Source organism: Rhamphochromis longiceps, linkage group LG17, assembly GCF_057381845.1.
Source record: "Rhamphochromis longiceps isolate RC_006_pf linkage group LG17, R_longiceps_female_GT1.1, whole genome shotgun sequence".
Classification (NCBI taxonomy): domain Eukaryota; kingdom Metazoa; phylum Chordata; class Actinopteri; order Cichliformes; family Cichlidae; genus Rhamphochromis; species Rhamphochromis longiceps.
In genome coordinates this window covers 14,604,279-14,659,940 of record NC_140573.1, presented here as the reverse complement: position 1 = coordinate 14,659,940, position 55,662 = coordinate 14,604,279, and the positions used below count along the sequence as shown (strand labels likewise).

The window sequence follows — 55,662 nt, the reverse complement described above, 5'->3', positions numbered from 1 at the left end:
CCGATGTCAAAGACAGACTCTATAAATCACACACAGTCATTAGTGGGAAAATATACTTTTTTTCTCTATTCTTTTGAGGGCTTGGCAATACAACATAAGCCATGACAAATAAAAGCAATAAACTATTTATTGTTGAAGGCTTAGAAATGGTTGCATTACTCCACACAGACAGGAATGGCATTTACGCAAACGAATTGGCTGTAAACGCTTTTTATTTGAAACCCGGGATATAACTAGAAACTTGTGGCTTTCCATGAAAGGATATGTATATATGCATGTCTGTGTGTAAGCATGTGTGTGCGTGTAAGGCTGACAATCCCGTGTGCATGTGTGACAGTGTGTTTTCCTTCTCACTCACTTTCTCTTCTACAATATGTCAAGTAGCTTCCAAATATTTTGTGTCAGAAATAAAGTTTGCATGAGGAATTTCACAGAAGGCCGTGGCAAAAGTACATTAGACTATATGGTCAGGAAATATGAATCTGAATGTGTACAAGTTAGGTGAACAGAAACACTCCCGAGTCTTTCTTTTCCCTACTTGTGGGCCTCCAAGTGTGAAGCCTCCTACAGGAACCAAAAGAGAGAAAAAAAAGACAAACAAAAAAAAAGAAAATATCATTTTACCAGCCACAATCATGTGAGTTTGTGTGTATATATGTGACATGACAAAATGAGGTCCTGGAGACCATGGCAGAAACACAGGTTGTTTTGGGTACTTTGCCTGGTGTAAGTTTCTGTGGGTACACCTTACATACAGGTGAGTAATTCAGGTCAGAATAAAGGAAAAGATATGGCCTGACCCACTAATACTAGAGCAAGTATTCAGATAATAATGTGACATCAGGGAAAAAGAGTTAGAATAAGAAATCATTTATTCGTACAACATCATCTAGCAAAAATGTTGCTAGATCCCACCAATAATGGACAGTTCATGATTTTCATGGTTCTATATGGACACCCTGCACATACTGCACATGTGCAGTCACACTTCACATGCAACCTCTTGGTTGAAAATAACCAAGCTAATATCCTGTGGGACTTCCAGATACAGATGGAGAAACTAATGATGGCTAATCAACCAGACATACTAGTGATGGATAAGCAGAGGAAGATGGCCGTATCGATAGACGTAACTTTACCAAATGATAGCAACATCAAGAAGAATCAACACAAGATTGTGGGCTGATAGAGGAGCTAGAGAAGATGTGAAAGGATGGAGGTAACAGTGGTCCCTGTGGTAATCGGAACACTTGGGGCAGTGACTTCAAAACTTTGTGTCTCAAGCAGATTCCAGGAACGACATCTGAAATCTGTGTGTGTCACAAGATCAGGTACTGTCAGAACCCAAGAAGGCAGTTTGGCCATGCATGCTCAGTTAAGTGGACTGTATTATATAGTGAGGGGTCATGAATAAGCATGTTCAACTTGGGAGAGATCACAGGTCTTCTGCCAGAAAAGAGTATAAATTAGAGTGGAATCCAACAGGAAGATGTTGAAAATGTATGTTTTAGTGATCTCTACTTGGATCTAGCGTGGGTGGTGAGCTGAGTTGGCAGGTGAATTTCTAGAGTGGGTAGGGAATGAGCTGTAAGTCAGTTGGAGTGCAGGCAAGTGTTCCTTTGATTGATGAGGAGGTGCAAAAAGGGACCAGATTTGTTGGAGCCATCACCAAAAAATGCAGGCCAGTGGGTTCCAGACATACACGGTCCAGATGAGATTTTCAAGTTAGTTACTGGTGGAAGGATTTACAGACAAGGTAGCTGTGGCAGGGTGTGGACTATAGTGATGCTGCAGGGAGACTGTCACACCGGAGCTGCATCAGCTCATCACGCCTCCCCTGCATTAAAGTCTTTGCTGGGTCCTGACTGTGTTGTTGTTGTTGGTCTGTATGTTCGGAGGATAGTCAAGTGAGGAACCATGGCACCACCTGTGCGTGATATACTCTGCCTAATGACTGCAATGCAACCAGGTGTGGGAGAAATGACTTGCACTGAGATGGTCCACCTCTGGGCGGAAACCATCAACAAAGCCAGCACAGCAATTTCACCTGAGAATAATGAACAGAGGGCAGGAAGGATGGGAGAAAAAGAAAAATAACAAAAAAGACTTCTGCATTTATCAGTTATTAGGCTCACATCTGCTTCCACATTTTAATTCTTGGACTGCGTGAGAGTAGCTTTTCACAGTTCAAAATAATCTTCATTTTCAACTATTTCTTGGCGAAGCTTCATCCAACTTTATCCATTTGGGGGTGGCTGTAGCTCAGGAGGTGGAGCAGGTTTTCTGCTATTTGGAAGGTTGGTGGTTTGATCCCTGACTGCCCCAGTCTGTGTGACAAATATCCCTGAGCAAGCAACTGAACCCCAAGTTGCTCTCCAATGCGTCCATTAAAGTGTGAATCTTAGATAGAATGCACTTTCATAGAAAAAACATTGTATGAATGGGTAAATGAAGCTTTGAGTAGTCTGATAGAATAGAAAAGCAATATATAAGAACCAGTCCATTTACCATAGTCTGAAACAAGCCATTTTGAGTCAAAGCTGTGTGAGCAGAGCATTCTCATTCCCAACGCAAAAATACGGACAACTTGTCACGCCCCTAGGCGTCTCATAGTGAAGCAAAAGGTAACCTTCCACATATATATAAACCAGCTTGCGGCGGTAAGACACGCTTAGAGAAGAGGCTCCAGCTGCTCATTTGAACACAAAAATAAAAAAGTCTCATTGATAAGTCAACAATAAAATAGCTTGATGTAGTGGCCATCACATAGTGTTTTCCCTAGTGACTCAGGATCTGAAAATGAACAGATTTAATGTACATAATGCTTTATTAGGTTTATTATTTTTACTTGGCACGAAAAACACATCAATTCATTTCAACCCGCTCTCATTCCCAAAGGGTAAAGACGACTTATCACAATCGTCTGTATTTTACACATTGGGATGAGAATGTGTTGGTGTGAGACAACGGTATAAAGCTCCTACCACTTATGTCATAAAGAGCCATGGAAACCAACTGACTGGAGGAGTTTGAAGTTTGCGTTGATAGACATGCGGACCTCATTATTTGAAACATTTTGTGGTGACAGACGTTTTTGTTGCGTTTGGTGATGGTTTGTGCTGCTATCATTTTAAAGATATTAAGAAAAGTTTCTAGAGGTCATCAGAGGTCAACCAGCCCCCCCACCCCTACCCCACCACACACACACACACACACACACACACACACACACACACACACACACACACACACACACACACACACTTATCAAATCAAACAAATATTATGTCAGTCAGTTTTACTTTCATTTCTGAAGACATTTAAAAAGGCCTGCCACTTGGTGAGTATCGGTCGGACCTGAATCAGAGGTTCTGTTGATGAGTTTGGTCATCAAAGGTTAATGGTTGGTTGACCTTGGATGACCTACAAGCATGGCACACCTAGAAACTTTTATCAATATCTTTTAAATGATAGTGGCACAAACAACAATTTTTGCAGCACAAACCAGCACAAATGTTTGTGGGGGGGTCAACTTCACTCTGATGTGAGAGGGGATGGGGTGGAGCAGAGCAGTAGCACCAGTGATGACAGCAAGTAGATGAGAACTCGTCAGTCTGCAACCAAAGTTTTCTAACAAGTGGTAACTTGTGTAAAACCACAGTAGAACAGAGGCTGGCAGACCCCAAGCGTATCGAAGACCGATGGCAAGGAAGCTTATTCTGGTTAAAGCACTAGCAGCCCTGCTGCTCGGTTACAGCTGAACAAACACAAGAGGGCACGATTGAAATCTCCTTTCATTTAGCAGGCATAGGTGGAGTAACACATTAGAAGCAGTGAAAAACTTCCTTGGTGGAGAACAGTGAACTAGATTAGTTTGAGATATTTTCCTTGATAACATCAAACTGATTTTCTGACTGATGAGTTTGTGTAAAGCTATGTCATGAAATGTTGAATTCTGCCTTCTTAAAGCTAAAGAATCCTTCAAAAAAAGAAATTCTGCATCTGCATGTACTTAAAACGTTAATCACCCTATTAGTTTGCACTGATTAAAAAAAAGAAAGAAAAGGTAATCCTGCTAACACAGACAAACACACAAGCCAAACCAGTCACACAACATCCTAGGCAGAGGCAATAAAATGAAAAAAAAAAAAAGAGTTGTAAAAGTAAAAAGAACTAAAAGTAAATCATCTGTCAGCACTGGAGGATTATCACAGACTGACATTATGCAACTTACTTTTTACTTCTAACAGGTTCTTGCCATGTTTGGAACATCTGTGAAATTATCCATTAACATGATTTAGATTTTGTTAAAAGTGACTTATCCTGACAAGGTTTGTACAAACACTCCAGCATTCTGCAGCTGCACAATGCAGAGCAGGTGGCATGGAAACACAAGTTATAGGAGGCTGGAGACAGTGATTTTAGTTTCACTCCTGGCATCTTTATTATTGCTCTCCCCCACACTCCCCAAAAATCAGATAATACTATGCACGCTTTAAGCCTTTCCTAGCATCTTCGCCTGTCATCTCTCCCACGCAGCCTTCCCAGCACTGTGAGAGGACAGGATATGACCGCGCATGAGTTACACAAGATTAATCTGCCACTTGATGGGAAATGTGTTCTCGAGGTCTCGCATGGGAGTTAGGATTTAAAAGCCGGAGTGAGATTACATTTCTGTTCTTCTCTTTTTCCATTGCTGACAAAAGGAGCCCACTTTATTTACTTTACCAACCTTTTACTGCCACTCCTCCCCACCACCACCACTGTCTCAACCAGCATCTCTGCTAAGCCATGAGCTGGGGAACCATTTACACCCCCCCTCACCACCACCACCACCACCCCATGGTCACTCTTTTTGTTCCTTTAAACAATCTTCACAACTCAACTTGACACATGAATAAGGTAGTTTTTTATTTTATTTATTTTATTTTTTACAAAACACACACTGTGTGGAACTTTTCCTTCAAGGGTTTACTTAGTCAAGATTAAATGAAAAGAAGGAGTAGTGAAGCAGCGTGGAGCCTACAAGACTTATTTTCTTCAACAGCCTCACATTAAAAATTGATCTGATGTGCAAGGTTGCAGATTGTCCTGTTTCTGGCATGTGACACACACTTTTACTTTTAACCTCACAGAGTAAAGACCAGCCTCAAAGCCAGTCCTCTTGAAAGAAAGCACATTATTTCCTTGTTTTTTTAATAAAAGACATGTGAGGTCATCAGACTTGTTCCACATTTCAGCACTACTCCAACACTCGTCCATAAATGCCAGAAAAAATGCATTTGACATGTTTGATTTGCCCAGAGGCATGACTGACTGTAAGCGGTTATTAATCAGATTCACCAGTGAAGCCCAATCCTGGTTTGTCAAAAGTGTCCAAAGATGCTGAAGTTGCATTTTTTGCTTTCAGCCATTCAGGTTTATTAAGAGCCTTCAGAGGATCCACAGACATGCCTCCAAAGCTGGAGAGTAGCACAAATTTACAAACATGGCCCAAAAGCAGTACTCCATTAATATTCCATGACTACCAGTGGTCAGTCAAGACCTAATAGTGAAACACAAGCTACAAAAGCTGACACTCAGAGGCACAGTTTTCACTGTTAAATCAGGTTTTACAGAGCAAATTTTTCAGGATCACAAGTTCTAAGCTGCACTGCAGAGGTAATATTTATTTATATAGCCACAAATCACAACAGTCGTCACCTCCAGGGACTTTATTTTGTAAGTTAAAGTCCCTACAATAACACAAAGAAAACCCCAACAATCAGACAACCCCCTTTGAGCAAGTACTTGGCAATAACGGGAAGAAAAAACTCTCTTTTGACAGGAAGAAATATCCCGCAGTGCTAGGCTCAGGAAGGGGCAGTCGTCTGCTGTGACCAGCTTGCAGTGAGGGAAGAAAGAAAAATTAAAGCTTAGATAGAAATACTGCAAAGTCATTCAGTGTTACATAGCATGAATTCCCTGATTTTATGCATTTTATAGCTTAACTGTGGAAGTAGCAGTCTGCTGTCCACTCACATGTTTCTTAATTATTTGACATTTTTTTCTAGAGGCAGCGGCCATTGAGAAAGCCCTGGAGATCTATGCTCTCACGTGGATATTACCGTATTTTTCAGACCATAAGGCACACCGGATTATAAGCCGCATTAGGCAAAACAAAACAGTCAGATAAGTCAAATTTTACTCATCTCATTCTTCTTGCTTCCTCCACTTCCGTACCATTGATTCATTAATGTTGAATTCTCTTGCAGCTGCTCTATTCCCATGTTGTTGCAGTATATTAATGACTAACCTCATATTGTGGATGGATTATCTCAGTTGTTCTCTCGACTGAAGTTTGGTCCATTTACAGCATCCTGCCATGCAATTGCCTTTGTCCCTAACCATCAGGAACCCTCACGTTAACTGTTATCCAGTGGAAAAAAGTTAGCGTTCATCCTCCAGCTTAACTTTGTTTATATCATGCTAACATAGCTGTGTCGCTAGCGATCACATAGCACATCATTATATACCAGCTAGTCCAACTTCAGTAACCCTACAAACATGCTGCTGTTTAGTTTTCTGTCTTCATTTATGTTGGAAGTGAGTGTTAATTTTTTCAGAAATCTCTCAGTCAGAATATGCTATATCATGTTTAGTTGGAAACTAGCGAGCTAACTTCCTGCTAACTTCTAACTCCGTTAAATGTAATAAATTCTGTTTTCATGGGTGCCTGGATGTTAAACTTAATTGTTTCACCTTGTACAGCAGTAACGCTGATCATTTTATTAAAGATGAAAGAATTTAGACAGTTTTTAATTCTCAGCGATGCCGCAGTGTTCGTTTGACTTTGGGACCTGAGGCGGATGGAGTTTTGGTCCCAGATTACTCCGCGAGGCTCCTGACTACGGTAGCTGTAATGCTCCGAAAATCCATCAAGCAGTGCGGATTATAAGGTGCATTGACAACTTTTGAGAAAATTAAAGGTTTTTAAGTGTGCCTTATAGTGCGGAAAATACTGTAATCACATTACATGCATACTATGCCTGACACCAGCTGAAATTAATCTGGGCTCACCCTTTGAAGTATGCATGCAATGATCATAACAGTGGTCCAGTGAACTGGACAAGAGAACAGTTGCACCCAGATAGCCTGTGAGTATGGCCTGTAGAACATAGCAATAAGTGTCATGGTAACAAATTAAAATACATTCAGTTATGTTATTAACTGCTGAATGAAGACGAATACTATCCATCTGGAAAGAATTTACAGTGCTTCACTTGTTCCACATTTTGCCTTGTTACAGTCTGATTCAAAAATTTATTACATTCATATTTCACCCTAAAATTCTACATAAAAGACCCCATAGTGACAAAGTGAAAAGGTTTGTTTGAAAAAAATGTATTAAAATAAATAAAAAAGTAAGACAACATGTACATAAGTTTTCAGCCTTTGCCATGAAACTCAAAACTGCGCCCCGGGTCACACTGTTTCCACTGGTGTTTCTACAACTGGATTAGATTTCACTTAGGGTCAATTCAGTTGACTGGATGTGATTTGGAAGGGCACAAACCTGTCTATGTGGGATCCCATAGTTGACAATGAATGCTGAGGCACAAACAAAGCCATGAAGTCAGAGGAATTGTCTGTAGACCTCTGAGACATGATTGTATCAAGGCACAGATTTGGGGAAGGGTACGGAAACATTTCTGAAGGTCCCAGTGAGCACAATCTGACTGATCAGTGTAGAAGGGCCTTATTTGGGGAGGTGACCAAGAACCTAATGGTCACAATGACAGAGCTTCAGCATCTCTCTCTGGAGCAAGGCGATCCTTCCAGAGGACAACCATTTCTGTAGCAATCCACCAATCAGGCTGGTATGGTAGAGTGGTCAGAAAGAAGCCGCTTTCTAGTGACACATGACACTCTGCCTGGAGTTTGCCAAAAGGCACCTGAAGGGGTCTCACATAATGAGAAACAAAATTCTCTGGTCTGATGAAACAAAGATTGAACTGTTTAGCGTGAATATCTGGGGTACACCAGGCACCACTTATCACCTTGCCAATACATCCCTACAGTGGAAGCATGGTGGTAGCAGCATTGTGCTGTGGGGATGTTTTTCAGTGGCAAGAACTGGGAGACAAGTTAGGGTCAAAGGAAAGATACAGCAATGTACAGAGACATCCTTGGTGCTAATCTTCTCTGGTCCAAGTTGTTGTGGACCTTAGACTGGTGCACAGGTTCATGACCTTCTGCACACTGTGAATGTCTGAGAGCTCAGACTTAAACCCAGTTAAATATCTCTCATCTGTAAATGGTTGTACACAAATCCAGCCTGAAGCAGCTTTACAGGCTCTACAAAGAAGAATATGAGAAGCTACCCAAAATAGGTGTGCCATGCTTGTAGCGTCACAGAACTAAAATGGTTTTGGGAGCAACAAAGAAAAGTATTGTGCTGTAACATCTTTTTGTGTCTTTCACGCACAGGGGACCTCTGGCCTATTCAGGCTTGACTAAATTTGTTCTTAGGAGCCTGTGGCAATAACATGTGTAAATGTTACATACTATACCTTTAAAGAAGCATTCTAGTTTCATGGCAAAAAAAAAAATTGCACTTTACAGGTAGCACATACATGCACACAAATACATGTACAATATTATTAGGAACATAGAGCTTCTAATAATAGCAAAAACTGAGGAATGGATGTCAGAAAGTGAGTGCCATGCATTACCTTACAGGTGGAACATTGCGGGAGCGCCCCACCAAAATTTTCTGTTAAAGCCTGTAAGTCCCTTCACATGCAGAAGATGGAAGACATCCATAAGAACATGGCTAGGTGGACTGAGCAGCTGTTAGTTGGATGACTGTAAGAGTTTAGAAACATTGTGGTGTAAAGGGCTCCACATCCTGACCTAATCAGTTACCCACAATCCAAACAGCATGTCAGACGCACAGGTTTAGCAGGCGGTAGGGTTTAGACAGATCCACTCTGCAACTGGTGCGAAGGACATGCTGCTTTTTACCCAATTCAAACACACAACTGCTCAGTGTCAGATCAGGCCCCAATGTATGTCAAAATACAAAGTGTTACACTCATACATAATGGCCTACACTCTGATGTTTTTGACAGCACACTCTGGAGCAGTAACATTTTATCAGAAACAGAGGTTTTTTTAAGAGGTCTTTTAATTTGAAATCCATAACCCTCTTAATATTTAGGATAAGATTAACTTTTTTCCCAGAGTTGGGAAATTCAGATTGTTATAGCAGCAGAATGGACAGGGCAGGAATAAATAGATGGAGCATAACTTAACAACACACACACACACACCCATTGGAAATGTGCACCCATGCAATCCTCCGAAATCCCAACACGCACATTGCATAATGTGAATAGAGCAACATCCAGGGGTCACAACTTTACTCCTCCAAGGTAAAATTTCAAAGCCAGCAAACCTGAACATGACATCCTAAATCATTGCATTTTTTTTTTTAGTTTAAGCAGTCGTGCCAGCATAAAACTGCAAATCAAACTACATGTCTTGTTCAGATTGGGCTGAAATGAGCGTCAAACAAAATTTGGGAACTACTGCCAATAAGAGCTAGCTGGTGATACCATATAGTAACATCAGAAACTTTGCCACATTAGAGTTCTTTAGCAATAGGTGAAGCACAAAATAAAGATCAAAGATTAAAAATAGAGTGAAAGGTACAGACAGTGGCTGCACCAGACACTTTTCATTTTTTTTAAACACTTGGTATGTTGGAACTTGTTTTTTGGGCCAACAACATCACAAAGACGAGTAGCCCCCAGACTAGTTTTACTATATATTTTTTACACTGCCCCCACCTGACAACAGACACTCCCTGCAGGTAGATGGGTCGTCTGTAGCTGCCCATGGACTGCCAACACACTGCCACAGAACCTTAATTTTCTCTTTACTTGTCATTAGCTCCCAATTATTACATGTTAAAAGGTCGTCCCAAATTGCAAAAAGCATACTGATGTTGAGATGCCTGTTTCCACACTTGTATTTAAAGCCTTTTTAGGGTGAGTCAAAGTCAAGTCACAATTCTTCACTGACAGTTTTAGTGTTTTCTCTGGATTAAAACTTGAGTCACTGCAATGCTTTTGTGCAAGTCTCAAGACTTTACCTCTGTGAGATCTTACATGGTGAAGTCTATTCATCTTATGGTCAACGTCAAGTCTTTGTCTGTTTGTCCTCATTAACTCTTTTAATTTAAATTGTTATCAAGGAGCATTGCAACAAGGAATGAGCTTAAGATTGACACATCTCTGTGTAACATCCACCAGGTGATTTGTGATCCAGCTTATGTTCTTTAAACATTCACTCCTTTTAATAGAATTCAACTGTTTGAAACACCAAATGGTGCTTTACCTTTAATGCCAAAATGAATAACACTTTACATGAAATGTAACGTGTTAAAGTTTCATAAAATTTGAAGTTCTTAAAGGTTGAAGAAGAAGCGTCTGCAAACATTGTTGCTTTTTGAAACAGCATGCATAGGCTGAACACATACTGGCGACTTTGTTAGATAAACCTTGCTAGTTAGTACGAGGTTGGACCAACTTTTGCCTTCATCATTACACCACCACCAGCGTGAACAGTCGATATATGGCAAGATGGATCCATGCTTTCATGTTCCTTGCAACATATTCTGACACTACCATCTAAATGTCACAGCAGAATTCAGACTAATCAGTGCATACAGAAATTTTCTAATCTTTTATCTTCCTATTTTGGTAATCTCGTGCAAATTGTAGCCTCTTTTTTGTTCTTACCTAACAGGAACAGCATCCAATGTGGTCTTCTGCTGCTGTAACCCATGTACAACAAGATGTGTCCAGAGATGCTCTTCTTAATAAATTAGCTGTAACGAGTGGTTATTTGAGTTATTGTTGCCTTTCCATCAGTTCAAGAGTGTCTGGCCAGTCTCATCTGAAATCAATTTGACATTTTCACCCTGTCACTGTGTCAAGACTAAGAGCATTTAAATCAAGCCTTTGATTTAAATGCTGGTCAGAGAAGTTCAACAGGTTAACTGTGAAGATTAAGGGCTGACACATTAATAAAGCTGTTTAGGAATGAGGGAATGAGGCAGCAGACAAGTAGGTAAGTCAACAGATTTAGTTTGTTTCCACTGCAATATCTCAAAGTCACAAAGCACAGAGGGAAGTGAGGTGAGTTCTAAAAAAATCAACACATAACCCCAAAAATCCACAAGGCAAAACAGCACAAAGAAGCCAAACCACGGGTAGTGGTGTCTGATCGGACTGCTGTCGAACAAGGGAATTCTTCAGCTTTAAACCCTGGTGACCTATCCAGGGTGTACCCTAAGACAGCCCCCCCTGTCTTAGGGTACACCCTAAGGCAGATGGAAACAACTGATTGTACCCAGTTGAATAATTGCTGACAGGTGTGAACCAGGGGGGCAGGGAGTCCCCACCCTCCAGGAGGGTGTGTGAGTAGTGTCAATTTACTCTCTCTCTCTCTCTCTCTCTCTCTCTCTCTCTCTCTCTCTCTCTCTCTCTCTCTGAAATACTGTACATTTCACGTTGAAAAATGTTAATAAGGTTTGATCAAATTTCCCACACAACCTCAGGCAGAATAAAACCATGCTCAGAGAGGGGCAGCCATCTGCTGAAAGAGCAGAAAGTAGAGAGAGACAGGATAAAAGGTAAACAATAGGAGAGACAGCCAGAATTTAATAATTGTTAATGATTAAGTACATCAGTGTTGTACAAGCACACAGAGAGTGAAAAGAGCGAATGAGCGAAGAAGAAACAGTACATAATCAAAAGTACCCAAGCAGCCTAGGTCAATAGCAGCATAACTAAGGGTTCAGGGTCACCTACAAGCCTTCGCTGTAAGCTTCATAAAAGCCTAATCTTAAAAGTAGAGTCCTGAATCCAAATTGGGAGCAGGTTCCATAAAAGAGGGACCAGAAAGCTGAAGGTTCTGCCTCCCATTTTACTTTAATATCCTAGGAGCCACAAGTATGCCAGCAGTCTGAGAACGAAGTGTAATAGTAGTGATGCTCAATAGTGTAGTGGTTAACACATTTACTTAGCAAGTGAAAAGTTGGTGGGTCATTCTAGCCATGAACATAAATCCCTTTTGTGGTCGTCTCAGAAAGAACAAAACTCTGCCAAATCAAACATTTGGAGCAACCTGTTTAGAAAAGAGAGGAAAGTAGCTTTTTCATCTACATAGCAATTACATGTATGCACCATTTTCAAATAATACCTGCTAATGGAAGCATGTATAATTTAAAATACTCTAATCTCTGTAATAAAAAATTGTGGTCAGCAGCATTGAACATGGCACTGAGGTAAAGCAGGACAAGCACAGAGATGAGTCCACTGTCAGATGCTATAAGAAAATTATTTGTAACCTTCACCATAGGTCATGCATCATAGCTGTTTCTGTGCTATGATGCATTCTTAACCCTGACTGAAACCATACCTTTGCAAATGACATTAATGACATGTCTGTGGGATGGCTGTGAGTAACTTTTTTTTCTCTAATGGTTAAGCTTTTATTCACAAGGCTGTGTTCAGCTCTTTTGAAAAGAAATCTAAGGTTGTTTCAGTTTCCTGTTCAGTGATAAATAGTGAGATGTCCATTTCCTCTCCAGCTAACGTGTTATCTGCTTTATGGTGTGTTTGTGAGTTCTAACAGGGAGTCAAGCATTTGGGGCTTCCTTTTTCAGAGAAAAAGGACGTACACACCAGTATGGATGTAACACTATTAATCAGATAATCAACCTCTGTCAGAGGAGAGTGAAGGTAGCTGCTCTGCACTGTGCTGGCACATGGCATTGAAGAAGAGCACAGTGGAGGAATCACTTCCTCACACTTAAAGCACTCCCAGAAAAGCTTGTGCTTGTGCTTTAACGTCAGATGCTGTGTATTCTATAACTGTAAACTTCAATATTATCAAAAAACAATCAGACAAAAGACTGTTTTCAGGAAAAACTGTTGCATATCCAGTTTGTATGTCATACGTGTGTGTGAGTGTGATTAAAACAATGAATGAGATTTTGAGAGAAGCCAATTGAGTCTAATAATGAATTAAATGTTGAAGATGTTATTTTCAACATATACAGGGTGGGCCATTTATATGGATACACCGTAATAACATGGGAATGGTTGGTGATATTAAAGTCCTGTTTGTGGCACATTAGTATATGTGAGGGGGCAAACTCCTCCAGATGGGTGGTGACCATGGTGGCCATTTAGAAGTTGGCCATCTTGGATACAACTTTTGTTTTTTCAATAGGATGAGGGTCATGTGACACATCAAACTTATTGGTAATGTCACAAGAAAAACAATGGTGTGCTTGGTTTCAACGTAACTTTATTCTTTCATGAGTTATTTACAAGTTTCTCTTTGTTCAAAGGAGCTTGCAAAGAAAAGCGTCTGGACTTCTTTAAGTTACTTGAAGACGTTTCACCTCTCATCCAAGAAGCTTCTTCAGTTCTAAGGTCAAATGGTGGAGAGTCCCAGATATAAACCTAGTGGGAGTGACCCCCCACAGAGGGACAAAAGGACCCCCTGATGATCCTCTAATCGCCTGAGCCAAGGTGTGAAACTGGGTGTGGGTCCCAATCAGCCAGAGTTTCGGGTGAGTTCATTGTGAAACCTGGCCCCACCTTATCATGCGAATTCCTGAGATCAGATGGCCCAGGATGTGAGTGGGCGTTAAGGCGTCTGGGAAGGGATCTCAAAACTGGATTATAGATGGCAGAGAGTTGGTGTCGTAAACCCCCGCCTCTGTTCAAAGATGGTTGCTCACAGTGGACATAGATGGCTTCTTTCACTCCTCTTTCAAACCATCTGTCCTCTCTGTCCAAAATGTGAACATTGGCATCCTCGAAAGAGTGTCCTTTATCCTTAAGATGCAGATGGACTGCTGAGTCTTGTCCTGTGGAGGTGGCTCTTCTGTGTTGTGCCATGCGCTTGTGAAGTGGCTGTTTGGTCTCTCCAATGTAGAGGTCTGAGCATTCCTCGCTGCACTGTACAGCATACACCACATTGTTAAGTCTGTGTTTTGGCGTTTTGTCTTTCGGGTGAACCAGTTTCTGTCTGAGCGTGTTGCTGGGTCTGAAATGCACCGGGATGTCGTGCTTGGAGAAAACTCTCCTGAGTTTTTCTGATACACCAGCTACATAGGGGATGACAATGTTGTTCCGTCTGTCTTTCTTATCCTCCCTCGCTGGTGTCTGGTCTTCTTTTCTGTGCCTCTTTGCTGACTTTAAGAACGCCCATTTAGGATAGCCGCACGTTTTGAGTGCTTCCTTTACATGTGTGTGTTCCTTCTTTTTTCCTTCAGGCTTAGAGGGAACATGTTCTGCCCGGTGGTGTAGGGTCCTAATTACTCCAAGTTTGTGTTCCAGAGGGTGATGGGAGTCGAACAGGAGGTACTGGTCCGTGTGTGTGGGCTTCCGGTAAACTTCGATGTTGAGTTTGCCGTTCTCTTCAATGTGCACAGCGCAGTCCAGGAAAGGCAAACTGTCGCGGCCTTTTACGTTCCAGACACCAAAAAGGTCCAAGAAAAGGCCGTGGGTGGCAACGGGAGGTTTGTTTTAGAACGCACTTCTGACTCCATTGTTTAAAAATCATATGCCGTTTATTTCGTGGAAAATTATAAACAAAAATCAGCCAAATAACTTCTTAAAACTTAAAATTAAACGAAAGTTAACTTAATTTGCTTTAACAACTTCAAAAGTGTTCAAAAAATCATTTTCTAACCCTCCCATCTTCCCATCTGACATTTGGCAAACAAAAAACGAAAAACCTTTACCACACCCATCCGGGGTGCTCTTAATCTCTTGATTAATGGGAGGGTCCATAAGCTAATAAACCAATCACTTTCCAAAAGCTTCTCCAATAAAATTAATTACAAATTTACATAACAAAACCAGGTCAGAATATTCTTACACCTTTAAAGAAAAAACAAAAATGAATACAAATTGCATTTTATAAACATTCAACAAAAATGGCCACAACACAAACAGTTGTCCTTTGTGTCTTCCCTGGTGAACTTGATGTTTTTATCCACAGCGTTAATGTGCGCAGTGAAGGATTCCACTTCTTGTGTCTTGATTTTGACCCAGGTGTCATCTACATATCTGTACCAGTGGCTGGGTACTCTTCCTTTGAAAGAGCCAAGAGCCTTCCTTTCCACTTCCTCCATGTAAAGGTTGGCTACAATAGGTGACACGGGGGAGCCCATGGCACAGCCGTGTTTTTGTCTGTAAAAGCCTTTGTTGTATTTGAAATATGTAGTGGTGAGGCAGAGGTCTAACAGTGTGCAAATCTGATCGGGTGTGAAGTTGGTCCTGTCCTCCAAGGAGCTGTCTTCTTGTAGTCGTTTTCTGACCGTCTCCACGGCCTCCGTGGTGGGTATGCAAGTGAAGAGAGAGACTACAAAGGACACCATGGTTTCATCTGGATCCAGGGTAAGTTTCTGGACCTTGTCGGTGAAGTCAGTGGAGTTCTTGATGTGGTGTGGGGTGTTCCCCACGAGAGGAGCAAGGATGGTAGCAAGGTGTTTAGCAATGTTATAAGTGGCTGAGTTTATGCTACTGACTATGGGTCTGAGTGGGACAGCTTCCTTGTGGATTTTAGGAAGTCCGTAAATGCAGGGTATGGCATCCCCTGGGTAAAGGCGGTGATATGTAAGGCGGTCAATAATTTTGTCCTTTTCAAAGTCTTGAAGGCAAGCTCTAACTTTCTTTTTGTAGCTGCTTCTGGGGTCTCGCTTTAAGGCTTCGTAGGTATTGTTGTCACTGAGGAGAGTGGTGATCTTTGTATGGTAATCTGTAGTGTTTAGGACCATGGTGCATCTTCCCTTATCAGCTGGTAAAACAGTGATGTTGTGGTCTTTGCTCAGGGAAGCGACGGCCTTCTTTTCCTGTATTGTGAGGTTGGATGGAGGGACTTTGGCACTGGAGAGCGTGGCTGAGACTTTCATCCTGATTTGCTATGCTTCTGTCTGTGATAATTTATTAATCCGTATGGCAGATTCTGTGGCTGTGATGAGGTCCACTATGGGCAACTGTTGTGGAGAAATGGCAAAATTGAGTCCTTTGGCTAATACTCTCTTTTCAGGTTCAGTGAGAATCCTGTCTAAAAAGTTCTTAACCCATTTCTCCTGACTGACTTCAGGTGTGTTTTCTTCTTCCATTTGACCTTAGAACTGAAGAAGCTTCTCGGATGAGAGGTGAAACGTCTTCAAGTAACTTAAAGAAGTCCAGACGCTTTTCTTTGCAAGCTCCTTTGACTACGATGACCTGGATGACTGAGAACCTTCACAGACATATTTCTCTTTGTTCACAACCATTGACATGTCGAAGAGGTTAACACATGAGGAGCGGATCGAAATTGTGTTGATATCTGGTGAATGCAGTAACCAGGTCATTGCAGCAGATTTCAATGCAAGACACCCTACGAGTCCACCCATCTCCCATGCTACAGTTAGCAAACTGCTTGCTAAGTTTCGTGAACCTGGTTCAGTGTTGGATTTGCCAAAATGTGGACGCAAAAAAAACTGTCACTAATGAAGAAACATCAGTGGCTGTCCTAGCTTCATTCAGCAAGAGCCCACAGCGTAGCACTCGCCACATGTCACTGGAGAGTGGCATTAGTCTAACATCCCTTCGGCGGATATTAGCTACTCAAAAATGGCACCCTTACAAACTCCAGCTACTGCAGCATCTCAACGAGGATGACCCAGATGAATTTGCAGAATGGGCAAAACAAAAATTGGAACAGGACCCTCAGTTTACGCAGAAGATTTTGTTCAGTGATGAGGCAAACTTTTATGTGAATGGTGAAGTTAACAAACAAAAACACCGCTATTGGTCTGACACTAACTCACATTGGATGGATCCCTCCAAGACTGTTGGAACAACAAAAGTGATGGTTTGGTGTAGAGATGGACCGATCCGATATTACGTATCGGTATCGGTCCGATACTGACCTAAATTACTGGATCGGATATCGGAGAAAAATAAAAAATGTAATCCGATCCATTAAATATCACGAAAGCACCTCACAAAACTTGCAACACACCGTAACTCACCTCAGAACGTTAGCACGTCGGAGCAGTATGCATCACGTGATAGAGCGGCTGTGGCATGCGGGACCTGTCAGTGGTCTGGATAGCATGTGGAGCTTCGCTAGCAACCCGGCATTTCATCTCTGACAAAGTTATCCCGAGAGAAGTAAAGCAAGTGTGTAAGTCCATCTCTGAATGTTTGTAAAGCATTCCTGCGTTAAGCTTAACAAGCGACTGCCTCTTCTTGCTGCTACTTCAATCATGAAACTGCTTAACGATCAGCTGATCGGCTTTTCTGTCGCGAGTCCGTGTCTCTAGTTTGCTTTTGGCCCACGTTGCACCAGAAAGAGGAAACCAGCGGCTGAACAACAGCAGCACGTTTAAGCTTGATCAGCTGTTGTTAGAATTTATCTATTATTACTTTCTACTCGAGGATCTTTTTCTACGTAGCTGACGCTGGTAACTGTGCAGGGGCGGATCTAGCAAAGTTTAGCCAGGGGGGCCGATAGGGCATTAACAGGGAAAAGGGGGCACAAAGACATACTTTTCTTTCTTATTCTCATTTAAAATGTCTAGCTTTTAATAAATAATTATCTGACAGCCAAAGTTTTAATTTGATGCAAAATGTATAGAAGTCCATTACTGTATATAGTAACTATTAAGTCTAATATATATACCCTAGTAAGCTATAGTACTTTTTCCTTTGGGAAGGTACCATCTGTGCAGTCTGCAATTTTGTTGAAGAAAGATGTTGAATCTATTTAATATTTCTTGAAAAATAATTGATTTCTGTGCATTTTTTTTTCACACTGCATCAAATTAAGGTTGATTATGTTGATTAAGCATCATGAGGTGGCGCGTGAGGGGTGGTTCCCTATTTTTTATTTATTTATTTTTGTTGTTGCTGGGAGTTGGAACCCTATTAGTTAGGCTGCTTAATATTTATGCTAAGTACTCTTTAAAATACCAGAATAGGGAGGATGGTGTAGGTTTAAGTTTATTAGATTGATCAGTATTGCTGTACTATGAAATATTTTTTTTTTGCATACAGGTATAACAGAATAGCTTTAGTGTAGTTGTTGTTTTAAACTTGAGTATGAACTTATACAAAATGCAGCAAGATATTTAAAAAACAGTTTTGTTGATTAAAAAACACTATATCGGATTCATATCGGTATCGGCAGATATCCAAATTTATGATATCGGTATCGGTATCGGACATAAAAAAGTGGTATCGTGCCATCTCTAGTTTGGTGTGGTATGTGGGGTACAACGGTAGTGGGTCCATTCTTCATCAATGGAAACCTCAAGGCCACTGGATATTTGAAATTGCTACATGATGATGTGTTTCCCTCTTTGTGCACTGAAGCTGGCACGTTCCCTGAGTTTTTCCAGCAAGATGGTGCACCACCACATTATGGGTGCCAGGTCCGAGCATTCCTAGATGAACAGTTTCCTGGAAAGCAGATTGGTCGTCGTGGGCCAGTTGAATGGCCCCCTGTCACGATCCTGGGTCTTATGACCCAGCGTTTTGAGTTTTAGATTATTTTGACGTTTATAGTATATGGTTAAGCTCATTAGGTTTTCTAGTTCATTTGTTATTAGATTCCCCTTGTGTCTTCCAACCCCTGTTAAGTCTTCCTTGCTCTTCATGTGTTTCATGTCTGTTATATTGTCAAGTTCATGTAGTCATGTCTGCGTTTCATTAGGTTTCCTATTTTATTTTCTAAGAGGTTTTGTGTTTTGTTTTACTCTTTCCCTGTGGCGTTGTTATGTTCACGTTGTGTCTACTGTGCCTTTCTGTCCCATGTTTCAGGTTCCCATGTTCTGTCTCCACAGTTGCTGTTAAGTTTACATGTTTAGAGTTCAGTCAGTGTGTTTCCTGTTTTACTTTCAAGGTCCATGTCTCATGTCAGCGTTTCTAGTTTTGCTTCCCTTGTCTCGTCCAGCCTGATTACTCCTAGCTGTGCTCTCCTTCTGTGGCTCATTCCCTTGTTATCCCTCAGTGTATTTAAGCCCTGTGTTTCTCTTTGTCAGTGTTGTAGTCTCCCTCATGGCTGTCTTTCCCTATGTGTCAGTTTATCCATGTCCCAGTTTAGTTTTGTTATTTTTTGTGCCATTCTGCAATAAAGCAGCTTTTTGAGTTTAATTCCTGTGTGGTGAGTTTTGCGTTTGGGTCCTTCTCCTGCCTGCGCACAGCCAAAACATGACACCCCCAAGGTCTCCCGATCTGACCCCTTAACACTTTTATCTTTGGGGTCATCTGAAGGCAATTGTCTATGGTGTTAAGTAAATTAATTTGATTTGTGTTATTATTACTTTTATGTGATTTGGGTCTTGTAATAATACCACGGTGGTATTATGGTTTCTCTGTCCCAAATACCCATTCACAGATTCTGCTAATGGATTTGTTAGCCTGCCTGTTCAGCTGTCATGTGACTGCATGTGAAGTCCCAGAGCAAGCTGTGCTACACCAAGATCCAAGATTAGACACGTCTCTACGTCACATACTATGTCATAATGCTTTTCCTCTGTCTGGATGTTCCCTTTCTATAGAACCGATTCCAATACCTTACCTCACAAATCTATTTTGCTCCTCTAGCAGACCTTTGCCTGCTTCTGACCAGTAGAGTTTCTTGTGTTTTTGTTGTTTCCGTTAGACTGAGTCCAGATTCCATACTGCAAAACCCCACTAATTTTGGAAAGCTTGGAAAAGTGTCTGAAAAGTTGGTGCCTGATGAACAGCAATCCTGAAGATTACTGAGTAGTGCTAGCTGAGTATGTGTGTCATGGCAGAAAGGGGAAACTGATCCTCTTAGCAGCCTGGAATTGGCCCACTCTCAGGAAAGTGTCACTTGAGTTGGTCAACCTGAGAGTGCCAGGCAAGATTGTCTAGCCGTGTATCTCCTTCCCATAGCAACCTCCTACCTCCGCCAACTCGCAGTGGGAGTACTTCTGACCTGAAGACAATCAGCACTTGTGAGCACATGACTCTGATCTTTCCTTGAAAGTATGCCAAAGCATGCTGTACCTGGCCTCAAGGCACAAGTTCAATCCAAGGTGCCACACTGCCTGTTTGTACAATTAGTGAGCTTCTGCTGGGCAGGACCTCCTGCTGAGAGCTGCCAGGCATACCAAACTCTAGTCCAACAGAGCCCAACAAAAGACACAGACCTCACCGCAAACACATCATAACACATACGCGAACCCTAACTTCTTTGCGTCTCTTTGCTCCCACATGTAGTTTCCTTGATTTAAAAAATGTAGAGCTTGTGATCTTTTTTTATTCTTCCTTCACCTTTTTAACTCCCCACATTCTTCTTCTCGTCTTTCTTTCTTGCCTCCAGATGTTTCTCTGCACATGTCACGCAGACAGTGACAGAGGGCCGTCAAGCCATGCTCATTCCATCAATTTATTGAAAACAGATACAAATATGAGTTCATTCCTGAAGTGCAGCCCCCATTGTAACAATCAATAAAAGAAGGGCTGGTTTTGAAAGCATGCTTGGCATCTGACTGATATCAACAAAAAGCTGTACCATTGTCTCTAGGAAAGGCCTCCATTATGTTATTGAAGAAAAACCTGTGTCACAAATTTGCAAGTGAAATAACAAAAAAACATATTCTATTTTTGTATATTGTTTCAAAAGTCAGCACTATGCTTTCTAAGAATGTACATCCCTATGTCACTCTGGTTGCTGCGTGGAAGAGTCATGTCTATGCAAGTGGGAAAAACTATCAGGGAACATTAAGAGAAACTCTAACTGATGTGACTACAGTAACATCAACTGCAGGCCTTTAAGTTTCTGGAAAACAATTCAACTGTCAGTCCTGACCTCAAAACAGCCAAATTAATAGGGCCCAAGGATGGTGGTTAACAAAGGCAGATGTCTGCCACCCAAGTTGGCATCCAACATATGGTTACATCCCTTCTTCTTTAATTTGCTGAAGTCAAAAGACAGCTAAAAGCATTAAACAGTAATGTTAAATGTCAGTTCTGATTATGATAGGGATAGCAGATTCCCATGATCCACCAAGAAATCCCTACATTCTTCTAAGTTTACCAGATTTTACTACATGCTTTACAGTCTTGTCATTTGAGGCCCCAAACAGCCCAGAAGCAATTATCAGCCTGCAGAAAAGATCCCGGCTTCATTAGCCCATCTACGTGTTCCACCATGATGGACGAGGCCTGTCTTTGCTGTCAGCACCCGGGTTGAGTTAAAGAGCACCAAATGATTTTCTTCAACATGCTGTTGGCAGTACACATTATTTATGCCTTTTCTCTGTAAGCCACAGTCAACATAATTCAGACAAATTACATGTTAATCATCCTTCTGATGGGAAAGCATCCCAACACCTTAGAAAAATAGTTAACATTGAAAGTGGCTCAGCAGTGCAAATAAGTGGAACTACATAGCAAAAAAATCTTCAAATATTTGTGCTGCAGTTTGAGGATGCATTCTGTTGATAAGAAAGACCCTTATTTGGCTGCTTAAAGGAATGCCTGATTATTTTTTTTCTCATTTCACTTCGCCCATTGGGATGCCATAGGAAGATACAATAAAACAAAAATATGTGAGGAAGTGTTGAACTAATTTTACTGTGATGAAGAGTCAAATTGGAACAGCAGAGTTCAGGTAAATTTAGGTTGTTTGTTCAGTCATCCTTTAAGAATGAGTTGCTCTTAAAAGACTATGGAGGGATAGATTTCTTTTTTCAAGAGAGGAACTTTTTATATTAATTGATATCTTGTTTTTATGATTTTAATTTTGGCCATCATTTCAGTAATGTAACAGACCCTCAGAAACTCGGTGCACTGTCTTTGCTGTTCCTAGGACTGCTTCTGGACAGAGACCTCTGGTGTTCTCTTGGGAATCTGCTGGAGTCGCTCTTCCAGTTAGTACGGTCACAGCTCCGAATGCTCCTGTTACCATTACGACCACTTTAGACTTCATATACAGCCAATCACAAGGGGGGCTGAAACAGACTGAGTGCAGGGGCTCCACCAGTATCCCATTATTGCTGACAGCAAGTTGACCTAGTGTTTTTTGTGGGTCACATTTAAAGTCCAACAAAATCTATGCCAATCTCATTCTTTCCACTATTTCTTGATAAAAAAAATAAAAAAGAAAGAAAATAAGAAGAGATAAGAAAACAAGATCTCCTGTAAGCAAACTAGAGGCTAACTGCAGCACACTGTGATGGGCTTGAAAGTCAGTCAAGTAACATATCACTAAGTAACAGTGCTGTCAACGTGATCTATGAATAGAATGTAAAATGAGTGTTTTTATATAAAGTGATCCGCAGGTCATAATGTGGTCAGTGAGTGCAATACCTGCTGATGGCATAGCTTGAATATGAAGACAGTACATGTTGACAGAAAGGAAATTCACTTCTTGAATCACTCTTGGGAGAAGGAAATAAATAAATCAGCGCAGAACCTTTGGGCTTCACAAAACCACAAATTATAAAGTACATTGTGCCAGTGTTACTGAGGACCATCAGTGACTTTGTGTTTCCAATTAATGATTTATGGCCTGAAATGTGCTGCATTGTGAAACTGTATCACAAAGGAATGTTGACTGGGACACTTTAAAGAAGAGATTAATAACCAGAGGATATCAGATTCCCCGAGGCAGAGGAAGACAGAGAGGGTGAAAGACAAAAGTGCAGATGCAAGACCAAGACAAGATTGTTGAGTGAGACAAATAGTATCTCTTATTGCAGTTTGCTGAGACTGCAACAGAGACAAGTTGAACATATGGTTTAGGAAATGAGATGTGCATGTTTTTGCTAGCAGTTATCTGATTTCATTTCATCATTTTATTATACCCAAACTGTCCCGAGGCAAATTACAACATACTCTGTTCTGACTCCTGAATCTTGAAATCAGGAGGATCCAGTGAATGTCTGTTTACCTCTGCCACATGCCATTGTATATGTTTTTCGTTTCGCAATATCTAATCAAGCAAATTGTCATAAAACTGGAGAACAGCATATCAAGTCTGTTTACATGTTTTATATGAGGGCTGGTTTAGCCAGCCAAACAATAACAACGCATCACAATGAACCCGGTCACCCCTTATAGACACAAACCAGAAGTTTTCTGTATTCATACTAAGTGGACACAGTTTTCCAAAAGTGTCTTTCTGCTGAATTAGTCTAAACTGTACGTTTAGTTAAACTCAACCCTGGACAGATGGGCAGACAATAAACAAGCCACAGATCAGAATCGAAATATTTCAGATGCAAAAAAAGCTGAAAAATGCAAAAAGAGAAAAAAACATGTCAAGTAATGAGAAAACTAATCTCAGCTGGAGACGTTTTCTCGCTATTCTGGGAGTGTTTCCTTACCTAGTGCTTGTTTTTCATAATGGAGTCTCAACACTTTTTCTGCTTCTGTGGTGGAAATCACACAACGGACTATACTTATTACATTATTTTCTCAGCGTGTGCCCCCCTCTTGCGTTTGTTATTGCAGAACAGAAGGATATGCTGAACGTAGAGGGGGGCAGATGCTGAGCCTGCACAATCACAACATTTTCTTTTTAATAATTGGAAGTCCTGTGGGGTCAATGACAGGGTGGAGGCATCCAGGAGGAAAGGCACAAGGGGGTCTGGATACCGAGCGAAAAAGGGTCAGGTATGCAGTCTGGTCTGCACGTGCTTGGTAGCTGGCATGTGCATCCAATCTCTGCAGCTTTAGCAGACCAGAGCAGTTAAACAATACCTCTTTGGCTGCACCCACAGTCCAGCATGCGGTCACACTTATACAAACACTATATGCAAAGAAATTATTGTTATAGTATGAGGCCACCTATACACCTACCCAGAGGAATGTTTTATCAGTTTTGCATGTGGGTGTGGTGGGGGAGCTTGGGGTAACACCAGTGGCACTCACTCACATAGGATTAATGCCAGCAGGAGATCGGACCAGTGGAGCAGAACCCTCAAATTCCCAAACCCGGAGTTTTGGGAGCAGTCACCACATGAGAACTGTCCTTGGTGCAGTTTGTCATCTTATCTGCAAAATGAAAATGAAAGTGATTTATACTAGTAAACAGTATATAAAAAAGCCAACAGCTTCAACCTGCTGACATAACTTGGCTTTTCCTTTTACAGGGGAACCAGATGGACGGAGCAGATTTGGAGCTGGAAGCGCACTAGATGAACAGAACTTAGTAAAATACGTTAAAGGATTCAAAGAGTTGAATGTTTTCAGCGGCTGCCCCCCACTCACCTCCACCCGAGACTGGATATAGCGGTCCCTCATATCGGGGCTCTCCATTTACATTATTCATACGGAGGAGGGTGTGACCTGTTGGCTGTTTTTTTTCTGTCTGTATAAAAACGAGAACTTCGCGTAAAAGAAAATACAGATGGAGAAGGCTAGCCAGCTCGCTGTGTCACAGAGAGTCCCCTTAAGCCTACGTGACAACTCACATACTGTCCCTTTGTGACCAGCTTAATCGGTAGAATGCCCGATGTCTGTGTGCTTTGTCTGGTTGCCGCGCTGGCTGCATTCGCCCGGCTCGCCGGCACTGTGGGCCCCGTGGTTCGATGTGAGCCTTGCGACGCCGGCGCGCTCCTGCAGTGCAAGCCGCTGCCGAAAGACTGTGTGGAGCGGGTGAAGGAGCCCGGCTGCGGCTGCTGCATGACGTGCGCCCTCGGAGAGGGACAACCGTGTGGAGTGTACACGGGGCGCTGCGGCTCCGGCTTGACCTGTCGGCACCAGCCCGGGGAGAGCAGACCCCTGCAGGCTCTCCTGGAGGGACGGGGAGTGTGTTCGAGTCCCAAAAAACTGAACAGCGTTCTCATGCCACCGCAAAAAGAAGGTGGGAAGTCTTTTCTTTTCTTTTTTTAATGATTCTCTGACACCTTGTTGCCCGTGTGTGCGTGTTTGTGTGGGTATGTTTGTGTGCGCCCCTGAATGCTATTATGCATTGACTTTGACAGGCGCCCTGCCCATTAGGGTGCTGTTCTTCGCTGACCAAGTCCAACAGTTCCCTCCTGGGTTAAATGTGAGGCATTTATAGTGGCTGGGCTAAAGATGCTGTGACAGAGCTGCTTGTGATTAAAAAGCACAAAGAAAGATGCAAAAACGTATTTTCCGGGCTTTTTGGCAAATCACAACAATACGTGTGTGTCTGTGTTTGGGGGTGGGGGGTTACATTGCACAATTGTGCGCTGGCCTGCGTTAAACAAATCCCACTAGACTCCTAAAAGTTTGACTTCATAACAGGAGTCGTGACTTTCTAAGTTGGAGGGTCCCACGTCAGCTAATACTGCTTTCCTACAAGTCCCTTTGGAACATCGTCCGTAAATATGAAACAGAACACGAGGAGTTTTATGATTGACATGTTACACTTGAAAATAGTTTTAAGAAGAGGACACTACTGCTCCTTCCCTTTCTTCATAATGCACACAGTAGCATATGCACACACAGAGTCCCCCAAACCAGAATTTGCCATTTATATTCTGTAAGTTTATGGTTTATAGTATTTAGCTGAGGCCGAGTGCAGACCATGTCCCTATCTGCTGTGAAGCCCTTATGTTAAAGCTAATGGATTCTTGGACACAGCATGGATGTGCACAGTATGTGCTTCCCTGGTGCAGACAGCCTAGATCACAGCTGTCAATGTCATTTTATATCTAGGGCCAATACAGCCCACTTTGATCTTATGTGGGCTGGACCAGTGAAATTCCCCTCACTCATTTTTTCTACATGCCTCTGTAGTAAATGGAAAATATCTGTCATAACTATGGGGTCAAACTGTAAGTAGTAAATGTGTAAAATACAGATATGTATAACTTAACTATTTTGATTTAGTATAACTGGATGTGACAAAGGTCTTCATAAATAGGAAAAGCTGTAAAACTTGTGAAAATACAGTTAAAAGTCCAAAATGTATGTCCTTCACATTCTCCAAAGGTATCCAAAGGGCCGAATTGGCCTCCGGGCCTTATGTTTGATACCTCTGTCTGACAAAACAGGGATGAAATTCCCAACGCAAGTATTCAAACACACAATCACAGCCAATTAGCATTGAATACCAATGCTAGATTTCTTAACTGTCACACTGAGAGCCATCCTATGCCTGGTCTTTTATTTAAATGTATGGCTGCTGCTCACACTAGTCAAATGGCACACATGTCACCTACATGTGAATACACATGGTTGTGCGTCTGGGCACACAACTGACGTCAGGCACCCAAGAGCCCATGTGTGTGTTTTCTTTTTCCTGGTTGTTTGGTTTGGCCACACTAATGCGTGGTGTACAAGCACTCAGCAGTGACAGTGTCATACAAACATAAACACACACACACACACACACACACACACACACACACACACACACACACACACACACACACACACACACACACACACACACAAATACAAAGTTCTCATTCTTTCACTTACTTTCCAGCTTCCAGATCCACCTAAAATAAGAACTACCAGTAACAGTATTGACATGGGTATTGATCTGTTTCCTTCTCCATCTGCACAACTGGAGAAGAGATCCAGAAAAGGAGGCGGAGAGGAAGAAAATGACCCCAAGTGCCCCTGTTGGTCAGAGTGTGTTGATGCAGCTCAGCGGTTTCCACAGCCATGTCCCCAGATTCAGCACAGGATCTCCTCCCAGACATTAACAAGCTCTCCTCCTCACCGCAGTTTGTGCTGTTTACCCCTGTGCTATTATACAAACAAATTGCGTAATGTGTCAATCTAAAACACCCCAGACTTCCTAGAAGGGTTATAAAAAAGTTTATATTGACAATAAAAAGGAATGCTTGCAGAAATCTAAAACAGGGCATAATTCTTTTGTCCCTGCTTGTGGACATATATGGCTGTTATTGAAAAGTTTGGGGCAAAACATGTGGAGGGTGCCTCAGGTTGAAAGGCACTTTCAGATTCTGCTCTATTGCAGCACACGCTGTTGTTGACATCCAAGTTGTTGTTCTCAGTTCTCGTGAGCCTGGGAGACTGTGGAGCTCCACCGCATCACTAACTGATCAGGTGGTCACAGAGAAAGGGTGGGCTGCTAGCCTGCCTGCCCACACGAGCTACACCCCTACATGCCCGTCCGCCGCCCTCACCACAGCTCTTAAACACAAAATCTGCTTTGAGTTAACAGTTTTAAACTGTGTTTGGGTGTGTATGTGTGTGTGTGTGTGTGTGAGTCGCTGCATGTGTGTTCCCATCATCCCTCTGCCTCTCCAGGACGTCGTCTCTGAGATCAGTAAGCTCCTTCCACTGTGGCCTTGCGGTGGTGTGGTCGACCGGGTGGCACATGGGTGGTAGTTTGGTCCTCTCCTATTTCAGTGAGGAACATCTGAAGCCCCCCTCTTCTTCTCAGACAGATGGTCCCTGCTTTGCTGTGTTTAACGATTTGACAGGAATCTTTGCCAACACCACTGGCTATTAATATACCTGTCCCAGCCTTCTCCCCACCTTATATATGCACACATAAACATATATACAACCGTTTCTTCTAAAGGTCCTTAAAAGGTCTTGTTTACGCTCAGTTCCTCCTTGTGACTCTATCTCTTGGCCTGCATACTGTGGAAATTTGTGGATATGAAATTGTCATGTTTCTGTTTATTACTTGGCTTCAATTCTGGCTCCAAACATCCCACAAGGCAATGAGCTAACTTTATTTTGTCTGCTTTTAACAGGGTCCTCATACACAGTCAAGAATTTCCTGCTGGATTGAATGAGCACAAGCGAGCATTTTGCAGTCATTTTGTAATATGGCAATTTCTATACAAAACAGAACAGCGATGACATGTTGGCTTTTGATTCTGAGGTCGCAGCTTAAGCTCCACTTGTGCTTCAGAAAAGAGATAATAGGAAGATGTTTCCATTAAATATTAATGAAAAAAAGAAATGGCAATTTTACGTCCATATCAAACAAACCTAAATACACTTTCAATTCAGTTTCATTTATACAGCGCCAAATCACAACTACAGTCACGTCAAGGCGCTTTATATTGTAAGGTTAACCCTACAACAATACATACAGATTATTGTATGTACAGAAAAAAAACCTACAATCATATGACCCCATATGAGCAAGCACTTTGGCGACAGTAGGAAGGAAAAACTCCCTTTTAACAGGAAGAAACCTCCGACAGAATCAGGCTCAGGGAGGGGCAACGATCTGCCATGACCGGTTGGGGAGAGAGGACTAGGCTGACTCAGATTTCCAAAAGCTTCTTCTTTACATTTAGACAACTTAACACCTAACAATCTCTGGTGTCTTTTCTTAATTTAATCCAGATATGACAAGTTTTTAAACTGACTTGAGGGTTGTAAAATTTTTACAAGAATCAAGACAGAGAATCAACCATTAAATGTCACTATTTGTCTTTATTAAGCACCAATTTATATGTATGAAACCATAAAATTGTTAAATTGAGAACTTTTCTTTGCACTTTCCATGTAGAAAATGCTGGAAATCAGGTCGAAGACTCTGTCAATGTCACCCAGACAATTCCAGTGCTGCCTGGCGTGGGAACTGTGAAGGATGGACATAGTAGGGGCTCGATGGACACCAGGCCTCCTTTGCACAACATATTAATTCAGAGGGGTGAGAACAGGAAGACCCAGAGCTACAAGGTGGAATCATTATCAGGAGGCGCCAATACGGATGTGCACAACTTCTCTGTGGAGAGCAAGAGGGAGAATGAGTATGTAAGTCACACCAGGCAATGAGATTTCTGTTAAAACTATGAGATTATTGCTGTTTTGGAAAAAAAAATACCTGGAATCTCACTAAATATATAAAATGCCCATGCCTTTCTTTGTATGTATTGTTTTGGGGGCATTTTAGCCTGACTTTAATAAGCTAGTGGACAGAAGACAGGAATGCTGGGAGAAGGACCAGGGAGAAGACACAGTAAATGCCCTCAGGGAAGCTTCAAACCTAGGCCTCAGTATTTAGGCCTTTACACACCAGACGTGTAAAATCTGTCTGACTATATCATGCGTTAATAGTAGTTTAAATTATGACCTCGTAATTTTGCTGGACAAATTTGCGGCATTTATTTTTTCTAACCAAGTTTGATATTTCAGATGTTTTGAATCTGATTAAACAGATTTGAGTAATGAGGCCACTGTAACAATTTTGACCATAGCTCATAATGTGCATCTGTACAGTAATAGTAAATAGTAAAGTAACACTATTTTTCCTCAGACGAATTTTCCCCAAACACAACACTTTCATTGTGGATATACATTACACGAGCAGTTCAGATCTGAAAAATTTGTTATTTTGTGTCACTTTTTTGCATCATGTGGATTGCTGAATCAGCAATCCAAATGCTTATGGCCATTTTTATTTGCTGTCAAATAAAAAGTGTTTACCAAAAGGACTACTGCACACCTGCTTTCTAACAACACTGCCTTGCACACTGCCCATCCCAGTAATGGCACAAATCCCAAGATGAGACGAAAGACTAGTGTCACAGTCTTAGCAGAATTTATTTATTTTTTGCTAGCCAATTAAAATGAGCTCTTTAGCCATTTTGTAGCACTATGGGGGAAAACAACTGCAACCAAAACAAAAACAACCAATTACAGAAATGAAAGTAAGTTGCTACTTGAAAAGTCTGCAACTGAGAGTTGTTAGGAGGTTGTTAGCTTGCTAGGTTTTTAGCTAGCTTTTCATCTGTCCTAGCTCTTTTCACTGCAATAATTATTGTACATTAAGACTAATATTGATTTTTGAACTCAAAAGTAACAGTAGTTGGTCAGCTGCATTATTTATAAGTACTTTTTATTAAAACTGTGCATCATAAAAAATATATATTCTGGGAAAGCAGCCTAGTCATAGAGTGTAACAGTCCGTAATAAAAATCCCATTTATATTCTCCACAGAGATTTTCATTATGAACCATAATTCTGTAACCATAAAAGCAGACTTACTGTGAGCTATTACATTATGACACAATGTAGAAATTCAGCATGATATCCACCTTGATTTAATACAAAAGCATTTTATTCATGATGTCATGGAAAATAACTATAATTGTAAACTGAAACAGAGATGTTTCTGATTTGTGAAGGCGATTGCAACCACAAATATTTAAACTGGCAAACTTCAGGTCACTTTTATACACACGTACAATACAAACTACAATATGTATGCAAAGCTATTATTATATGGCACTGATAACAAATATTTTTGAGACATTACATTTGAGAAAAAGGTTGGAAGTCGATCACTGTGGAATCAGGGATTTGCAATACATTATTTTCTTTACCATTAAAAGTAAATATGTACAGTCTTGTGGCGTTGCCCCTCCCTCCATTTCTTTTATTATTATTTTTTTCCAGAAGAAGTCTTTTTATGATTATGATTTAGCCTATAGCTAATCAGCTTGGTTCAAGGCTTAAAACTCTTTATATAATATTCCAGAAAATGAGAGGGAAATGCAGAGCAGAACTCTTCACCGTGTTTCAAACAACAGAACTTTTTTGCTAGCTAATTAACTCACCAACTTTATTATATTTTTTAACAACATTAAGTCTGGATAAGTTATTCTGAAGAAATGCCATTAGCAGTGAAAATAGAAGAGAGTTCAAATCAATAGCTGCAATCAAGACATGTATTATGCTTGCTGATATGCCACGATGCTGCGGCACCATTTGAAGCAGTGAAATGTAAATGATGATATGTGTTTGCACGTTGTTGAGGAATATTTGCAACCCAGGTTTCAACAAACTATACCAAGTTCTGACACTATTTAGTGTTGAATTAACAAAAGAAAGCTCTCTATAAAGATCTATATTCTATAAAGAAGCAAACTGTGCATTAGCCAGTTTGTCTCATAGATAAAGTAGGTCAACATTCCACTGTGGCCCAACTATGATCGCATAAATGCATACTGTCAAGCCATGGTAGGTGGTATGAATGTGTAGCTTCTTTCATGTGCAGGAAAGAAACAAAATACAAACAATATGGCAAATCTCTCATTATAGCGGAGCTATACGGTGCAATTTGTGGTCCAAAAATCCACAGGGTACTTTTATGTTATCTACTATTGTTTAAACACCAGTAGTTTTGATTACAAACATTTTGTAACAGAAGGTACCACTTTTTCACAAAGTGACTATCTCATTTTGGGATTTAACCTCTTCAACCTGGACCTTACAGTGTGTTTGCTTCTGCACTTCGACACGGGCTCAGCATAGGTTGCTCAAACTTACAGAACTTTATTTAAAACTGCAGGAAAAATCCAGAAGCTCAATGGCATGTTAAACATATTATAAGAATAAGTATAAGAATAATGGATTACATCAGAATTGATATGATACGTTTAGCTTTGGAGCCGATTAGTAGGATAAAACATTAAAGGTTCAACACGGTACCTTTTATAGGCTTTGATGTTCACCACAAACTTTTGAACTTGCATGGCTGTGCCCGGTGTTCTTCCTGTTTGTGAATGTGTAAGGATGGCGGCCTAATATTAATGCTTTTGTTTGCTATGTTGCTAGGGGCCATGTCGGCGGGAGATGGAGAGCATCCTTAACAGCCTTAAAATCAGCAACGTGCTTAACCCGAGAGGCTTCCGCATACCCAACTGTGACAGAAAGGGTTTCTACAAGAAAAAGCAGGTGACTGGTTCTCCCTGCTGTTTTATCTCTGTTGTTTCTTTATACCTCGTCTCTGTCCCTCAAACACACACACACACCCACACACACACACACACCTGCGGACATACAAATAGACCCACCGCATGCCTGAACACTTCCAAAGAATCCTCAAAGACTCATCCCAACCACCCACACTTACACAATCCCCCTTTTTTGCAGCCCAGGTTGCCTTGACAGCCACATCAACACTATATTATCAGAATGGCTAATAACCATGTATTACTCCAGTAAATGCACTCCAGCCGTCTGACTCATGCCTCACAGGAAATGAAGTCGGTCAGGTGTGTTTGTGGGTGTGTGGTGTGGGAGAGTATGGGGGGTAGGGATGTAAGAATGTGGTCCAGGAGTGTGTGTGGCATGGTAGATGTGGCAGCAGGGGAGTATATGTATGGCGCTTGTTTGATGGCAGTAGTTTGGTGTGGGAGAGTAGGTGTGGGGTGCTGTTGGTGAGGTAAAAAAACAAACAGGCTGTCACTGGTTTAGTTTTTCACGTTCGTAGTGCAGACTGGGGCCACCCATAGGCTACTCATTTGAAAGATGGCAGGGGGGAGCAAAGAAGCTGACATTTGGCAGAGCACTGTAGGTGGGTGACATGTGCTGTGACCTGAGGGAAAAAGGGATAAGACGGCGGAAGGTGGTGGATGAAGAGGAGGGCTTGTGGGCCATTAGTGAGACACACAATGTGACAAATACCACTATCCAATTTCCTGGGGTGGGGAGTCTTATCGGAGGGATTCCACAGGCCCATTCTGAGAAAAGCATGAGTCACCGAAAACCCCCTACAAGCACCATGAGTCAGAGTCCAACTCAAGCCATAACACACACACAGAAAAAAAAAAGAAAGAATTGTCTTCTAAATTCTTACCTCACTCTTTCCCCACGGTCTCTCCACAGTAGTTTCATTGCTACTTTCATTAAAGTCAGCCTCTACCTTGCTCATTTCCTGGATTCCTTCAACAAAATATCTACCGGGAAAGTGTCAGTTCTGGTTGGAGTGTTTGCAAATGTGTGTGTGGCAGTGTGCCAGCTCCTGTCGCCCTTTTCTCAGAGCACCAGTGGGGTGCGGAGTGTTGTGTTAAATCCGTCTCAGGGGATGTGCCTTCACGGTGTGTTGTAGAGATTTATGACCGGAAACATGGTGAAGAGGAGACCGTGTGAACCGTCTAGGGTGACAATACTTTGAAAAGAAGGGAGCAGGGAAAGGAGGTGGGAGGGATGAGGTTGGGGGGAAGGACTAAACAGAGAAAAAAGTAGCATAACTTTATACCTAATATGCAGGTTCTGTACCTCTGTATGAGTATATCCCCTCAAATATGAAATGCTGTAGAAATGTAGCTTTTTATTTAACTTTTAGCGATGATGGCTCAGGGGGAACTAAAATTAAGAACTTTAAGTCAGCGTTTTGCATCCTTAATTGCGTTACAGCACTTTTGAAGTGCTTGTCAGGAAGACGCTGATGATGGATTAAATAACATTTTCACACACAGATTCACAGAAGTGAAAAAGGAGAACAGAAGTTATACTATTCCAATTGTGTCTATGTTTCTGAAGTTCCAGTAAATAACTGTGTGTTTATCTAAATCTGAATAGTGCATGCTGCGTGTCCGTATCTTCAGCTTAAGATGAAAAGCCCTTAAAGGCCACATATAATTGTCATTTGATTTTTTTTTAAGTACAACAGCAGACAAAAGCGATTTAATAGATGTTGAATTTCAGTTGCAGTTTTTTTATGACAAGAGTTTTTTTTTCCACAACTTTTGCTTAAAGTACTATCACGTCCGACAGTTGATAATACAAGACCTCTTCCTGGTAGTTTCAGGGAAACCAGAAAGTCCTGTATTCAGCTTAGGGACTTTTTTTTTGAAAGGCAGGAGCTCAAACCGTTTTATGTGCTAAGTGTAACTGCTTTTCTCATTGAAATCAGGAAATGGGCCTTAAAGATTTTTTCAAAGTCACTGCATGTGGGCGGGCATGGATTTGACTCATTTCAGTAACAGTTAATTTTAACAGTGACATTTTTAATGGCCAAAGACAAAAAAAAATCAATTAAATAACCACTTGATAGCTTATATAGCTTATATTTCTGCTGAACTCTCCGTGTAATTTGCTCAGTTGTTGCAGAATGTATCTTTCTGGGATTATGCTGGCATGTTTGTTGTTGAGCCATTGACTGTGAAAGGTTTTAATTAGAGTTGGGGAGTAGAGAACGGCATGTAATAAAACTAGTAATTTAACAGCATTTTCCCGGAGCTTGCTGGTAGTTAATTAACTTCTAAAACTAAAACTAAAATTGTGGGCCATAAAAAGACTGGAAGTTTAAAAAAATATGACTTGTCTACTGTAATGAAGGTCCACTGCTAGTTCAGATAGAGGGGGAGGAGGTGGAGGTGGTGGAGGTGGTCAACAAGTACAAGTACCTCGGGCTGTGGGTGGACAATAAACTGGACTGGTCATGCAACACAGAGCACCTGTATAAAAAAGCCCAAAGCCGACTGTACTTCCTCAGGAGGCTGAGGTCTTTTAACATCTGCAGGAAGCTCCTGAGGATGTTTTACCAGTCAGTGGTTGCTGGAGTACTTTTCTATGCTGTGGTGTGCTGGGGGAGCAGCACAGCAAAGAGGGACTCATCCAGGCTGGAGAAACTGATCAGGAGGGCTAGCTCTGTGGTCGGCATGAAGCTGGACACTCTGGTGACAGTGGCAGAGAAAAGGACATTAAAGAAACTGATGGACATTATGGACAATGCTGGGCATCCTCTGCACACGGCCATAAACAACCAGAAGAGTCTGTTCAGTGACAGGTTGCTTCTCCCCAAGACAAGAACTAACAGACTTAAAAACTCCTTTGTCCCACACGCCATCAGACTGTTTAACTCCTCTCTGGAGGGGAGAGGGAGGGGAAACAGGAGGACAAAGGAGGGGGGAACAACTAAGCTGTAGTGCCTCTGCACCTCACTGTACAATACCTTGTGCAATACTTTTTGTAAATAGTCAACAGTGCAATAGACTCAATACTTGAAATGTGCAATTCACTTGTATTTTTATTTTTTATTCCTATTTATTCTATTTATCCCCTTTGTATATTTTATTTATATTTGTCTCTGTATTTATATATGTGTGTGTGTGTGTGTGTGTGTGTGTGTGTGTGTGTGTGTGTGTATATATATATAACAGTTCTGTAACTGTAACTTTGGTCGTTGCTGTGCTTTTTTTGGAAGTCGAATTTCCCAGAGGAACCCACCCGAGGGATTAATAAAGTTCTATCTTATCTTATCTTATCTTATGAAGGCTCTTTTCCTGTCCAGATCCTTCCCACTATGATGGCATACCCAGGTGAAGATCCTGTCATGGTACTGTGGTGGCCATCCATAGGCATCCATAAGCTGTATTGCATCAGCAGGGGTCATTGTTAAAATGTGATAACTTTTTTTGTAGTGGGCTGAAGCTGGACTTTGCCCTTTGCCACTATTTCTATTTGCATTTTTTTTTTTTTTTTTTTGGATAGAATTTGTTGGTTCAGTCAAAGTGCGGTCAAGAAATGGTGGTGGTCTCAGGCCATGTCCACACTAATACGTTTTCATTTGAAAACACATCTTTTTCTCTTTGTTTTGGCCTTCCGTCCACACTGAGGCGGCGTTTTGAAAACGCCCTCCAAAGCGGATACTTTGGCATCACAGTGTGGACACAGCGTGGACAGCGAACAGTGTGGACAGTGAACCTGGAGCCTTTTTGAAAACGATGACACATTTTAGTCATGTGATGCAGTCGTGTGACCAATTAAACTAAGATAGTGGAGGCATTAAACAGCAGTTGTTTTGTTTGCTCTCAATCTATTAAAGATTAATATCAGTCTGTACATGCTCCAGATAGCTTTTCTTCAAATTCTTTAATTCTCACTCGCTTTTGCAACTTTGCACTTTTGTGTTACTCACAGCAACAACTCCACCTCATTGTCAGTCCATTTAAAAAAAAGGTCGAATCGTCTTGCGTTTCACGCATGCGCAGTACTGGCGTGTAAGTGTTTTCGACCTTTTCAATGTGGACGCACAACTCTGTGAAAGCGACTGAAAATGATAGTGCAGACAAAAACACCGTTTTCAAATTCATCCAGGCTACTGTAGACGTGGCCTCAGGATCTACTCTCTGCTTTTTGCAGACGATGTGGTTCTGTCATCAAACAGTAACCTCCAGGTCACAGTGGCAGTGGGGTGGTTTGCAACAAAGCGTGAAGCGGCTTTGGTGAGAATTAGCACCTCCAAGTCTGAGGCTATGGCTCTCAATGGGGAAATGGCGGCATTCATACTTGCCCCCAATGGAGGAGTTCATATCTCAGGGTCATGTTCATGGGTACCCTGCCATCCTTTATGATGGAAGGATGGTGTGGTGTCTATGATCAAGAGCTGTGTGCGAGGAGCTCATTTCCAGTCAGGGCAGGAAATAAGTTTCTTGTTCCGACTCTACAATAGAGGCAGGTTGAGGAGCTTTGTGATTCAGAAGGAATCCTTCCACATTGGAAGAGCTGGTCTAGGCATCTGAATAGGATGCCTGCTGGTTGCCTGCTTAGTTAGGTGTTTTGGGCATATCAATGTGTGGGCTGATCTCAGGACTAAACCAGGATACACTAGAGAGAGAGTGCCTCTGGGCTGGTTTGGGAATGCCTCAGAGCCTAAGTGCCTGCCATGGATAAGTGACAGAAAGTGGATGTTTGCCATCCCTTTTCTCTTCCAGAGACATTTATAATAAAATAGGATTTGTAATGTGTCCACCTTCATTGCGGTCTGCTGTTAGATTTTTAGAGGACTGAATGCAGTTTTCATTCCATTCCATCATCCTTCTCCCTGCATAGCTATAGGAGTATGTAAATGAAGACATTTATGAAAACAATGCGTGGCTATGAATATGGCTTAATGCATTTGTCAAAACAAAGTAGACGCTTCTGGCACACCATAACTTACTTCCAAGACAACAAATTGTGAAGCTGTCAAAGCTGACCCTAAAGACACATGCGTTTGGTCAAACATTGTTGCACGAGTCAAACAAAAAGGTTGTTATGTATCCTGCAAGTGTTGCTGGAGTTTTAAACAGGTAACCCAGTGACGACCCTAACTTTAACCCCAACCCTATATTTTTGAGAAATATATGGTTTTTGAAAAAAAAAAAAATGTAAACAGTTTTTAGGATCAGTTTGAATAGTTATTTTCTTTTTTCACTGTTAGCCAAGACTTGAGAAGAACATTTTCTTAAATAAAATAAGTTAGGTTATAGTTAGGGTTAGGGTTTGAATTGTCATGAATCCATAGGCAACTTGTGGAACATGTGCAAAAGGGTGAGTGTGGCTCAGAGCTCATACAGCAATGTCATTATAGATAAACAAATGTTCAGACAAGTTGTCGCATGCTATTTGAGCTGAATGAGTTATTCTGCTGCGTGCAATACCCCCACCTGGACTCAAGTCTCTAGAAGGCAGGGTTCTGACTCACAGACATGTATGTAAACCCAAAGCTGACTCAGTTACCAACTGAATAATGTACATTGAACTACTTTTGTCTCAACAGTTTAACATTATTTTACACCATTGGTTAGGTTTGCTATGGTTCAGCTTGTTCCACTGTCAAGTTAGTGGTAATTTGGAAAACAACACTTTCAAAGTGGTTCCCCGGCACTATTTTTATTTAATCATATTTTGGAAAAAGAAAAAGTATTAGACTATTTAGCTCCTATGGACTGTCCATATAAGTGCATATACTCCCTCTCAAGTCAGTTCCTCCCATCCTGGAATGACTCCAACTCCACTATAATGAACTGTAGGTAGCAAGGTTAGTCGTGGCTCTACTGCAGCCCTGGTGAGTTTGCTTGCGTGGCACATGGACTGTTTCACTATCCGAGACAGATTCTAGTAAGAGTCGCTGTATAGCTAATTCCATTTTTCTAGAGCAGAAGAAGAATCACTGTCCCAGTTGCATTCTGCAGCTATGGGGTTTAAGTGTCTGGATTTTAGCTAAATGACACTGAGGTCCATCACAGCACTAGTCAGACTAGTGTTAGGGGAAGGACTAGAGATAGGGGGTTAACAGCACCTGAACTTTCAAAAATAAGAGCAATAGAATGAAAATGAAATAAATGCTGAAATAAGTCATAATTAATTTATTCCTCCAATAAAAAATCTATGTGTCGGAAACACTTCAAGTTGCGTTAATCATTTAAGCTTCATTCAACCTCTGTTGCTGTACTTTTCTATTTAAATGCAAAATGGTGCAGCAATGTAGCCAGTGAGGAGAGTGGAAGCAGTAGCCTTGACCTCTTAACATTCACCCAGTCACAGGTGACTGGTTTAAGGGTGGGGTCAGGGTTAAGGTTAGGCTTCCATCTTACCTCTTTGGCATACCCATGCTCACGTATCAACCCTATAGTTGTGTTATTTTCATATAAGAAAGGTACGTGCCATTAGCAAAAAACTGCAAGGAGGAACCTATTTTTAGCTGGAGTTATATGAATTGGCTCAGTATCCCCATTCAGGCCAGGCATTCCCAACACTGACCACTCATTACATCCCTCAAAATCTCACTCTCTCTTTAATTCATCATTTCACCACCCATCATTACCCCCATTGTGCCGTGCCTACGGTCATCCACACATCTTTTGTTCTGCTTGCCCGCTCCATCATTCCGTCCATCCTGCCCTTCCACCCACCTGGCTTTTCCTTCCTTGTTTGGACAGGAATCACCCTGCAGAGGGTTGTGAATGGAACGACAGTGTGTGTCTCTGTGTGTACTCTTTTAGAGTTTTGAGTGTGTGTCAAGAGGAAGAGGAGCAGGAGGAGGAGGCTGTGGGTTAAGGATTTGAGCCAGGTGCCTGTGTACCCTTCTGCGTCCTCATTCACTAGGTCCTGACACTGCCAGGCCCATAAGGGTTGACTTATTGAGCGTGACTCAGAAGGATCTGTGGAAATGTACACACCAACCACAATGGCTTTATAATAACTGGCCAACCTTTGGGGATCCAGACAGCTATTTTCACCCTGTCTCTCTCTAGTTCTCTTCCCTCCCTAGATTTATAATCCATCTCTCTTTCTTCTTCACTTTGAAATATAAGCCCCTTTTTCCAGTGTCTCATGCATAATACGCAGAGCAGGGGAATATTTTTATTATTGATGCCAACACAGTACCTAAATTTAGATGCCGATAACCAAACTGTACTTCTCAGTAGTTTTACTTGAGCATATTAACATTTTCAATAAATAAAAAAATCCCTTTTTCATGCTGCAAATTAGGCAACTCTGTAAAGTCCTGAAAGGTGTTATTCATATTCTTGTCAGAGGAATTTCCATTTATTTTCATATTTCAGATAAATGTTTGAAATGTATTCAGTTTGGTGGCAAAGTAAAGGAAATGTGTGATGATGATATTTCTGATGCTAAAAGTAAATACCTAATCTTTTATTGGTGATTGCGGCTCGTGAGAACCAATATTTAATAGCGCAAACAAAACAAAGTGACAGACCTAAATCACCTAAATCAAAGTCTGAATCAGTTGCCACAAGGTGTCAGCAGCAGCATCCTGTAGTGTAACAGTAGTGATACAGCGTAAGTCAATATGTAAGCACAACAGCAGCATAGGTGGTGTTTTTCTCTGAAATTTTAAGTAAAAGTATAGGTTACACACAAGTAAAACTTTGAAACTCTTCCCCAACCTTGTCACACAAAAAAGCTGAAAGTGAACATTATTTTCTACCTACAGTATTGTGTTATGTCCCGGTCTAGGAGTACAGAAGCGCAACAAAGGGGTTCAAAAGGGTGTCCCCACCCCGTCCCATAAGCCAGACCCAATAGCCATTTTATCATTAAAGGTGAGGTTTATTGCTATACCAATAACACCAAAACTGAAAGGATAAACTCCAGGGTGAACAAAGGCCAAAATAACAAACCAAACAAGCTATTCCCGAAAAGTGCTACCTCAACCCTACATGAAACAAAACCAAACAAAAGACAAGTGCTACCTCGAACTCCCTAGCTTCATAAACAAGACAAAGCGTCCAAAATTATATAGACAGTTCACCTCTTCTGCTTTAGTGCTATTTACAGATGGACACGACTATTTACAATACTATATAAAAAACCTAGTTGTTGTCAAAATACACACAAGATCAAGCACTGCAAGTTTGGAGGCTGAAGACAGATCTGCTGCTGCCAGTTGCTGCCAGGGGAACAACTGCTGGAGACGGGCTTTTTGAAGCAGCCAGTTGATAATAGGGGCCAATCAGCAGCCGCCAGACCAAAGCCAGCCCAAAACAGCTCAACCAATCAGGAGGACCTGGAGAGACTCTTAAAGGCACAGAAGACACATACAAAACAGTCCAGACATGCTGACACACACTAATTCAAAATATGGCTGTATCTTGGGTCCACCTTTTTAAGTAGTTGCTTAAAGCCCTGCCTTAAGCAACTACTTAAAGCAGCACCATTAACTCCATCAGTAATCCATAAACGATTTATTCTTCCTCTCATATGGAATGCAGATAGCAAGCGCTCCGGCAGTGCTGGGTTTGAGCCATTTATTTATTTTTTTATTTATCTTTCCATGCTATGTGTTTTTGCCTCAAGTGGTGAAACAAGTTTGTTTCTTCCACTTTTAGCAGGAAGATCTTTCTTGCATATTTTGCATTGTTGGGGTTGCTGAAGTAGCTCTCTGTTTAGGCTCTCAGATATGCCTGTCTTGTCGTTCGTGATAGGGAACGTAAATGCACAGTGCTCTACCATTAACAGTAATGTAAATATAATTTTTTTTAACATGAAAAAGTATATCTGTTTTTCAATAAATTATAATATTTCCAAAGTTACTGACCAAAAATAATGGCGATTATTATTTTTGCTTTAATTGAACTCAATTACATGTGCCAACAAACATGTATGAATGTTTTTTGGGAGGTATACATCCATTAGCTGCAACATTAAAATCACTTGCCTAATATTATGTCTCAGCTCTGTTCTGACAGGACATGCTGGCAGAACCTCTGGGGGTGTCCTGGTTGTCACTGGAATGTTGGCAGTGTTTCCTTTAGGATTCTGTGTGTTACTGGATGCAGACTGTGGAGCAGCGCATCCATAGACACTTGATCAGGTTAGCATCTTGTACTGCGAGAGCCTGCTCTTATTGGGGTGTGCCATTGGCATTTTAAGATTCATAGTACGTATGTGTCAAATTAACATTCACATAAGTAGTTAGACTTAAGGGTTACCAGGAGAACACAGAATGATCCATGTTATTCACCTACACATTTTTTTCCCAAAATATCCCTTTTTGCTTTTCGCTAAAACAGAGTAGGGTCTTGATAAGGATTATCAGCTATGATGACTTGGATCTCAGAGGGTTAATGTAGCTGACTCTGTCACACTAACTATATTACACTATATGTAACACTGTTGTATCTAAAAGATAATCAATGTTTATCATAATAATATTAAATAGATCGATGTAGCTTTAACACAAGTAGAAATAAATGAAGCTTTAATGTGCAAATATTGGCTAGTAGGTGGTTATGTTTATGGTTAACAGATAGAGTGCTTAACAAATTATTGATGTTATAAATTATACATGTCAAAAACGTGTTTGAAATTAGACATGACTTTAATCACTGAGCTGAGTTAAATTAGTTATTAAATTAAACCCAAACTTAACTACCATTAAAATGAATTTTCTGCTGCAAGTAAACAGCAATTTGGCATTTGAATTGAATTTGAACTGTAAAACAGTACATTTGGAAATTATTATTACATGAAACAGCAATAGTTATATTTTATTAGTAAATACTTTTTAATCATCTTTAAAGAGCTTGTGCAAACTGGGGGATGAGCCATTAGAGAAACATCAAAAATTAAATATGTAATTTTTAATAATGTTAATAAACCTTACATTGGGTGGTGGTCTAATAAATTTGTTAAGCAGTGTATATGTAGAAATCTTTCTCTTAGAGATAATCGTCCAAATACACTGTTTTAAATTTACCCTCTTCTCCCTCTATGGTTTGACCACATCGAGTCATTACTTATATTGATCTCCCTTCTTCCAGTCTACCACTTTGTAAACTTGTGAAGCAATATTTAAGACTCTATTTTAAAGTTTGTGTGTTGCCAATATTCTAAAACAAACAAATTATTCTGGAGTTCTCTTCACTTAGACACTTTTTTAAAGAAAAAGCAATATCCTGCAGCTACTCCCAAATGCACTTGCAAGCACATACAGATGCCCGCTTGATTACATAAATACATATACATGCGCCCATACACACACACACAAACACATTGCATTTTATGAGCTGGTGTTTATCCAGTGGTCAGACCAGGCTCTTTTTAATGTGCGTGAAGCCCAGCAGCCTTGCTGTTAGCTATTAAGATCAGCATTACAAGAGCTTGCATTCATGCACACAACGCACATGCATGCACACCTCATAAAGGTAGCATTATGGCTTTGCAAGGTAGATGAAATATGCTTTGTTTTTTGTTGCTTTTTTTAGTGACAACCATGTGGACCAGGCAGGGCTAGTTTTGGGGCTATGAGGCTCAGAATATAGGGCATGGGATTTAGGCTGGCGCAGGGTTTGGACTCTGCATGTGATCGGGTGACTGTGGAGGCTGTTTGAGTAAAGCAAACTCATCGTTATGTTAAGAAACCAGTTTGAAATGATCTGAGCTTTGTGCCATGGCTGTTATGCTGCACTAAGCCAGCATAAGATAGATACACTGTGTCATGAAGGGATGGACATATTCAGCAGAGAGAGTACATCCATGGAGAGTAAGAGAGAGTAAGAGAAATCAGGTGAAAACAAACAAACAATGAAAACCATCCACTGCAGCTGCTGTCTGCTCTTTTTGTGCTACTTTTTGTTAACTTTTGTTCTCCCTTCTTGGTGAACTTAGCTGTTGTTCCCTTTCCAGCTTTTCAACCGGTCAGCATTGGCTCTGTGCGCAGCATCATCTGTAGTGACATTCACTGCTTAGTGGATGTTTTGTACTTATGCGTGTGTTTGGAGTGAAGCACTAAAGAAAGGACTGCAGAGGCTGGAATAGAAATTAAAAGGTAGCCAAGCAACAGGGATAAGCACACATGCACATTTTTCCTCTCCTTTCCATCTTTCCAAGGGGACAGGAGTAGGAAGACGATAACAACCAAAATACTGAGTTCACAGACAAGAATGCCTGGATGATGTTAGGGGCACATGTGGTCGTGTACCTATCTCCAGACTCCACTAGTTGTTAGTGAGGTATTTTAATAGATTGCTGTCTCTATAAAGCTGCCTTTGATCATGCACTCAGGCTGTACATGAATCTTGATTACACTGGAAAAAGGACACCTGATCACACTCCATCTGTCTCCCTGTGCCAAGGAACATTGCAGTTTTGTTTACAATGTTTACTGATAGATGTTAGAAATCTAAGTATAGCACTCAGTTTGAGATTGAAGTGCAGATTTTCAGCTTTTAATTTGTTGTTTTTTACATCCCTGACTGATACACTGGCAAGTTAAAACACTTTAACCTGTGTCTGACTTCCTTCACTGCTCGGGCCAACACCTTAAGCATGTTACTAAAATGCAATCTGACACTTTCCCTAAATGGGGTACTGCATTCATTTAGTTTAGTCTTTTTTTTTCTTTTTTTTAAGAAAAGTTGGGCTTAGAGATTAGAGATTCAGGTTCTCAGGTCATCATCAATGATAATTTAGACCTAACAGAGCTGTGGGTGATTGGTGTGCATAATGTAATAAAAGTTAAAAATTAAAATTAAGTATGAAAGGCTGAGTGAAACAGTGTTTGAACTCATGCAGAAAAGACATAGAAAGTGTTGGTGTGCAAAGAAAAACATATGTGCTCTTTACAGTACTGTCATGGTCCTGGGCCATGTTGGCCCAGTGTTCTTAGTTTTCTTGTATGTTTGTATTTTGTTCCCTATTTAGGCCATGTTTCCTGAGTTGCCCTGTTGTGTTGTTCCCTAAGTGTTTTCCCTTCGTGGCTTTTACCCCCTGTGTGCCCTCTGTGTATTTATGAGCCCTCGTCTCTCCTTATGTTTTATTCCATGTTTCCCCAGCCCGTTATGTCTTTTTTCCCCGTGCTCTCTCTCCTCCTGTCTGAACCTCTGTACTTCCTGTTTGACTCTGCCCGTCTCCCGTCAGTGTTATGTTCACCCCGCCCTGTCTCGTTATGGTTATCTGTGTCAGCTGTGTTCCCCGTGTGTTCCCACTTTCCTCGTTAACCCTCTGTGTATTTCTGTCTGCGTCTCCTCTGTTCGGCGTCGCGTTCTCCCTCATGTTGTGTGGATCTTCCTGTGTCTACCTGCGAGTGTTAGTTTACGTTTCCCCAGTTTAGTTTTGTATTTCCTGTGTTCTGCCGTGCCAGCAGTAAAGCTGTGTTTCTCGAGTTCATCCCCGTGTCTGTGAGTTTTGCATTTGGGTCCTCCTCCTGCTTGCCACACAGCGATCCATGACAAGTACATACTTTCTGATCACACACCTAGACTGCCGGTACTTACCGACGGTTGCCATCGAGGCAGACAGGCGTATCTCGGTCGTGGCTGGACTTCTTACCTCTCTCTCACCACTCCCACGGTGGGAGATGATGGGAGCTAAGAGGAGTGGGACAATTTGAGATCTGAACCTGGTTTAACTGATTGTGCTGTTCCATGTGTACCCCCAAAATGCACCTCATAAAGTTGCCACTCTACAAAGCCGAACCTCCTGTGGGACATCTGATATTACTGCGTACATGTGTGGGAGCAGGTGGGGGGGTGGGGGTATGTGTGCAGCACATACAATTCTTGTTTGTGTGCTGCTGCGTATTTGCTAACGTGTGTTTATACTCACATGCGCCCCGTGCACTGGGGCAGGCCATAATTAACTCCAGATGATTTTGAGTGCCTGCCAGCTTCCCAGAATAGCAGCACTGGTTTGCAGCCCTCCAACTGGCCTTGGCAAATATTTTAGCAACCCCATGTTTACCTTCACACTCTACACTCTCACTCACTCAGAGCATTCCTCATTCCAAGCGCCTCTCTATCAGAAATAATCTGCTTTTTCATCATTTACCCCCAGTGGCCGGTAGCACAAAGTAAACTCCTCCACAGCACCTAAATTGGGCAAACTCAACAGCACGCTGCCCACACATAATGCTGCTGCAAAAGCTCTCCTGTTCTAATCATGATGCATTTATTACTGTCTTACACAAAGCAAACCCCTGCATTGTGTGTGTTGTGTATCGCTGATGTTTTACTCACATAAAAACTCAGGTAGCAGGGCATTCCACTCCGTGATCGACGGGTTTGTCTAATGAGAGTTCTGCTGAGGCATGACTTGGCCTGCTGACAAGCATCTGAGATCTGAAAACCAACAGAGGGATGGGGTGTTATTATAATACAAGCATGCACATTGAAGGTGGTGTTGTTAAAGCTGTGTCAAGGCATTAATTCCTCTCCGTGGAAACGCTAATCTGTTTTCCCAGAGGGATAAGTCCTCTGCTACCTTTTTAACCCCACCCAAACTAGAGGTGGATGTCAAAGCTCGATGAGCGATGATCTTGCTTATGACACCGGTTGGTGTACCTTTGGTTCTGTGAAATCGAACAAGTGGCAGACTAAACTTCTTTGTCTTCTCTTCCTCGTGTTTTTTTTACAGTGCCGTCCGTCCAAAGGCAGGAGGCGGGGCTACTGCTGGTGCGTGGACAAATATGGGCAGCCTCTCCCCGGCTACGATGACAGGCAGTGGGGCGAGAAGCAGTGCTACAACCTGGAGAGCAAATGAGAGGATGGAGGAACAAAAAGTGGATGGAAAGGGGAAGACGGTGTAATATGGGGGAGGGATGGGCGAGGGGGTGAGGGGGGCGAGAAAGAACGAGATCCCACTGTGCTCTTGCATTTAGTTTTATGTAAACATCTGAAGGAACTCTGGACCTCTGATTTCAGGTCCTGCTTCTGTTGGAGGGAGGGAAGGGGGGACTAGGGGAAGGTGAGTGGGAGGGGTAAAGGATAGCGCACAGCCTTCTGTCCATCACAGCTATCTGTCCTGTGCTAGGGGGAACCACCTCTGTCCTTTTTTTAAAATAAAGGTTTAAGCTGAAAGCTGGGGAGGGGAGGGGGACCCGTCAACTGCACTATTCTTTTAGAGAGAGGAAGGAGGGATTTTTCCACTCACTTTAAAGAGGAGTTGTTTGTGACTGTGACCTGCACCCCCACCTCTTAAAAAACCAACGCCATTGTTTGTTTGTTTGTTTGTTTGTGTTTGTGTGCCCATCTGCCAGTTAGTAACTGCGTGTGTGTGTGGCTGTGTAACATGCATGCACAGCTCCATGTCTGCATGCAAGTGGCGTGTGAGTTTGTGTGTTTGTTTGTGTAAATACTGCATGTCACTAAACTCAGTTTAGAGATGTCTGACTGCCCATCCCCAGGCCCTGCTCCATTAAACAATGCAGAAAAAACATAGCACTCTGGCTCAGGGTCCATTATTAAGTGAAGGATTATAAAATATTAGATGGTAGGGCTTCAACTTTTTAGTGCAGCTCGGGGGGCAGCCTTGCTGTTTCTAGTTCCTTGTTACTAACCTGCAGGGCAAAGGGATTGGAGGCAGTCCATGCAGCCACAGTGCCTTAAAAACTAGCCTTTCATTACCTCCTCTTCAGATTCAGCTCTTCCTCTTCTTCAGTAGCATAAAGCAATACTTCACTGAAAAGCTACCTTATGAGTATCGTGCTTGACAATTTTGAGGCTTGCATCTTTGATGAGGAGAGCAGCTATAACTAAAACAGTATACACAAAGATCCTGATACAGTGCCATGAAACAGTATTTTCTCCTTCTCTTCTTCCTTTTTTTGTATATTTGCCATACCCAATTGTTTCAGGTCATCAAATGAATTCTAATATTGGACACAGATAGCCAAAGGAAAGACAAAATGCAGTTTTCAAATAATGTTTTTGTTTAGCAAGGGGAAAAGCTGTTCAAACTTAGCTGCATCTGGGTGCATTTCAATGATATTGGAGACGCAAACCCGAGTGCAGAATTTATAAAATTAGGAGCTGGCTAAGGTGATCCTAATTTATTTTTTTTTATTGTGGAAAACAAAAGTTTTCAAACTTTTCCAGGCCTTAAACCTGATGCGTATTCTCCCTCATAGTAAATCTATAAAAACAAGGCGTTTAGGAAAACAGTGAATAAAAAATTGCTTTTCTAAAAAAGACAAAAATTGCAGTTCAGTATTGAATATTACATAAAATAACCTATATATAAAGTTTCTTTTAATGGCAGAGATGCGGAAATGTGTGCATGTAGCACAGAGCCGTGGCTCAGTGTCTAAGTGTCTTAATGAAAATGTGCGTTGAAGCTATTTAGAATTCTTATCTTGTTTGATCTGCTGCTCACCATAAACAAGCACAAACAGAAGTTTTGGATTTTTAACTGTATTTTCATAAGTTTGACGGCTTTTCATATTGATAAAAACCTCCTGTTTTGGCCATTCATACTAAAAAAAAGTAATGGGATTTCTGCTCTTCTAGAAAATCCTGAATGAGAATTTCCGACCATCAGTTTGTGCCATGTGCCCGAAGGGCACGTAAGGTAATGCAGCAATACAATACATTCAGGGCACCCCAGCAAGTCCACCTCTGCATGGCTCAAGAAAACAGTGGACTAGGAGTGAACTAGTCGAGGTCTAGTCTGATTAAGATGCTTTGGCGTGACCTTAAACAGACCATTCATGTTCGAAAACCAGGGCTATCTCTGTCTAACATTAAAATTTGTTAAGTGTGATTAAAATGCAAAATAACAAAAAAAATCAGGGAAAAAAAAGTTTTCATGGCACTGTAAACTTCTTAAACTGCTTTTGAAGGAAAGTCCAGTTCTTCGGGACACATTTTAAGAGTGTAAACTTATAGTTCTATTGGATGCTAAAGCTACGTTATTATTACGTTATATCTACAGATGCTGCTTGGCCAAGGAGACAATGCAATAAAGCTCCTGGAATACAGTTTTTGTTCTGTTAATGTCAAGTGATCACAGAATATGTAAGAGGGAAGATTTTCTGACTCAGTATATATTTTGTCTTGTCTCCCTCCCATCACCCCCAAGTGTTCATGGCAGATGGCTGCTCCTTCCCGAGCTTGGTTCTGCTTAAGGTTTCTTCCTGTTAAAAGGGAGTTTTCCTTTCCACTTTTGCCAAGTGCTTGCTCATATGGGGTCATCTGATTTTGGGGGTTTTCCCTTTATTATTGTTGGGTTTTTACCTTGGAGTATAAAGTGCCTGATGTGACTGTTGTTGTGTTTTGCAACTATTGAATTGAATTGAATTGAATTGAATTGAATTGAATTGAATTGAATTGAATTGAATTGAATTTCACCAGCTTCTGAAAACACATCCACTAAATTGGCATAAAAAGAAAGAAAATGATACTTTATGAAGGTTGGTCAACTCTTTTGTTGATGTGAAAAGCCAACCAAAGTGAAAATGACAATGGGAATGAGCAGTGGAAAGATGGCTTATGTAGCAACAGCAGGAATGGTTAGTGGAATTTTGCATATTTTTTTGGTAACTGCAGCTGCCAGTCCCTGCAGCAATAGCAAGTCACAAGCTCTTCAGAGTGTCCTGTCATGCTAACAGGTTCACGTTTGATATCTGAAAGACATCTTTTCAGAGGAGTATTAAGCACTTGCATGCTGCTCTGCAATTTTAGGGATCACTTTGGCTAGTTTAACTTCTCGTCTTTCTTTTTGGTGCCCCTGCTGTTCTTGTCTTCATCCATGTCCCCCTTTGGCCTTCAGCCCCTCTGTCATACATCTTCTCACTTAGCCCATCCAACCCTTCTTGTCTTCACCCCTACTGTTGGAAGGTGTGTCCAATCCGTGTGCCTAATTTCCTCTCTCCAGCACCCTGCCCACCTCCAGTACTCCTCTCTTGTCAGTGATGCAACCTGGTGTAGGTTTTTTTTTTTTTTAATCGGGGTGAGCCCGGTATGACTGGCTTGCATTGCCACAGGTGCCAGCTGCCCCTCATGCTTCAAGCACAAGCACTTAAAGCACTTTAGCTGCACTGCTACTTGTCAATGCATGCAGTTAAAGACAATTGGACCTATCAGCATCTGCATTCCTTTCCTAGGTAATGTCAGATGAAAGAGTGTGATACAGTTTGAAAAACAACAACAACAAAAAACAATACTAACCTATGGAGGAGGAGGAAAAAAATGTAAGAAAGAAAGAAACAAAACTACACCAGGACTTCTGACAGCAAACTTAGAGATCAGCCCCTTTAGAAGTTTTCCATTCAATGCAACTATTTCTTTTCTCTTTTCTTTTGGTTGTTGTTGTTGTTGTTGTTGTTGTTTCTTTGAAAAAACTTGCTTGTATGATCGTACGCCAACAAATCTCCACAAGGTGAACACGGCACCAAATATGCATTCACACAAGTGGTAGGGGGTCCGAGGGAGGAGGTGTGGTCCTCCTCGAGGAGCTTCCTGCCCTGATGCTCTCCTGCGTCCTGTGTAAAGACTTGAAAAGTGGAGAGAGCGCCGACAAAGAATGCTTGCCCAGTAGCTTGGTAGCATAAAAAACATCGGCTGTAAACTTCCTCTAACAGACAGCAACATCTTAGAACCAGCCTGTTGGTGCTATATCCAATCTATTCAAAGACTTGATGTTAAGGGGGAGGACACACATAAAAATATGTTTAAGCTATTCCCTCCCTAATATTTGTGTGTCTTTTTATATATTATTATTATTATTAGTATTAGTATTAGTATTAGTATTAGTATTTCCTGGCCAGCTTTGTGTCTGACTAGACATCATGTACAGTACGTAAAAATAAAAAAACCTTATTTATATAAGAAAGAACTATAAGCTGATCCAAACTTCTTATGAACACCAGTGACTCACCAATTGCACAGCAAAAGTCTATGATTCAGTGTACTTTGGGGAATATAATCACTAATGAATGTTTTCTTCTTTTTTTAAATCAACCTTTTCCTTCTGTTGCTCTTTGGATAGCTCTGTGCACATCTACATCAGTCAGACATTCAGATACATCCTCATCGTAGTTCACTGCTTCTTAAGGCCAGTGAACCTCTCACCTCTCAGTAAGTCAGTTCTCTCCATGCACACCCAGCCATCCTGCCCCAGTCTGTTAGCAGAGCCAGGGTCACACTTGTGTAATGTCACCTTTTATCTTTTCCTTTCTTGCTTTTGTTTTCTTCTTGCTGGTAAGACTCTTCTCTGTTCACGGGTAAATGTATTCAAGTTTATCATGCAATGATTTTTTTTTTATCATAGCTAACTAGAAATCACACAGCTATTATTTTTCTCTGAGAAAGGAGATGATTTTGAATATTTAATGTCTTTTTTTTTTTTTTAATAAAAATGCAACACATTTTAAGCTGCTGCCTCAGTTGTGTCTTTTTCCCCACTTCTCTGACTTGTCTTCATCTTAATTTCAGGAACACTATTTTTTTTTGTGCTCCTGTTTTTTGAATGCAGTTGGGCTCCCTTCAGTCTTGGAATGTGTCAATAAGGATAAAGCAAAGGTTCAATTTGTAAAGAACAAAAATAAATGTGGTGGTGCCAGGCAGGCTGGCAGTGGGCATGAGAGGTTGAAGCAAATTCCTGTGCCCGACCAAGGCAAACAGAGAACAGGTCAAAAGGCAGCGCAGAGCTGCTTGTCCCAGAGAACCGGCTAAAGTTAGAAAAAGGACCTCCACTTTAGATCACTGTGATAACACTGCTCACAAACACACACTGAATATAGCAAAAGTGGTCCGGGAGAGCATCGACACAGCCTCTGCCAATCATGTCCTGATGAAGCTGTTATTATTATTCTCATGTTTTCTCCACCTTACAGTGCACAAAACAAGCCTGCTTGTGGGGAAAGAAATGTCAGGAGCACATAGCTGAGGTTAATGTTTTTATTAAATATATCACCATTTTTTCTCTCTTTCTCTTATATCTCAATTACAAAAGTGTACATACACACGAGTGAGCAGTTAGTCACTTTGGAATAGACTCACATAAACAATAATTCTCTCTCCAACAGCAGCATGTGGCTAGAGTCGAGCCAGCGCACACAGCAGGGCTCTTTTTTTCTCTCTTTTTTTCTTGTTGGTCAGAGAGGAATGGCAACATGTATAAAGTAGCAAATCTTTTTTTATGACATCTACACAGGTGACAACAGACACGTAAATATCGGAGGTAGGTAAATGTTGAAATACCCGTCTGAGAGGCGGCGAATGTGAGCAGCCGCCGCCTGTGATGTTATCTGCATCCCCACGGGATCATGGGGAACGTTTTCTGAGTATTTAAGGAGTTCCCGACTGAGAATTTTGCATTCACTGACAAAAAATAATAAAAAGACAGCAACAACACAAAGACAAAAACGAGGATAAACTGGAACATTAAAAAGATACAGCATTCAGAAATACTTCTAAATGACATTTGGTCACTCAGTGCTTTTGTTCTTGCTTGGTTCATCAAGCAAACCTCCAAACAACTCCTTAAGGGTAGAGCGAGCTCAACTCAGCAATGGAGCTACTTAGGGCCAAGATACATATATACACTTTATACATGTAGATAAAAATAATAATTATAATATAACAATAACAATAAGGCAACGCAAGATGATATAAATACTTATGAAATAATTACAAATAAAATGCAATACAATTGAAATAAATAAGGCTGAAGAGTAAATACATTAATATTAAAATCTCCTTTTCAGAAAAAACAAAAATATATTTTCTCTCTTTGGGATGGGTGTTTGAAGAAGGAGGAGGTGGGGGGTAGGGGATCGGGGTGGTTGGGACCCACAGTCCCGCAATGACAGTGTACCTGAATTAAACACCACCATGGACAAGAGCAATAAATAAACAGATATTAAAATAAAGGAAACATCAGTGGCTTGCGTCTTCTTTTTCTTCTTCTTCTCATGCGATCCGCTTCAGTGGTTGATCTCTTTAAGGGCATTCGGCACCTGCAGGCAGTTCTGTCGAACCTAAAATCCTCTTGCCATTCCAGGAATTCACACACCAGCATCGACCCCTCTGTCCGTCCAGCGAGGATTCACACTGTGCAGAGAAAGGGAAGAAGAAACCCTCTTATTCAGTGCCTTTGTTGGGTACACACACACACACACACACATACAACAAAATCTCTCATTCACCCACAATTATATTACAGCAGGGTATTGGGAGCTCGCTCTCTCTCTCTCTCTCTCACACACACACACACACACACACACACACACACACACACACACACACACACACACACAGTCCTTTTACTGAAGGTACCAACCTGCTTGGGTTTGTAAAGCCCGTTTTTGTCACAGTTGGGGAGGTAGAATCTGGTTAACTTGTCCCCTAACTTCTGCTGGGATTTGGCAATCTTTTCCAAAGCCGTCTGCAGCTCTAGGTGACAGGGCCCCTGCACAGCACACACAGGATGGAGATGGGTTAATCTCAGTTGATACAAACAAAGTATAATCAGCCGCGTCTCATTATCAGCAAGCACGTGGGCTGACATAAAACTACATATCAAACTTGTAATAATAAGTCTTCAATAAATTCAATAAGTCTGCAGACACACACACACGCACACATTTTCCATTATTTCAAACAGCACACGAGCGCGCCCTTGTGGCGCACCAGCCGTCTCTCAAACCTCCCAAAGAAACTTTTAGCAACACATCGCAGTGAGGATTTTCAGCACAGTAATGCGGACCCAGTGTCAGTACCTGCTCTATCAGCTTCTTGCGGATGGCGATGAGTTTGGCTTTCATGCTCTCCTGAGCGTCGGCGGCAGCCCGCGGGTCGTACGGCCTGCCGTGACCGGGGAGATAGTGGCTGTAGCCGGGGTCCGAGATGATGGCTGCGTTGTCCATCTCCAACGGCTCTGGCTCTTCCTGATCTGGAGAGAAAACACGAATGAATGAATGAATGAATGAGTGCGACTGTAAAAGATCCCAATGTTGAGGGTTTGCTGAGATGATCTGAAACACTGATGGAGAATGTGGAGGTGATAGGCCTTACCTTGTGTCTGGGGCTCGGGGGTGGGCTCGGGCACAGGGCTCTCCGTGCACACGGCTTGTCCGCGGGTGAGGGAGTGCAGAGGCCGGGGGTCGCCGGGTCTCGGCACGCACCTCAGCCCGGAGCCGCACGGCGCCGTGTAGATCCCGCACAGCTCCCCTGCTTTCAGAGCGCAGGCGAGGCAGCATCCACAGCCGGGCTCCCGCAACACCTCGGCGCATCCGGGCGCCACCGCTGGACACTGGCTCAGCTTCTCCGGAGTACACGGGGCGCAGCGAATCGGCTCTGGCCCCACCACCGGGGACCCCAGCGTCCCTGTGAGCAGCACGGAGCACAGAGCCGCCGTCACGACGTGTCCTACGCATAATCCAGCCACGGCCAGCATTGTTATCTGGATACTAAATATGAAATGTAGCGCAAGGCAGAGATGATGATCAGAGGTACGAGCCGGGTCGCCTCCTGCTCCTCAGTTGTGTCTTTCGTTTGATTTTGGGAAAATGTCTAACTGTGAGTTGCGCGCAGCCGTATTTATAGCCGGCTCCTCTGCGAGTCTTTGACGCGTCGGCGTTATGAATGATTTCTGAAAAGAAGGTGTAATGATACGATGGGCTCTCATTGGTCCGTCCACGTCCGGTCAGGCAGCTCATTTGAATACAACATTCGCGTCAATATTTAGTTTGGAACAGGCAGCGCTTTTTGCGTGTACCGCCGATGAGTGACGACACCAGTGTTTGCTGTTGCAATCAAGGACCCCCTTTCCTCACCCGGGTGCCACACTGAACTCCAGAGTACCACATTAAAGTAACAAGGCGCGGGCAATGTTTCTTTTTGTTTTTCTATAAGTTGTGAAGAGGACACGCATGAACTGACTGAGGGGAGAAATAGTTCCTTGTTTTTTGGAGTGGGGGGCTTTGCTGCAGATGACCTCCTCTGGAACAACACTGACTATTCATGAATTGGTCCATTCATAATAGGCTTTTATTAATTGTCCTCAACAAACTTCTTACACAACTTTGGAGAAGAAGCAAAAATAACAACAATGGGCGCAAATTACGCACGCCCACGCTGAGCGCCTGGAGCGTGGGCCTTCCGAGAGCGAACCGGTGGCTCTAATTTTGACATGAGAAAGCATCGGAGCGTTGCGAGGAGATAATAAAACTCCAGTTTCAGAAATTGCTCCGTGAAACGGGGTCGCCGTTTGGAGGGCTCGGGACTCTCTGTATGCGATCCCCGTCTACCCCTCGTGCGCGCACTGGAGACGCCTTTGAGTTTCATCCAGGAAATGTCCCGTCGTAATTATCTGTTTCCGGGGATAATAATAGACCAATGCTTTTGAATGGGGGCTAGCCTGACGTGGCCGCAGACACGTCCCAGGCCTCCCAGCCGCTCTCTGGGGACTTTGATGGTCCCACAGTGGACGACATGCACATTTTCACGGCTTGCTGCAAGGTATTTTCAGTCCTGTCACTGCATGTGAGAATGTTCCCTCCAAAAGACCCCCCCCCCCTCCTCCCCCAGCCCACACACACACACACACACACACACACACACACACACACACACACTAAAGGAAAAACAGATTTTCCTTTCCCAGTGCACACTGCCCCCTATTTAAAAACCCTCTTTACACGCTATGATAAATTATCACCTAATATCTGACTTTCTGATGCAATGCCCTGCATGGTGTCATTATCTCTATGTAACTGCTTTGTGAGATTGCATCATCTGCCAATTGGTTTAACAGCCACTCAAACTCATTGCCCAGATTTCTGTTCCTCCAAGCCCTGGGGTGAAATAAAGATTTGGGGGACTCGTAGCTAACAAGCTGAAGTCCTGTTTGAATGTAATATGTGGATCCTGGGGTTTATTTGAGCTGGTTGTCCTCCTCTGGAAATTTTGAACATCCAATTCACTTTTTTGCGCACATTTTTGTAAAGAAAACATAAAAATCAGTAGCAAGGTGTCAGTTCAATACTGCATTCATATGCTACAGTAAACAATGTGCTTTTATATAATTTTCCAATAAATACTCATTCTCAACTTCTCTGATTTGATATCATCCCTGCTGAGTCCACATGAGTAGAGAGTTTCTTTACTTCTCGTTTGGGGAGGCCACTTGTTTAAATGTGTTTTTAACCTCTTTTTATAAGTGAACACATAAAGCCCCAGATTTATTATATGTTTTGGCATATTTTGAAAACACATCTCGACTACATTACTGATTCTGACCCAAAAAAAAACTGAAAGGGAAAATTTTTGATCTTGAATTCATGGTCTCAGAAGATACTTTCAGGTCTTCTTGAACAAAACATGATATGAAGCAATGTCCAAGCATGGCGCAGTTTAAAAAGCGGTTTAAGGATATGGTTTTTACAGGGTACAGGGAAGGGTAGAGATTTGATAGGGTGTTCTTGTCTAACATTTTCATGTGTGTGTGGGTGCACGGGTATGTTGGTATGGGTATATATATATATATTTGTAGGTTGTGTATCCTTGAGGTGAAAATGTGTATATGTGCGTATGTGTATATACGTATGTATGGATAGACAGAAACATATATGTATATATAAAAAATAAAAAAAATAAAAAAAATTACACATGACATATAATGTAATTGCAAGGAGGTATTTTTGTAGTCTATTGATACTATATAGTGGAAAAGGGGTGGGATTAAATAAGCTTATGCTTCTTTCTCCTCCTTTTTGAACATGAACTTTATTTGGAGTTGTGGTTGCTCGTTTTCCTTTTGTTTTGCTTTGTTCATTTGTCTCTTTTAATTCTATTTTGTTGTACTTTTTCAACATGTTCAAAATAAAGATTCAATCAATCAATCAATCAAACATATTCAATATGTGAATTATGGTTCCATTACGAAAACGAACTAATTCTGGGCC

The 55,662-nt window shown here is 41.7% G+C and overlaps 2 protein-coding genes across 3 annotated transcripts; one reads left to right on the top strand and one right to left on the bottom strand.

The window, feature by feature from the left end:
- The first annotated feature begins 24,411 nt into the window (after positions 1–24,411).
- On the top strand, positions 24,412–50,112 carry igfbp3 (insulin-like growth factor binding protein 3). Of its 2 annotated transcripts, none has more exons than XM_085386348.1 (4): positions 24,412–24,909; positions 28,525–28,768; positions 31,578–31,697; positions 45,393–50,112. In XM_085386348.1, exons 1-4 carry the CDS (start codon positions 24,552–24,554, stop codon positions 45,562–45,564), a joined length of 894 nt encoding a protein of 297 aa, XP_085242474.1. In that variant the 5' UTR covers positions 24,412–24,551; the 3' UTR covers positions 45,565–50,112. The 2 variants fall into 2 exon arrangements, with proteins under 2 accessions (XP_085242474.1, XP_085242475.1); XM_085386349.1 differs by having other exon boundaries at positions 24,415–24,909; positions 28,525–28,772; positions 45,393–45,601.
- Positions 50,113–51,478: 1,366 nt separating this feature from the next.
- On the bottom strand, positions 51,479–54,282 carry igfbp1a (insulin-like growth factor binding protein 1a). Its single transcript, XM_085386937.1, is given in 5 exon segments — positions 51,479–51,699; positions 51,701–51,808; positions 52,038–52,166; positions 52,477–52,649; positions 52,772–54,282. Coding segments are annotated over 5 exon segments (810 nt in total). The 5' UTR covers positions 53,154–54,282; the 3' UTR covers positions 51,479–51,681.
- Between the last annotated feature and the right edge of the window lie 1,380 nt (positions 54,283–55,662).

Bases quoted from the DNA above. Each gene is read 5' to 3' on its own strand.
- igfbp3 (XM_085386348.1), top strand. From the start codon at position 24,552: ATGCCCGATGTCTGTGTGCTTTGTCTGGTTGCCGCGCTGGCTGCATTC. The intron at 24,910-28,524 runs GTGGGAAGTCTT...CTTTCCATGTAG, and splicing joins CATGCCACCGCAAAAAGAAG to AAAATGCTGGAAATCAGGTC. The intron at 28,769-31,577 runs GTATGTAAGTCA...CTATGTTGCTAG, and splicing joins GAGAGCAAGAGGGAGAATGA to GGGCCATGTCGGCGGGAGAT.